Source organism: Rhododendron vialii, chromosome 6a (genome assembly GCF_030253575.1).
Source record: "Rhododendron vialii isolate Sample 1 chromosome 6a, ASM3025357v1".
In the NCBI taxonomy this organism is placed as follows: Eukaryota; Viridiplantae; Streptophyta; class Magnoliopsida; order Ericales; family Ericaceae; genus Rhododendron; species Rhododendron vialii.
Window position 1 is genome coordinate 27,137,631 of NC_080562.1, and position 60,948 is coordinate 27,198,578.

At 37.6% G+C, this 60,948-nt stretch overlaps 6 protein-coding genes and 1 pseudogene across 6 annotated transcripts; 3 read left to right on the forward strand and 4 right to left on the reverse strand.

Moving 5' to 3' along the window:
• Positions 1 to 6,359: 6,359 nt before the first annotated feature.
• Positions 6,360 to 8,792, reverse strand: LOC131330001 (probable receptor-like protein kinase At5g20050). Its single transcript, XM_058363456.1, has one exon. It carries the CDS (start codon positions 8,783 to 8,785, stop codon positions 6,695 to 6,697), a length of 2,091 nt encoding a protein of 696 aa, XP_058219439.1. The 5' UTR covers positions 8,786 to 8,792; the 3' UTR covers positions 6,360 to 6,694.
• Positions 8,793 to 14,512: 5,720 nt separating this feature from the next.
• On the reverse strand, positions 14,513 to 15,693 carry LOC131328556 (uncharacterized). Its single transcript, XM_058361491.1, has 3 exons — positions 15,537 to 15,693; positions 15,284 to 15,446; positions 14,513 to 15,131 (listed from the first exon to the last, which is right to left on the reverse strand). Exons 1-3 carry the CDS (start codon positions 15,691 to 15,693, stop codon positions 14,513 to 14,515), a joined length of 939 nt encoding a protein of 312 aa, XP_058217474.1.
• Positions 15,694 to 18,989: 3,296 nt separating this feature from the next.
• Positions 18,990 to 21,530, forward strand: LOC131328557 (uncharacterized). Its single transcript, XM_058361492.1, has 3 exons — positions 18,990 to 19,207; positions 19,265 to 20,882; positions 20,985 to 21,530. The coding sequence occupies exons 1-3, from the start codon at positions 18,990 to 18,992 to the stop codon at positions 21,528 to 21,530; spliced, it is 2,382 nt and encodes a 793-aa protein (XP_058217475.1).
• Positions 21,531 to 21,587: 57 nt separating this feature from the next.
• Positions 21,588 to 22,722, forward strand: LOC131328558 (uncharacterized). Its single transcript, XM_058361493.1, has 3 exons — positions 21,588 to 21,923; positions 21,999 to 22,454; positions 22,532 to 22,722. Exons 1-3 carry the CDS (start codon positions 21,588 to 21,590, stop codon positions 22,691 to 22,693), a joined length of 954 nt encoding a protein of 317 aa, XP_058217476.1. The 3' UTR covers positions 22,694 to 22,722.
• Positions 22,723 to 39,072: 16,350 nt separating this feature from the next.
• LOC131330002 (G-type lectin S-receptor-like serine/threonine-protein kinase SD2-5) lies at positions 39,073 to 40,931 on the reverse strand. Its single transcript, XM_058363457.1, has one exon. It carries the CDS (start codon positions 40,929 to 40,931, stop codon positions 39,303 to 39,305), a length of 1,629 nt encoding a protein of 542 aa, XP_058219440.1. The 3' UTR covers positions 39,073 to 39,302.
• A 6-nt stretch (positions 40,932 to 40,937) lies between these two features.
• Positions 40,938 to 41,816, reverse strand: LOC131330006 (EP1-like glycoprotein 4). The gene has a single exon (XM_058363461.1). It carries the CDS (start codon positions 41,814 to 41,816, stop codon positions 40,938 to 40,940), a length of 879 nt encoding a protein of 292 aa, XP_058219444.1.
• A 5,907-nt stretch (positions 41,817 to 47,723) lies between these two features.
• LOC131328559 (actin-related protein 2/3 complex subunit 1A-like) lies at positions 47,724 to 60,222 on the forward strand (annotated as a pseudogene).
• Positions 60,223 to 60,948: the final 726 nt, after the last annotated feature.

Sequence of the window (60,948 nt, forward strand, 5' to 3'; positions counted from 1 at the left end):
CACTTTAAATGCTGGAACTGTGATCTTTACCTTTTACCCCAATTTCAACATGCCACTAGCAGATCCTCATTTGCTATCAGCCTTGAAAGTGCAAGTTCAAATTGGTGGTGCCTCCCAAATTTCCACCACATATGCAGCAACCCTTCACTACCAAATGGCCTATCGTCTCCAAAACCATGCTCTGGACATGTCATTACCCTCCTCCACAGATGAAGCCATTTTCCTAACTGTCAACGCACCACACCAAGCTTCTTGTGTCCATGTTCCCTGTCAAATTTCCCGTCCTGAGCTTCTCAAGCTTCTCCCAGAGTCTTGGGTTACAGCTTATGAGAAAACCAACAAAAGCCTATCCCAGTTCAATCCTCAAATCCAACTTTCATCCCAAAACCTGATGGTACAGTGAAAATTTCATTCCCAAAAGAAGTCTCTGCCTCATCCTCCACCCATCTTGTCATTTTTCCCTCAAGAATTGACATGTTTATAGATGGTTCTAGACCTAGCCCTCCAATTAAATATTTTCAACCCAATGGCCTTCCAGTCTTCTATTTCAAAAATCCAGAAACAGGTCATTGTTATTTTGATGCCTGTGACTGTGATGAGTGTCTAGAAGACCGTCTCCTAGAAGATGATGAAGAGAACTTTGAAGAACCATGTCCCATATGTCCTTCGTTACCTCCCACTCCTTGTAAATCTCCACCTCCTCCTCAACCTCCGTCTGATGATGGCTCTTCGAGTCAACCAAGTGGGTGTTTTATGTTCACCTCATCTCCTTCCTGGACTGAAGCAGATTTCCCTCCTCTGGAATTTCATAGTTTTCAAGAAAGAACGACCCATCGTCATAAAATTCCAGATCCTACTACCATTCTCCCTGATGGTAGCACAAAAGCAGTGTCAGAAACAGAAGCAGCAATAAATTGGCAATTAGCAAATTCTTTGGCTCAAAACAAAATTCTTCAGAGAATTGCTAACTCTCAGCAAAATTTGGAAAATGTTGTCCATAAGAAGTTATCATCTTTAGAACTTCTTATCAGAGATTTGTAGCAGAAAATTCAAAATGTTCACCAAGAACTATTCCAGATGGCATATGCCAACCAAGCTTTTTCAGCAGTTTTTTACCAAAAGGATGCTGAAATGAAGCATTTAAAGAATCAGCTTCATTCACTTCAAGCTCAACAGTATTCTCAACAAAAAAGTCCATTTGACATGTTCACATCTTCCTCTCAACAAAGTTTGTTTGGGCATCCTCAAATGTCTCAGCCCTTACCTATAAACCCTACTTCAGGATTTGGTGAGTCCAATATCTTTGGAAGCTCATCAGCTTTTCTTCCTCCACCAAAAAGACCATCTCCACCAAAACTTCCTTTCCCAAAGCCCCAGATAAAGCGTGTCCGACCTCCAACAGTTCCGTCTCCACCAACTACCTCTACCTCAATTCCTACTACTTCATCTCCTTCTAAACTAGCTGATCCAAATTCAAAGTCACCTCAGTTAATGGTTCAGTCAACTTCTAACCCTTCTAAAAATCCAATTTCCACTCTTCTAAATACCTTAGCCACTATACCAGAAACCCCATCTCTTGAACCAACCATTGAGTTTGATTCGGATACTGAATCTATTGATTCTGTGCCAATCCCTCATGTTTTCATGATGAACCCTGAAAATTCTCCAGAAGAACATGTTAATGATCCTATTATTGAAGAAGGTCCTGAGTTTGATATACCTCCAGAAATTCCAACCTTTGATTCCTTCTCACATTCTAACATCCATACCCAAGATTTCTCCATTGATAATATCCCCCCATCAAAATGGCTGGATAAACTTTATGAGATTCATGCTTGGTGCACTGCTATTATGCTTTCCCTAAACGCTACACTGAGTATTGTCATTACTAAGTGTACAGGTAAATTCCTTGGCCGTTTTCGTCAATGGTACTTAGCTCTTGGTGAATATCGACAGTTGCAGCTAAAACAATTGCCAACCCTTGATCAATTCATCTCAGTCCTGCATACTGAGTTTCTTGGAGACCACAACAACACAAAAGAGTTTGTTTGAGAAGAATATCTCAGCATGAAGTGTTGTTCATTCAAAAGAAAAGATCTCGAGATTCATTATGATCGTATGTCTCAGAGATTTTATCTTCTCAACGGCATGGATGATGTCAATCTCAAGCAAGCCTTTCTCAATTCCCTTCCTGAACCATTTGGAAATGAGACAACAAGGTTACTTCAAACAAAAGGATTGACGCTGAATGCAACATCTCTTGGTGGTATTTACCAGCACTCTTTGATTGCCTTGAAAAAATTGTGCAATCACCAGAAATTCCTCAGAACTCTTGAAGAACAGGGAAAATTTCTTGGTAAAGCGTGTGACCGGCCTGACCTATCTATAAAGTGCAAAGACAAGAAGTGCACTTGCCGTCCTTCATATCGGAAGTCCAAACACTTTCAAAAATAGAAGTTCCAATCTCCTGGCAAGTTTTCAAAGTTTCCAAAATCTAGCAAGTTCTCACGCTGGAAAAAATAGAAATTTTTCAAGAAGAAAAAGTTCAAAGGGCAGCGAAAGTCTGATCGCTGCTACATATGCAGAAAGAAAGGGCACTATTCAAAACAGTGTCCAAATAAAGCCGCAAGGGACAAGATGGTGAGCTCTCTGGCTCTCATTGATGATAATCTTGAAGATGCCGATGTTGAATCACTATTTTCCATTGATGATGAAGCAACAGATGAAGCAGTCCTAGCATTCACCTTTTCTGATTCAGATGATTCATCAGAATCAGATGATTTTTCTGATAATCCTGACTCATTCCCCTATGAAATCCAAACATTTGAATTCTCAAATATCATGGTGGCTCAACCCTTAGCCAAGGTCAAAATCTTGCTTGGAAAATATGAGAAACCCATGCCAATTATCGCTTTCTTTGATACTGGTGCAGCAGCCTCCATTCTCAACCCAGCAATCCTTCCCAGGTCCTATTGGCAATCATGTTTTACACCCTTTACAGCAGCTAATGGAGAAACTTTTGTTATCACTCTGATCAGTAAGCCTATTACTATCCAACTTTTCCCATGATACACCATAAAACACCAAGTCTATGGTTCTGATCTTCCAGAAAAAGATTTATTATTAGGGTTTGATATTCTCCAAAATCTCAGCAAAGTCTTTTGGCTCAAAAAAGGCTTGAAATACAAAAATTACCTGTTACCCTGGACCACCCAACCAAATCTCTTTACCATAGAAAATTTCTCCTCCATCAAAGAAGCCATAATCCAAACCTCTTGTGCTGAATCCCATTCTCAGTTCCTCACCAAATGCTCCAACCCACTCTGGAAAAACCCAGATTTCTTTATTTCTCTTCCCTTTAAGAAAAATGAAGACATCAATCCTACCAAAGCTACCCATCATGGAATGAACCCAAAACACTACCAGCTTGCTCTCCAAGAACTCCAGCAACTCCAGTCAGAAGGTTTGATTGAACCCACAACCTCTCAGTGGGCATGTGAGGCATTTTATGTGAACAAAAGAACAGAGCAGATAAGAGGAAAACTTCGCTTGGTTATCAATTACCAGCCTCTTAATCATTTTCTGCAAGATAATAAATTTCCTCTTCCTCGGAGAAGTGTTCTTTTTGCAAACTTGCCTAAAGCTCAAATTTTCTCTAAGTTTGACTTGAAAGCAGGTTTTTGGCAGCTGGGCATCCATTCAAATGATCGCCCCAAAATAGGTTTTTGCATTCCAGATCACCACTTCCAGTGGTCAGTCATGCCTTTTGGATTAAAAACAGCCCCATCTTTATTTCAAAAGGCCATGATTCGGGTATTTGCTCCGATATTATCCTCAGCACTTGTCTATATTGATGATATCCTACTCTTTTCTCCAGATATTGAGTCTCATGCTGTCTTACTACAAATTTTCAATTCCCTAGTCCAAACCCATGGTATCATGCTTTTAGAGAAAACGATGCTCATTACTCAACCAAAAATTGATTTTTTAGGGATGCATATCTCTAAAGGTCAATATTCCCTCCAGCCTCATATAGCCTCTCAACTTGACCATTTTCCAGACGAAAATCTCACAGTCAAACAAGTTCAACAGTTCCTTGGAATTGTTAACTATATGGCTGATTTCATTCCCAACCTTGCCCAATACCGAACTCCTCTCTCAGCTCTACTAAAGAAAACCCCTCCTCCTTAGTCAGCCATTTGTACCAAAGCTATAAAAGACCTCAAAGCCATAGCCAAAACTCTTCCTCCATTAACCATACCTTCAGATGGGAAGAGAGTCCTTCAGACATATGCCTCTGATCTATATTGGGGAGCAGTTCTTTTGGAAGAAAACACAGATCAAAAGCGCAGAATTTGTTGATATATGAGTGGTGCATTCTCTCCAGCAGAACTTCATTACCACTCTACCTACAAAGAAATTCTGGCAATCAAAAGGAGTATTGAGAAGTTTGAATTTCATCTAATCGGTCATCATTTTCTAATAGAGACTGATATGATGAGCTTTCCCAGCATGCTCAAGTTCAAACAGAAGCACTTTCCAAAGGCGCAGTTACTCAGATGGGCAAATTGGTTTTCCAATTGGAGTTTTAATGCTGTTCACATAAAAGGAAAAACAAATGTCCTCCCAGATTTTCTGTCAAGGCTCAAAAAAGAAATCAACCAATTTTCAAAAACAAAACCACATCCCTTTGTTCTTGGCTGTTTTCCAATGATTTCCTGTTTCACCCAGTTAATCTTCCTGTCCACCTTCAATGTCAAATTTTGGAGTTAACCCTTCTTTCCAGATGTGTCCAAATGTGTCAAAACCTTCAATATCTCTGTATTTTCAAGTATGGTCTTGATGAAGGTCCCATAAAAGGTTTAACTTTCCATCCTGTCTATCCCTTTCTCACCCAGTTTGAAGTGTCTTACCACAATGTCTTTTATTTCAAAAAAGAAGCCTATCTCCTCTTATGGTATTTAGTCGATGTGTATACTATAAGTGTCTGTTTTAATAGATCAGCAGTATTGGTGTATTTAGCATATGCGGTGTTCAATCAGGTCCATCCTCCAGAAGATTTCTTTTTGAAATTTCTCTTGCTCTTCGGAAGCATTTCTTACTGGCAAGAGAAGATCAGACAAATCCCCAACAGTGCAGGCGGAGATCTCCAATTTTCTTTTTGGACAAGTCGCAATAACAGATGTCTTCCCAATCCAGATGGTTCTATCACTTGGCAGAAGGAGTATCACATTATATTTCTCTCTGCATATCAAGAGTCTCAGAGCATCCAGAATGACAGTGGAAATTATCTTGTCATGACTCAAACACTGTGTTCACTCAATGGATTGACACCTGCGGAAGTTCCTTCATCTCTCCTCCATTATGAATCTGCAAACTGGAAATTCAATGATACTTATCCGGAAGAATGACGCCAAAATATCTGCTATCTTTTGGAACAATATTACTTGACTGACAGAACTGAAGACTATTCTGGAGAAAGTGGTTCAGATGATTCAGAGTAACAACCATGTGCTCATGATAGCTGTCTCTTTTGTGTGTAATGTAATATAAAGTTGTGAAGAGAAATAAAGTAAAGGTAGTGTTGTCCGCTTTTCTGGAGAGGGTGAATAATTGGGGTATACTGTTTATTAGGTAAAGTTGTATGTACTTTAGTTTGAATAAGTAGGTAAGTTTGCGGCAATAAATGGCATGTACCTATGTATAGGTACTGTAGCAAAACAGTAATGCCCAATTATGTATAGGTACTGTTTGATGATGTAATCAGCCTCCTTACTTCGCCTATAAAAGGAGGACTTACCCCAGTGTAAAGGCCAATCGAGAGTTCAGTGTTTTCCTAATATATCCTGTGTCTTGTATTCACTATTTTTTATCCTAACCTACTTTGTGTTTGTACCCACTTCGTGTCTGCAAATTGAGAACTTACAGCAATGCCTCGGCAAATATCATGAGAAGCAAATTCTGATAAACCATCCGAAAAGGCTTGAGCTACCAAAATGAACAAATACGGTGACAGTGGATCCCCTTGACGAATTCCACAGGCTGGAACAAAAGAACGACTTTCCTTCCATTAACCATTACTGAGAAGGACACTGTAGAAATGCACTGATGAATCCAGCCCACTCACTGCTGACTAAACCCCATAACTCGCAAAATCCCATCAGAAAACCCCAATCCACTCTATCATAAGCCTTGTTCATATCAAGTTTAAGTGCATGAAACGCTCACTTACCAAGGACATGTACTTTCTATATCAAAGATGAAAGGATAGTCCCACGTGCTTTCCAATGTATTTTTATTCTAGATCTATTTTCGATAAAAATACATTGGAAAGCAAGTGGGACTATCCTTTCATCTTTGATAAGAAAGTACACGTCCTTGGTGGTCTCTTCTACAAGAAACTTAAGGTGCCTTTTCTCATTCTCTTCATTTTGTTTGCTACATTTTAAAGCAGGCAGTAAGAACACCGAATGTATCATGGGTTTACAAATATATGAATCATGTAACGGCCAAGTCCAAGTATTGTTTGAAATTGTTCACCAAAAAAATAGGAAACAACTGAGCATAAAAACAAGTGGATAACATGTTCGTAACAAGAAATTACAACTTAGAAGAAACTTCTGATAGGACCAATTACTTTGCCAACTTCCTTTACACTCGAATGAAATTTTAACAATTTTCTAGAAACTTGCCTTCACCTTGGTCCTGATAGAACTGATGCTAGTAACGGAGTGCCATCATCAACAGCATCCATGTCTTCACCAGTAGTTGCCATTGTTCTTCTTGCTGGAGCATTTATGAAGTTATAGTCCAAATTGTCTTGGACACTAACCAAGCCCTCCAAGACCTGAACCACCACTGTCATTGAAGGTCGCCTCCGGTAATCACTTTGTAGACACCACACAGCAAGCTTCATCATCTCCACCACTTCTGCTCCATGTAATTGCATATCAGCATTGTATTTATCGACCATATCCAAAAGTTGCCCCTCTTCTCCTTTCCTTTCGAATAAACCTAATAAATGCATCTCTTCCTCAGGCTGAGACATATCCAAATTTCTCCGTCCGCTCAAGATCTCTAAGACCACGACCCCAAAGCTATAGACATCTACTTTCTCTGTGATAAATGAGCTCAACCATTCAGGAGCCATGTAGCCTGGGGTTTCCCCCAATGTCGCTACAACTCGGCTTTGGTCTTTGTCAATTAGTTTTGCCAATCCAAAATCGGAAACTTTTGTGACAAAGTTGTCGTCCAGGAGGATGTTTTGGGGTTTGATATCCAAGTGGTATATTTTCTGTCGACATTCATCATGGAGATAAGCTAGTCCCTTGGCTATATCAGCGATGATTTTCTTTTTGGATTCCCACCCAAGAGTGAACTCTTGATGTCTTTTGAATATCCATCTATCCAAGGACCCGTTGGACATGTACTCGTAGACTAGAAGCCTATTAGAGTTTTCAGTACAAAATCCGATCAATCTTACCAAATTGACATGGTGGATGCTGCCTATTGTTTGAACTTCAGCCAAGAATGACTTCTTGATCTGACTTACACCATTGAGACGCTTCACTGCTACATTGGTGCCATCAGTTAAAGTCCCTTGAAAGACTGAGCCGAATCCTCCTTCTCCAAGCTTTTTGTTGAAATCATCGGTCGCAGTTTTCAAATCATAGTATGAGAATCGTGTAGGCATCCCGGGTACTTTTACGATAGAAAACTCATCATCAAGTTCCTCTGGTTCTCTTTTCATTTTGAAAACGAAAATGTAAGATCCAACCAAAAGACATACACCAAACAAAGCCCCAAGACTAGATCCCAGGATGATTGTGCCACTCCTTGATTTCTTTTGAGGAAAATCTATTGGCGGCAATGACTGTTTGGTTGGAGAATTCTGTATTTTAAGAAATACAGAGCTGCTGTTGGATCTTCGCTCATTGTTTATAAGAGAAAAAACTTCAAACAGTAACAAGCAACCTCTCCATGGGGCATAATAGAATAAAGCGGCTTTGCACGAACAATTTCTCAAACAAGCGCTCTTGCAATCCTCCAATCCTGTTTTCTCATCCAACTGATTATCGTTGTACCTTAAGTTAAAGTAACCAATATTCTTAAGCTCCAAAAGACTATGATACTGAGAATAATTGCAAGAAATGGGTGTAACAAGGGAGCATCCGAGGTTGGGTTGCTTATAACTTATTTGCTTGAATTTCCCTGTTACATTGCTGGATCTCTCAAAACAACTGCACTGCCCGTTGGAAGAACATATGCCATATCTGCCACAGGCCATTGGATGCCCGCAGTGACCGATACTTGACGTGAGCAAATCCGCCACGGACCTGATCAATTCGAATCTTCCCCATTCGTAAACCTTCAAATGCCCGTCGGGTTCCAGCCTCATGAACTGAGCTGTTGACCCAAGAGGGACATTTTGACCATTGAAGCTTCCGTTCTCAAAAACAACATACGCTTCCCTCAAACTAGTGAAATTTTCATATCCTGCTAAAAGGGATTTATAATAGACCAACGGTGGATTAACTTCCAAGTAGCCGACCAAAAAACCATCAATAGAAAGAGAAAACAAGCCTCGGCTGAAGTCTGAGGCTGATGTGCTGGCTATCAGCTTTTGCCCGGTCACCAACTTTTGCCCGAGAAGTAAGCAGTTGGTGGGGTGATCAAAAGACTGCCAAACCGTCGCCTTGTTTCGATCAAAAAGCACAAGGTTTCCGACTTCAGTGAATCTTAAGCCTGTGACGGATTTTCCTCCCGTGTTGGTAGACCATACCATATCTCCATCAGCGGACGATCCCTGTTAGCAGACCAGACTAGCTGGGGGCCGCTTATAGAGGTCGATGTTCGGGAATCGTACATACTTGCAAACATGACGATACCAAAGAAACATGAAGTTCCATTGGAAAAGCAATAGAAGCCGGAAATGAAGTGTGAGGTATTGGATAGGGAAAGGACCGGAGAAAGGACCGGATATTTTTTATTTTCTAACTCCTCAAATGAGAAGGTGTTAATTGTTGGGTTGTTGATCCATGTAGTGGATAAATTGGCAACTTGTTGGTACTTGAGTGATTGGGCGTTGTTCAACTGTGCAGAATAGATGAAGACGGTGATACTAATAGCAAATGACATGATCAAAGGCAGACTTGGTTTAGCCATTACTAGCTAGTAGATCTCGATCGTTTCTGATCAGTGGGTTATGGAAACTGGGAAGAAAAGGAGAAAGACTACGGAGGAAATCGGCCCATGTAAGAACCAATGTGTGAAAGGGAAAGGCATGCTAGAAGTCAAGGCTTGGGATTGGCAGCCTTTGTAGACCTCCTGAAGCCCACACCAAGGATTTGGAATAAGAGAGAGATAGATGGGGGCTTAAAAGGTGGAAATGAGAGAGAGACGGAGAGAGAGAGAGAGATTTGAGAATAAGGAAATTGAACGTAGGTCAAGACTCACGATCGAAAAATTGAGCAGTGAGTACTGTACCGGAAAACGTTTTACGCCTAAACAAACAAAGCCTGAATCCCAACTTGTTTTCCGTTGAGCTTGCAATGTACATGTGCTTCTGTGTAGGTGATAGGTAATTTTGGTCCATTCCTGAATTATGAGATGAAATATTTTGGTCTTGAAATACTCCCTCCGTTCTTTTTTAAGTGTTCAGTTTTGTAACTCCAACTTATTAAGGAGATATCATTTTTACACCTTTACATCAACAAAACCTTTGCTTATTTCATACTTACCTTCTATGAAGATATTATCAATACACCTTTACTCACTAACTTTTTAAAATGGAATATACTTTTACGAGTAAAATGGAAAATGCACCAACTTTACCTACTAACTTTACAAAATGGATACAAATGAAATAAAAAAGAAGAAAGAAAAAAGAGAGAGAGAGAAAGACTATATGAGGGTGTGGAAATTGATTGTTGTTTGGGGTCACCTTCACTCAATGTGAGGAAGGGTCAAAAAAAAGCCGAGTCCGTTGACCGGTGATGTTACCAAGTCCTCGTTTGCAAAGTCTTCTTTTTCTCTAGATGAACAAATAAATGAGTTCTTTTGATAACAAGGTATCTGAGCAGCCTACGCACCCCCTTGACTAATCTTGAAAGACTAATCTCATTGTATGGTAGTGAAGGTCCCATTTAAAAGATCGAAGAGTAAAGTTCTGTATGAACTAACTCAAAAGAAGTTGATTGCACGCGGTAGAAGTTTCGAATCTAAATCCTTCTAAGGGAGCCAACTTCTAATTAGTATCATGCATTGACTATCAATGCCCTGGGGCATGATTTGAGCATGAACCTGAACCACACAAATGTGTGAGGTCCAATCCCAAGTGTGTAAGACTCATTCAAAAGTGTGGTCTAGATTCGTTCTCAAGCATGTCCCAAGGGCATGGAATAACTCCTCCTTGGGGTTAACCAAATACTATAAATGAGTTTATTCTTAATATTACTAGGGTTCTCCGCTCCGTGCACGCACGGAATCTCGTGCTCGTTGTAATTTGAATAAAAATATCAATAATTTGAATAATACTAATGAATATAGTTAGAATGATTTAATTGAATGGAAAAATTGTCATTTGGATAATAAAGAGTATGAAATTATAATTTCAATGCTTTGTTGGGTAGTTGCGTAATACTACATTGCACCATGTTTAATTTTTTTGTTATTTACTAAGCAAGGAAATATTTTAGTAATCAAGGAATGAACAGATTGGCTCATGTATTTGTTACGGTGATATATTTGTGGAAGAATGCATGCTGGTGACTTTGTAGAATGGAGTGTTGGTTTTCCTACAACGTTTAATTTGTTGGAACAAGGTAACAAGGATATATATAAAGGAAAATTAAAGAGTGTTGGAACAAGGTGTTGGCATTTTCCCTAGTCAAACTTTGATTTTCGGTGGAGAGAATAACAAGGAAAATGGGAGATTTGGGGCTGCCCAATATACAGCAGCAGCAGCTGAAACAACAAAAGAAGAAAACAGAGCAAGAGGGAGGTTGCTCTCTGGATCTCTTTTCCGAAAAGTGGCAGCTCTATATTGCTTTTCTCATTCAACTTCACTTTATATACTAGGTTCATTACATAACATAGACTTGAGCTTTACCTAGCAATTGGGCCCATAACAAAACAAAGAAAACTAGCCCATCACAAATATAAATATAGCCCAAACACAAACATAACATTTGGTCCAATTACAAAAAGATAATAAAGCATTAATTTTAACACTCCCCCTTAATGCTTTGTTGTAACACCCAACATTTCTCTAAAATATTGGAACTTTTCCTTTGAAAGAGCTTTGGTGAAGATGTCCGCCACTTGATCTTTGGTTGCACAATACTTGAGTTGAATCTCTTCATTTTCCACGGCCTCTCGAATGAAGTGATGCTTGATTGCAATGTGTTTGGTGCGGCTATGGTAGACGGGATTCTTTGTCATTGCAATTGTGGACTTGTTGTCACACAAAATTGGAGGCTTCACCTTGCTTTTCATCAACATCTTCCAAAATCCTCCTTAGCCATATTGCTTGAGAAGTTGCCGATGATGCCGACACATACTCGGCTTCGGCGGTAGATTACGCCATGGTTTGTTGCTTCTTAGATGCCCATGAGAAGACACCCGAGCCAAGAGAAAAAGCATATCCGGAAGTGCTCTTCATATCATTGACACATCCGGCCCAATCACTATCACAAAATAGTAGCAATTTTGTATCAACATTCTTCTCATACAAAATGCCATAATCAAGTGTACCTTATAAGTATCTCAAGACCCTCTTAGCCACTCCAAAATGAGTTTGGCTTGCATTGTGCATGAATCGGGATAACTTGCTTGTAGTAGACATGATATCCGGCCTTGTGATAGTCAAGTACAATAAGCTTCCATCCAAGTTTCTATAAAGAGATTCATCCACTTTTTTGCTTCCATCTTCTTTTGACAATTTCTCATTCGCAATCAAGGGAGTTGCAACCGACTTGCATTCTCTCATCTTGAATTTCTCAAGAAGAGTTCTTGCATACTTTCTTTGACAAATGAAAATATCCTCTTTGCTTTGATAAATTTCAATGCCCCAGAAATAATGCAAGAAACCCAAATCACTCATTTCATACTTCTTCATCGTGTCTCTTTTAAAATCCTCAATCATTTTCACATTGCTACCGGTAAAAACCAAATCATCAACATAGATAGAAACAATGAGAATACCGGTGTTACCTTGCCTCTTGATGTACAAGGTTGGCTCGCTTTTGCTTCTTTGAAATCCTCTTTCATTGAAGTAAGAGTTAATCTCACTATACCATGCCTGGGGTGCTTGCTTTAGCCCATATAAAGCCTTCTTCAACTTGTACACTTTTTGTTCCTTGCCTTTGACAATGAAGCCTTGAGGTTGATCAACAAACACATCTTCCTCCAAGACACCATTCAAGAAAGCCGATTTCACATCAAGTTGATATAAGAACCATCCCTTCGATGCCGCTAAGGCAACAAGAGACCTAATTGTGTCATGTCGAGCCACCGGTGCAAATGTCTCTTGAAAATCAATTCCGGGTTGTTGAGAATACCCTTTTTGCAACAAGTCTTGCTTTGTGCTTTTGAATGGAATCATCGGGGTTGAGCTTTGTTTTGAAAATCCACTTTACACCAATAACTTCTTTGTCTTTTGGCCTCTCTACCAACTCCCAAGTTTTGTTCTTCTCAATGACATGAATTTCCTCTTCCATAGCTTTCTTCCAAGCTTCCTCCTTAATTGCTTCTTCAAAGGTCTCCGGTTCAACAACACAAAAATTACAACTCGCATACACATCACTAAGGCTTTTCATTCTTCTTGGAGTTGAACTTGGAGATGAGGAACTTGAGCTTGATGGAGAAGTTGGAGGAGTTTGATTTAGAGCTTCAAGATCATCACATTCTTCATCTTCTTGACTCTCCGGTTCTTCATAATTGAAATGGACTTGGTTTTACACCACATTCCCCTTCCAATCCCAATATGCTTCTCATCAAAAAGAACATCTCTAGAAATGATCACATTGTTTGTGGTCAAATTGAAGAGTCTATAGCCCTTTGATTGGGAGCTGTAACCCACAAAGATACACTTTTGACTAATTTCATCTAGCTTGCTCCTTTTCACTTTTGGAACATGAGCATAACAAATTGACCCAAAAACCTTCAAGTGATTCACGGATGGCTTTCTCCCACTCCAAGCTTGAAATGGAGTGATATTTTCAACGGCTTTTGTTGGACATCGATTCATCAAGTCGACCGCCGTATAGACGGCTTCACCCCAAAAAGTCTTGGGCAATCCCTTCTCATGTAACATTGATTTTGACATCTCCTCTATGGTTCTATTCTTCCTCTTGGCCACTCCATTTTGTTGTGGAGTGTACCCAACTGTTAGTTGTCTTTCCATGCCAATGTCTTCACAAAATTTATAGAATTCATTTGAAGTGTACTCGCCACCCCTTTCACTTCTCAAAACTTTCATTAAATAGCCACTTTGTCTTTCCACAAGGCTTTGAAACTTTTTGAAAATTGAGAAAACATCCGATTTTTGCCTCATGAAATAAACCCATGTCATTCTAGAAAAATCATCAATAAAAATGATAAAGTACTTGTTACCTCCATGAGTTAGCGTATCCATAGGCCGCACACATCGGTATGAACAAGCTCTAATGGTGCTTTAGCCCTCCACGCCTTGTCTTTTGAAAATGACTCTTGGTGATGCTTTCCAAGTGCACAACCTTCACAAACTTGCTTGACTTCATGAATAGTTGGCAAGCCATACACCATGTTCTTTTGTTGTAAGTTCTTCAAACTTTGGAAATTCAAGTGCCCAAATCTTCTATGCCAAAGCCATGAGTCATCTAGCACATCCACCTTCAAGGCCACATTTTTGGAGTAGCGAAAAGTGATAGGGATCTTGACTTTTGCTTCAATTTGATTTCTCTCCAACCCCCCCCCCCCCCCCCCCCCCCCCCCCCCCCCCCCATAGGCCGCACACATCGGTATGAACAAGCTCTAATGGTGCTTTAGCCCTCCATGCCTTGTCTTTTGAAAATGACTCTTGGTGATGCTTTCCAAGTGCACAACCTTCACAAACTTGTTTGACTTCATGAATAGTTGGCAAGTCATACACCATGTTCTTTTGTTGTAAGTTCTTCAAACTTTGGAAATTCAAGTGCCCAAATCTTCTATGCCAAAGCCATGAGTCATCTAGCACATCCACCTTCAAGGCCACATTTTTGGAGTAGCGAAAAGTGAGAGGGAAACTTCTATTCTTCTCCATCTTGACTTTTGCTTCAATTTGATTTCTCTCCCCCCTCCCCCCCCCCCCCCCCCTCCCCGGTCATAAATCTTGCAAGAGTCTCCTTCAAATTGGATGGTGTACCCATGCTCTATAAGTTTGCCCAACACTCAACAAGTTTTGCTCCAAGTCTGGAACAAGTAGCACATCCGAGATATTCCTTGTACCCTTCTTTGTCTCCATGGCAATAGTACCATTTCCCTTTGCTTGGACTTAGGCACCATTCCCCATCTTTACTTGAGAATTGGAGGAAGTATCGATTTTCACAAAGATACTCTCATCTCCGGTCATGTGGTTACTACAACCACTATCAAGAAACCACACATCATTCTTTTGCTCGGAAGCCGCTTGACAAGCATAAAACTTGCACCCTCCACCTTCTTGCTCTTCGGAGTAATTAGCTTGTTGATTGTTTGTGACTCGGCAACCCTTTTTGACGTGCCCAAATTTGTTGCAATTGTAACATTGTGGCTTCCCTCGAAACCAACAATATTTATCAACATGACTACCCCTTTTACAAATTCCACACCTTGGTTGAGTAGCCTCATCATTCCCTCTTGCTTGAAAATTGTTTCCCCTTTGAAAATTATTCATTCCTCTTCCTCTTCCTCTATCATTTCCACCTCTTCCTCGTTCAAAATTTCCACCACTTGAAAATTCCCCTCTAGATTGATTATGACTTGAAGAAGATCCTTTCCCATGGGGCTTTGGGGTACTAACATTAAGTTTAGATTGAAAGGCACTCTCAATTGACTTTTCGGATTGCCTATTCAATCTTTGCTCAAATGTCTTAAGGGAACCATCAATTCTTCGACACTCAAATTGGCTAAATCTTGAGTATTTTCAATAACGGCAACTATGGGATCATACTTCCGTGGCAAATTAATCAAGATTTTCTCAACAATTTTTTGAGTAGCAACATCCTCCCTATATATTTTCATTTGATTCACAACATCCATAAGTCTAGAAAAATAATCATTTAACAATTCATTATCCTTCATTTTCAAATTCTCATAATCTCTTCTCAAGAATTGAAGTTTGATGGTTTTTACCTTCAAATTGCCTCTATACTCATTGTAAAGAATATCCCATGCTTTCTTGGCTTGGGTTTCATTGATGATTCTAGGAAAGAGGTTGTCAGAAATACCTTGTTAAATCATGGAGAGGGCTTTTGCATTCATCCTATTATCCACCTTCAATTGTTTCTTTTGCTTATTTGACAAAGCCACCTCCACACCTTGACAATCTTCAAACCCATCTTGAACATATTCCCAAACATCATTTGACATAAGTTGGGTCTTCATCTTCACACACCAAAAATCATAGCTTTCTCCATTGAGAAGTGGAAAAGAAAGTGGTAGAGCTCCCATGTTTTGATTGCTTGAACTTGCCATTGTTGTAGACTTTCTAGGGTTTTGTTTCCCCTTCAAAAATCTTCACTCCCAAGTTGATTTGATCCACCAATGCTCTGATACCACTTATGTTGGCATTTTCCCTAGCCAAAATTTGATTTTCGGTGGAGAGAATAACAAGGAAAATGGGAGATTTGGGGCTGCCCAATATACAGCAGCAGCAGCCGAAAAAACAAAATAAAAAAAACAGAGCAGGAGGGAGGTGGCTCTCAGGATCTCTTTTCCGAAAAGTGGCAGCATTAAAAATTGAAACATTAAATTTCAGTGAGAGAAATTATGCACAGAACTTGGGGAGCATTAAAAACAAAGCAAAAGTCGCCAGTAAAATTCAAACCTAGGACCTCTTTGAGAAGACACGGAGCACTTACCACTTACCACTGCACCACAAATAACTTTTATGAGAAATAATAACATATCTATTATTTATTAACATTCTAGCTGGGTCAAATGACTCAGCTGGGCCTACATTAAATCCGCCCTTGCGCACCTCCTTGACTAATCTTGAAAGACTAATCTCATTGTACGGTAGTGAGGGTCTCATTTAAAAGAAGTGTAAAGTTCTGTGTGAACTAACTCAAAAGAAGTTGATTGCACGCGGTAGAAGTTTTGAATCTAAATCCATATAAGGGAGCAAACTTCTAATTAGTATCATGCATTGACTATCAATGCCCTGGGACATGATTTACCAAGCAAGGAAATATTTTAGTAATCAAGGAATGAACAGATTGGTTCATGTATTTGTTACGGTGATATATTTGTGGAAGAATGCATGCTGGTGACTTTGTAGAATGTAGTGTTGGTTTTCCTACAACGTTTAATTTGTTGGAACAAGGTAACAAAGATATATATATATATAGTCCCCTTCTCCTAAGGACCACCTTAACTTAATAAAATAAGGACCTCCCTTTCCCGATCGAATTTCGATGATCTGAGCCGCTCAATGTGTTCAGAACATGATTTTAAGGGTACCCGTAAGAAATCAGCAAAAAAAAAAAGACCGGGAAGGACTTCATCTGAGCAGTTTTTGTTTATTTTTTATCGAACGGTTCAAATAAAAACTGCTCGGATGAAGCCCTTCCTGGTCATTTTTTTTGCTGAATTTTCGCGGGTACTCTTAAAATCGCGTTCTGAATACATTGAGCGGCTCGGATCATTGAAATTCAATCGGGAAATCAGAGAAATAGAGCTAAAATAAGGACCTCCTCATTTGAAAATGACTGTATATATATATATATATATATATATATATATATATATATATATATATAAAGGAAATTAAAGAGTGTTGGAACAAGGTGTTGGCATTTTCCCTAGCCAAACTTTGATTTTCGGTGGAGAGAATAACAAGGAAAATGGGAGATTTGGGGCTGCCCAATATACAGCAGCAGCAGCCGAAAAAACAAAAGAAAAAAAACAGAGCAGTAGGGAGGTTGCTCTCTGGATCTCTTTTCCGAAAAGTGGCAGCTCTATATTGCCTTTCTCGTTGAACTTCGGCTTATTTGCAAGGACACCCCTTCAACTATAACCGTTTGTCAACTTTACCCCCTCAACTATCAAACTCAACAGCTTTACCCCCTCAACTATTAAAACTCAACAACTTCACCCCCCTTGTCAAAATTCCGTTAAAAAATTGGACGGAGACGAGTGAAAGGACCATTATACCCTTCTTATGTTAAAAATGGGTTTCGTGTTGTTCATTACCTCATCGACCCACTCCTCTCTCTCACTCTCACTCCTCTCCTCAGTCGAGAACCAGCATGGAGAACTCGAGAACCAGCAGCATGAGAGAACCCACATGAATCCTTTCGTTTGAGAGAACCCACGGTTTGTGAATAACATCAGTCATCTGTCGGTCATCTACTTTGAAAACCCTGAAGTGTGGACGACGAACGACGAACAACGTCCGTTTCTGCGATGTCCACCATGTAAGTCGCATTTTGAACCCTAAACCTTTGATCGAAGTGGTTAAATGTTTTATGTGTTATTTCTCAGAAATTTTGGGTTTTGAACTGAAACCCTAATTTTTTGAATTAAAATTTAGGGTTTCTGTATATATTTGTTAATTTTCAGTACGATTTGGAACCCTAAACCTTTGATCGAAGTTGTTAAATGGTTTACGCGGTTTTTGTCAAAAATTTTGGGTTTTGAACCGAAACCCTAAATTTTGGAATTAAAAATTGGGGATTTTGTATAAATTTGCTATTTTTCTGTACGATTTTGAGACCTCCTTTCTTCGGAGTTGTTAAATGGTTTACATGGTTTTTCTCAAAAATTTTGGGTTTTGAACCGAAACCCTAAATTTCCGAATTAAAAATTGGGGATTCTGTGTGTATTTGTAATTTTTCAGTACGATTTTGAAACCTTAACCTTTCTTCGGAGTTGTTAAATGGTTGTTTACGTGGTTTTTCTCAAAAATTTTGGGTTTTGAACCGAAACCCTAAATTTCCGAATTAAAAATTGGGGATTCTGTGTGTATTTGTAATTTTTCAGTACGATTTTGAAACCTTAACCTTTCTTCGGAGTTGTTAAATGGTTGTTTACGTGGTTTTTCTCAAAAAATTTGGGTTTTGAACCGAAACCCTAAATTTCCGAATTAAAAATTGGGGATTTTGTGTGTATTTGTAATTTTTCAGTACGATTTTGAAACCTTAACCTTTCTTCGGAGTTGTTAAATGGTTGTTTACGTGGTTTTTCTCAAAAATTTTGGGTTTTGAACCGAAACCCTAAATTTCCGAATTAAAAATTGGGGATTCTGTGTGTATTTGTTCTTTTTCAGTACGATTCTGTATATATACTGTATATTGTGAACCCTAAATTAAGGAACTAATCCTGGCATAGACATAGAGTTCCTAGACTCAAAACTCACCCAAAAGAAAATAGAAAAAAAACCCACCAACAGTCCAACAGTCCCAAAACAATCTCTGATAAAAAACCTTCGTATGAATCCTCTATGAAGCAGCAGTGGCTAAGTTTTGATGAGAAGCCTTCAACCTCCTCCAAGGGCTAAGGCATGAACGAATGTCCCCTAAGATTGACTAATTTTTGTAAACTGGAGGAGGAATCCCTGCAGAGATTTTGAAACACCCTACCATTCCTTTCCCTCCACAGCCAATACATAGTTGCAACTAGGGATAGCTTGAAAATAGTGTGAACCGTGGAACTGGCACCTCTGTGTTGCCTGGTCCAGCTCAACAGTCCAGAAAACTCCATAAGACCAGTAGTCAGACCAACAATATAGAAGACCTGACTTGCTGAGCATAAGGACAAGAAAAAAAGAGATGAGAAATCCCTTAAACTGGGACTTTTGCACACTTTTACTAAGCCAAGAAAATTGTGAGATTCTGTATAACTTTGTGAATCTTTTGAACGTAAGTTTAGTGCTTCCTTCTTGTATTTTTGGATATGGTTGTGCTCTTTTGGATATTGTTCTGCTCTCATTTTATACCTTGTTTTTGAGTGACACAATTGCATTATTAGCTGCTTATGTAGTAATTTTGTTTGAATGAATCCTAAATTAGGTGGTCCTATTGATAATCTAACTTATTTGTTGCAGAGAAAACAATCTTGACTTCAGGTGTACTTTGGAAATTCATGTTGGTGGTAAACTTGTGAGGGGGGCCCAGGTTGAATACTTGGGTGGGTTTGTTGCACAAAGTAAGGTAGATCCAGACTTCTTCTCATTTTATGACTTCATGTCTGTAATTAAGGAGACAGGATATTCACAAGCAGATAACATTAGTGTGTTTTATAGACTTCCCAACACTGACATGAACAATGGCTTAGTTGCATTGACTTCTCATGATGAAATGCTTAACATGTTTGCAACACATTCTCCTGGTATGAAGTATTTCTCTATTGATATGTATGTTGATTGTCCTAATGTGGTTGATTCAGAGGATGAGGAGGTGATAGGTAGAGACACAAACACTGTAGACCAAGGTTGCTTAACCGAGTTGGGATCTGACTTACAAGTAGAGGAAGGACAGGGAGGTGTTGACTTAGGAGTAGAGGAAGGACATGAAATTGTTGACTTAGACGTTGAAGGTGTAGTCCAAGGTGTGGATGCAAATGAAACTGATCATATGGAGTTCCAAATGGATGATGATAGCTCAGACATTGAGTGGATGCCTTATGATGATAGCTCAACTTCCACTGGGTCTTTTAGTGGGGTAGAAGAGTCTTCTGATGAGGAGGAAGAGGACAACATTCCCTTGGTAGGTTTAGGTAAAAACTTGGGTCAAAACATAGGTGATGAAGAAGAGGACTTTAGTTCTGATAGTGATGATAACAATTTAGTTGATGATGTGACTGATGAGGATGGGAAACCTATTTTTCCAGAGTTCAAAGAGCATTATATGAAGAAGCCTGAATTAATAGAAGGGATGAAGTTCCCTAATGTGCAAGTGTTTAGGAAACTATTGAGAGAATATCATATAAAGGAGGGGTATACGTTTAAATTTTTGAAGAATGAGTCTAAGAGGGTCACTGTGAAGTGTACACATGATTGTGGCTTTAGACTTCATGCCTCTCCCATGTACGAAGAGAGATCCTTTCAAATAAAAAAGATAAATCAACAACATTCATGTACTAGGAAGTACACTAATAATAATGCAACTTCGTCTTGGCTTTCTGAAAAGTACTTGGCCAAAGTTAGTGATGCCCCAGAGACTAAGATCAGTTCAATGAAGAAAACAGTTAGGAGGGAATGGTTGTTAAATGTTTCTGAGAACAAGATCTATAGGGCAAAGAGAAAGGCCCTTGAACTGATTCAAGGAGATCATAGAGTTCAGTATGTGAGGTTGTGGGACTACTGTGAAATGGTAAGAATACAGAATCCACATAGTACTGCTAAGTTGAAGGTGGATAGGCCCTTGCCAGATGAAGGACCAGTGTTTAAAAGGATGTTTATAAGCTATGCTGCCCAACTGAGGGGATTTTTAGCAGGTTGTAGGCCGATAATTGGGTTAGATGCTTGTTTTTTGAAAGGGCCATTTGGTGGTCAGTTGATGCATGCAACTGCGAAAGATGCCAACAATCAGATGTTTCCTTTGGCATTTGCTGTTGTGGAGGCTGAAACAAAAGAGAGTTGGACTTGGTTCTTGGAAAGTCTGATGGACATGATAGGCAATCCAGAGGAAAGGGGTTGCTGCTTCATATCCGACAGGCAGAAGGTATACCTACCTGTTTTTTTTTTTTTTTTGTATTTAATCACTATTGTTGTTTACTTCATTAACTGTTGCCTATATTTAACTACAACTTTTTGTTTCCTTTAGGGATTGACACAAACGTTTGCACAGTTGTACCCTAATGTGGAACATAGATACTGTATTAGGCACATGTACTCTAATTTCAGTAAAGTGTACAAGGGTAAGGAGTGGAAAGACCTCATGTGGAGGGCTGCATCAGTGTACACAATTCATGAATTTCATCAAGCTATGGAGGCCATTAAATCAATTGATGAGAATGCATATGAGTATTTAATGAGTGAACAACCCTCAACATGGGCTAGGTGCATGTATGGAACAAGGTCTAAATGCAATAGAATGGACAATAACACAAGTGAAGCATTCAATAGAGCAATAAAAGATGCAAGGGACCAACCAATTTTGACCATGGCTGAAAGTATTAGAAGGTACCTAATGACAAGGTTGCAAACAAGAAATCGATTGTGCCAAGGCTGGAAGGGTAATGTATGTCCAAGAATTAGAAGAAGGGTTGAGAAAGCATGCAAGTTAATGGGGGAGTGTGAGGTGATTTACAGTGGTGGCAGAATATTTGAAGTACTTACTGTACTTAGGACCCATGTTGTGGACATATGAGAGAGAACATGCACTTGTAGGAAGTGGGATGTCAGTGGGATACCATGTTCACATGGAATGGCTGCAATTATAGAAGATAAAAGTGACCCATTGGACTTTGTTGATGAGTGCTTTCACATAAGTACATTTGCAAAGATATACAACTTCAACATCAAACCAATTCCTGACCAAACAATGTGGGTTCATACAGAGTTTGATCCTATAGGTCCTCCCCCTTTAAGAAAGAAGAGTGGTAGACCCAAGAAGAATAGGAGGAAAGGGCATGATGAACCAAAGAAACCCAATGGAGGTGTTAGGAAGTATTACACAACTCTCAAGTGTAGCATATGCAAGCAGCCAGGACATAATGCCAGAACATGCTCTCAAAAGGCTAACAGCACTACTGTTGACCAAGTAAGGAAAATTCAAATTTTTTTTCCATTGTCCTTTATTGTTTTTTAAGGCATATTTGACATGTTACTTGTACAGGACTGTCAAATGGCAATGGAAACAGCAATTGTTGGAGGACATGAAATTGAAGTGGCAGAGGAAACAATAGCCAATAGTGGGAGAGGTAGTGGTAGAGGAGGGAAAGGAAGAGGAGGGAAGACTGGCAGAGGAGGAAGAGGAGGTAAGAGTGGTGGAGGAGGGAAGATTGGGAGAGGAGGTGGTGCAATGGTGGTTGGAGGCACAGGAAGAGGTGGTGATCCGGCATCAAAGTATGACACTATTGCTCCAAGAGGTAGAGGAAGAGGAAGAGGTGGAACCACTGCTCCACCTCTTCTTGGAATTGTGATTAGAGAAACAAATCCTAACACTAGGGTGGATATTGGTACAAACAAAGGTGTAAACCGTGGGAAGGGAAAACAGCCCATAGTTTGTAGAGGCAAAGCACCAATAACAAGGTTTGGAGGTGCCCCAAGGGTGGGATTGCCAGCACCACAGGTAATACACTAACCTCATGCCTATACTGTACAATTTAGTCCATACAATAAGCTAAGTTATGCATGGTGTCAATGTAGGGATGGAGAAGATCCACAAGGATGGGGAATGCCATTTTTTGGACTCAACCAGAAACTTCATCTGCAGCATCATGTGGCAGTGGTGGTGGAAGTGGCAGTACCACAATGCCAAGCACTCAACCATCAAGTTCAACCCCAAGTACCCAAAAATCAGCCACTTGAATCTGCTTTAGGAAATGGATTAGGATAAGTCTTTTGGTTAATGATAAGTCTTTTGGAAACAATGTGTAATGTTTACACAGAGTTAGAAGAATGTGTAATCCATTAACTAGTACTTTCATATTAACTAGTACTTTCATATTTCTTTTGTGGGTTGGAACTACTGAATGAAATGTAACCTTTTGAAATCAATGTATGAATGAATGAAATGTAACCTTTTGAATTGAACTGCTTCTGTTGTTCAACTGCTGCTGCTGTAACCTTTTCATGCTTGAATTAAACTGCTGTTGTGGTTCTATTAGTCCAGCTGCTACTGTTGTGTTGGTACATACAAAATGTGTTATGCTATTGCTATTGCTGTCCAGTTTTATGGTGGTCTATTATGGATCTTTTTGTTGCTGTCATGGGATACCTGTTATGACTGTTATGGCTACTTGTTCTGTTGTTTTTTTGCTGTTATAGTAGCCCTGTTATGCTGTTGTTCTGCTGGTAGTGAAGGACTGGACTGCTCTGTTATGGACTGGCTGTCTATTCTAGCTCTGTTATGCTCTGTTATACTATGAATGGACTGTTGTGGTGCTGTTTGCAGGTACTGATTACAGCTCCGTTCTGCTTTGGTTATGTTTTATTGCAATGCTTCTAGTACTTGTGTTAGTTTTGTAATTGGTTTAAGTAATGAAAAAGAGGAGCAGCAGCTTCTGAGAGTGACTTACCCCATTCGGTCAGATCTAGAGAGACTAACCCATTTTTTTTGTTTCCCTCAATAGAAGATATAGTTGTATTTTTAAAGCTCTGTTCTTGTAATTGGAGAAGTAGCTTTTCCATTCCAGTATCTTTAGTGGGCTTTTGCTTCCCCTGTATGCCTCTATTAATCTTATTCTTTTAATTGGAGAAGTACCCGAGTAATAGAGATGGAAGATTATCTTTTATCTTATTCTTTCAACTTGCTTTACTTGCATATATGTATACCATCATTTTCTGAGACATGGTAGTTCGTTAAAACTTTAGATTATCTAGTTGAGATGACCCCATGGTTCAAGATGGAATCACTTCTATTATGATTCTGTCAGTCCTCCATTTTGGCTATTCTACGCATTACTTAATGGAGACCGGTGGTTTAAGAGGCACAACCCGCACAAGGAAGGATGCATTCAGATGTTTTCAGAATCTTCAAACTCGATCCTTTTTTCTGTTAATAACTTTATACTCAACTGAAGATTTGGGCAAATAAACGTAAGAGGAGGCCGTTTTGAACTGTTGAGTCCTAAAGTAAATGTATTTTGATGCTGGGAGATTTCTACTTTCATTCCTTACCTTATTGTGGTTAATTTCCATGTCACCTCCTGATAGGTGTGCCTTCACAACAGCAGAAAAAGCACTACCATTTTTGAGCTGTACTACATGTGCTTTAGTGTACTATTTCAGGTGAAAAAAAGAAACATCGCAAAGAAATGATTGCTTTGAAGTGGCGTGAGAGAATGATTGGCCGTGGTGTTGATCTTGAGCACCCCCTCATGCCCTTGCTCTTTTCCTCGTGAAAATTATATGCAGACGAGGCAACAGGGCTCTTCATTTCTAACTGAGTTGAAGCAGAAATTGCTGCTTTCACCAAGCGATGCTGTTCGGGCTGGTACCCGGCATAATGTACCATTGATCAACTCCCTTGTGCTTTATGTTGGAATGCAGATGTGTCCATGCTTTTTTGTTTCTCTTTACGCAACAGTGCTAATAGCAATGAAAGAATATACAACTAGAGGGATGAAAAACTCTTCCAATAGATCCTAAATCATAATAAGCACAACTACTGCTTCTAACCGTAGAGGGGAGTGAGAGCCTATTTTCTAGCCATTTTTTCCTTCTGTTTTGGCCTAGGACAATAGATGTCGGCTTCGTAGATGCTGCGGCCCCTTTCTTGAAGCATCTATTGGTATTTAATACATGTCTAAGAATCTGTTTCCGTGGTCACAAATAGTTGATATTGTGGATTGTTATTTTTATAGAGGGTACTCAACTGATCTTTGCAATGTGTTTCCTTACTTCCCATCTCTTTTTCACCTGTCAACTTAATTCGTCCTGTGATTATATTTTTATGTGCATCGGTTGTATTTTCAAGTCTAACTGGAACTTGTTTATTTTGTGATTATTACAATGTTTATTAGGTAGACTATTCTTCAATATTTCTGCTCTGGAAAACTGTATTTAGAAGACATTTTAATGGACTTCTTATCTCGTTTGGTTCACACTCAGACTGCACCAGGCTAGCCATCTATTCATCCTTATGGGACAAATTTGAAATACTCCCTAAAGAGTATTTGACATTGAAATTCATTATTTACGGGTCGCTTGAATCCACGGAAGATTCAGAGAACGTGCAGAGGGGACAATTTGAAACATAACAAGTAAAATAATTGAATTCATTATTTTAGTGTACTAATTCATTATTTAGGTAGACTATTCTTCAATATTTCTGTTCTAGTATGGTTGTTTCAACATTTTTATGGAAAGTCAGTCTGTTGTTGACTAATAAGGATGCATGAGAATACACAGTTAATGCTAGATTTTGCATTATCAAAGTCGGTGTGGTTTATAACCATGCTTTTGTGATTACGTATTACACTATCACATAGGAGGGAATAGCAAATCACAATTCAAAAACCAGCTTATAATAGCAAATGGAATCATATATGAACATCTGCATTAAAAAGCCATGAAATACAATGGTAGAAAATGCATGCTTTTCATTCATAGTTACGGCAAATACAAATATTTTTGCTGAGGGGTATTATGGTTCACACTTGACATTAGCACACCAATCACACACACAATGACTACCACTATTATGATGTTCCTAAAATAACTTGGTCCTATCTCTCTAGTCTTCATAGCTCCAATCTGTGCATTTAAGGTTTCAATAGTAGTTCTAAGGTTGACATTCATTTCAGTCAAGTCTGCCAATTTGACGACCAGTGCATCATTTTCTTCTTCCACCATTTGTCTTCCTCTTTCCAACCTCTCAGTTCTCATTTTCAACTCTTCAACTTGTTTCTAAAGTTCTTCCTTTTTCGCTTGCATGATCTTGGCATATTCCAATCCTCTAGGGCACGTTTCAGGATCTATCCAGACAAAGAAATTGCATCCATTTTCCTTCTGAAATTACAACATAAACATATTGCATTATCTAATTTTTTTTAAAATGTACTAACAGTTACATAATTTGGTGTACTCCAAAATTCAATAAATTACCTTGTAGTTGATACACCCAAGGAATCTTCTTCCCGGATTTTTGACAGTTAGTGACGTTTGCATCACAACCCTCCGACCACATCTGCATCTTTCATCTCCATCGTACTGAGATAAGTTTGTGGTGTAGCTACTAGAGCTGCTCATGCTGAATCTGGGTTTGAATGGGTTTTGGAATCAGTGGGTTTTTTAGGTTTGTGGTTTTCAGAGTTTGGTTTGAAATCTGAATTTAAATGGGTTCCAATATGGAGTTATGGGGACATGGGGAGGGCAGGAGAGTGGGACATGGGGAGGGCAGGAGAGTGGGACATGGGAGGGCAAGAGAGTGGGGGAGAGATATATATGACTGAGATGAGAGAAATTTCAGAAATCTGACCTTTAGAGAGAGAGAGAGACGGTGGGTGAGAGAGATGAGATCAGTGGAGATTAGAGAGAGAGAGAGACAGAGAGAGAGAGAGACAGAGAGCAGTAGAGATTACAGAGACAAACCTGTTTTGGTGGGTGCTTTGGAGAGATGGTGGGTGAGAGAGATATGAGAGATCAGAGAGATGAGAGGAGGTGAGAGAGGATGAGATGAGAGAGAGAGAGAGAGAGTCTGATTTGGGTTTTTTTGGTGTCTGTGGTGGTGTAAAAGGAAGAACAGAGGGAGGTATGTATAAATACCCAATATTATTTTCCCGCCCAAGTCAGGGCATTTTTGGGCACCATTCTGTTTTTCCATCCATTTTAACCTTTAAACTTAACATTTCTTACCAAAACTGGACGGAAGGGGTGAAGTTGTTGAGTTTTAATAGTTGAAGGGGTGAAGTTGTTGAGTTTGATAGTTGAGGGGGTGAAGTTGACAAACTATGACAGTTGAAGGGGTGTCCTTGCAAATAAGCCTTGAACTTCACTTTATATACTAGGTTCATTACATAACATAGACTTGGGCTTTACCTAGCAATTGGGCCCATAACAAAACAAAGAAAACTAGCCCATCACAAATATAAATATAGCCCGAACAAACATAACATTTGGTCCAATTACAAAAAGATAATAAAGCATTAATTTTAACACAAGGTAGCAAGTATATATATAAAGGAAACTTAAAGAGGTCTGCGACTCAATTTTTTCGTACAAAAAAATAGGAATAGAAGGTAATATTTGAATTTGCTAATGTGAGTGGAACAGCCGACGAACAGGTGTTACCAAAAATGCAAATGAGCAAAAAAAAAGATGTTACAGCCTAGAATTTTTATTTATCTTATTAGTTATTTTGGATCATTATTAATTGGAAGTGTTATGGTGTGGGTCCCAACTAATTAATTTGTGCGCGCTATGGATATTGTTGACACGATTGTAATATTTGGGGTATGAAATTGATTTTGGGTAAACTAGTGGTACCGGATGGTAATATTATAAATTGTGTTACGTTCTATCTTATTCTAATTAACTAATCAGCTATAACATAGGGAGTAGTAGATAGTTTTAGGAAGTCAGGAGATATTTTCACGGAGTACTAGGGTTTTTATTTGGAGAGAACATCTGAGATAAAAAAAATTTGAGAGAAGAAGTCGAGGAAACTGAGTAGAAGAGCTAAGCACTTTTGGGTTCGGCTGATTGGTGATCGATTGGGTAAGCGTTTCTTTTTCCCCTTTATTCTTGTTCTTTTCCCATCCTTCGTAGTTCATGGGCTGGGGTAGAGTTGGACTTTTGGAAGGCATCGAACAATGGGTTGCTGAGAGATTAATTAATTAAGTTTCATTCTTTTGGTATCAATCGTTTTCTGTTAATCAGATTGACTTATGGAGCGGTGGAGTTTGGGTATGGAATCAAGAGGCGTGGAGTATTGGCCAAGTGTGGGACTGTGGATTTAATAATAATAGTGGAAGAAGAAATAAAATGGTCTCGGGTTTTGATTTAATGTTGTGCGTACGTGAGGTGTATATAGTTTCACTACTACAATAAATCATAAAGATCACAGCTATTGGCCGTGATTGTAAGTTTTCCATCACGCTCTTGCTACCGTGATGGATTTGGGTGTGATTATAAGTTAATCTCTTTTATCACGGTTATAAACAGTGATTGAAAGAGAGAAACAATCATAGCCAAAAGGTGTGATCGTTTCTCTTTTATCACGGTTATAAGCCATGATTGTTTCTCTTGGGCGTGATCATTTCTTTTTTCTGGGTGTGATTGTATGTTACTTTAGATCACGGTCTATAACCGTGGTTGAAAGTTCAAAATGATCACACCACCATAAACTGAGATAGAAAACCATTGCGCGTGATCTTTTCTTTGTATCTACTAGACTATCTTTTCTTGTCATTGCCAAGTTTCGAACCCACGCACTCTTAGTTGATTTCCTAAGCTCTTACCACTAAGCTAGTCAAGAATTTCTGTTACATTAGGAAAACAAAAATATTTATACTTACTTCCTAAAGTGAGAAATTTTTTTTTCCCCTTAAAATTTGCTGAATTTTTTGAAATGCAATTAACATGATATTAAAATATATAAAAATACATGTATAAACATTGTTTAAAAATATAACAACAGATATTTTGGCAATCAAAATTAATTGTTGGTCACCAAAAGATTTTCTTGAGGCGAACAATTTAGTTTTAGCTAGTAAATTTAGTAGACAATAGTGTTTTTTGTTGTAGTGTGCGCTTTATATTTTTATGAAAATTATCACAACCTGCAGATTGTAACATTATAGACAAACTTTAGATTTTTTTTATTTTTTTATAAACTAACCATTTCACATGGATTTTGTGTTTATATTGAACTTCAATTTCAATGGTGGCTTCTCAATTGGATTTTAATCATTTTCAGATAAGACTAAGCCATAATAATATAATTGTTTTTTTACCTAATGAGTCAAACGTATACTTGGAAGACATCCGAAATAACTAAATTTCACTACTACAATAAACCATAAAGATCACGGCTCGCCCACATGAAAATCGGGCACTAGTGGAACAGTCCACCCGTCGTCGAAGAAACAACCGGCACTGGTGGAACCCAATTGTGGGATTTGTCTCTTCTTTCTCTCTCTCTCTTTGGGCGTGAAGATGAAGATGAAACGTAAAGATTTTTTGAGATGAGTGTAATTAGGGCTTATTTTCTTACCTTTTGTAATAAAGAACTTTTCAAAGTTCTTAAACAACATCATTTTTCTCACATAACTTTTCAAAGTCTGCCTAAATGAGTATCAGCCTGCCCAGGTGAAAATTCAGACTGCGCGCCAAAATCGGTAGGCTTTTTATCTCACTGCAAGAGTGAGATCATTTATCTAACTTTTTTCCACACTAAAGTTTTTTATCACGTTACAAGGGTGAGGTCATTTCTCTTTTATCTCGCCACAAGAATGAGATCTTTTATCTCATTCTTTTCCACCCTAAAATCTTTTATCACGCCACAAGGGTGAAGTATTTTTTCTTTTTTATCACGCCACAAGGATGAGGTCTTTTCTCTTTTATCTCGCCAAAAGAGCGAGATCTTTTATCTCATTTTTTTCTGCCCTAAAATCTTTTATCACGCTGCAAGGGTGAGGTTGTTTTTCTTTTATCTCACCGTAAGAGTGATGTCTTTTATTTCGTCCTAAAACTGACTTTTTATCTCAGCTTTGGATTTAAACTGAGATAAAAAAATTTAAGCACCACATTTTATCACATTTTCACTGAAAACCGTGATCTTTGTGAATCTCCTTAGTGTGACGCATATCTATTATTGTAGTAGTGTTTAGGTGTAGACAAACTGATTTTTTTTTTAGAAGAGAAAACAGGTGGTATCATGGTTTTGCTCTTGGAGTTCGTGGGTGGATTTTTGGTGGTTACTGGTGGTAGTAATTAGGATCAGGTTAGGTTTATTTTAACAAGAATTGGAATTCTATATCTACTCAGTGTATATCTGAATAAGTTAGTTATTTCGTATTGTTCTTTGGTTCAGGTTAGCATCTTTTAGCGTGTTCGAGTTGCATTACTTTTGGACCCAGGTGAGTGGTTAAGCATGTTATGTACTTTCGAACTTCCTTGTGTCCCTTAAATTGTTGTTTTGAGAAATTTACTATTGAAATTGGAAACACATATTGTTTATATTTGATTATATTAAATTGGCATGCGGTATCGGTGAAACCATTTGTTGTTCAAATAATCTTTTGGTGAGAACTTCGTGGATATTGATGGGAACATATTTTTGAAGTCCAGGGAAATTAATCCTCTGTGTGCGGGTGACTCTGGCCATTAGGGAAGAGACCGGATTAGGCCGGTGACCCTAATGCTCAATGGTTGTTACTGACCGGATCGTTCTTTGGGAAAAGTTCCACTGCCTACTCGTGGTGACCCTAAGATTCGATATTGGATCCAATTTTGAGATATTTATTCACTGGCACTTGGTACTATTGATTTTGGTTGTGGTTCCCCACTGTTGTTGGAGGTTGTATTGTGATCACCATTAAGACTTATCGGATGAATCGTTAATTGGATTAATGGATTATTTTGTTGTTCACCGCATATGCCAAATTTATGTTGACACGGTAAATTATTTTGATCCCTGTTTTGGAACTGTATTTAATATACATGTTTTGCTACTCACTGAGCTCGTCAGCTGACGGATTTATTCCAACTTCTTTTCAGGCAAGTTGGGGAATTAGGCAAGGACTCTGATGGCATCTCGGGGATTTCTTGTATTGACCTCCTTAGGGTGTCTCATCATATTTTTATTTTATTAATCGCTTCCGCATTTGAAATATTTTGTCAGACATTTGGATTCTTTTATTATTGTTGGATCACTGGATTTTATTTGGGTCATGGGATGTTTGTGCCCCATTCTTTTTGTGGAATTTATTGGTTGGAGATGTTCTGAATAAAAAAAAAAATGGTTGACTGTTTGGTGGATCTTTGCTTGAGAGTTTTTATAATTTCTTTTTAGGCTGCATGTTCTACGAGCTTTGGTCTTGTGGTTCATGGCCGGTCACTTCTCATTTTGGGGTGTGACAAAAGAAGTCTGCGACTCTATTTTTCCGTACAAAAAATAGGAATAGAAGGTAATATATGAATTTGATAATGTGAGGGGAACAACCGACGAACAGGTGTTACCAAAAATGCAAATGAGCCAAAAAAAGAAGTCTTAGAAGCATGATATCTTTTGGTTAAAGTGGGAAATACAAAATTATGCATATATGAGAAAACGATAATCGTCACAAAATTGTTTCAAATGTACATGTTAAATCAAATTCACCCTTGCCGCCAAAGCACTGAAGGAACAGTTGCAACATCTGGTTCCTTGTAAGTTGTAAATTGTAATCAAGGGGAGGTGCAAAGTCCACCTCACAATCAGTCTCAATGGTACTTGTCGAATTAGAAGGCTTTGTTTTTTTTTGTCAAAATTATAAGATCTTGATTATAAAAGAAGCAAAGACAAAAACATCAAATAGGGTATCTGTCCCTCTTAAGGGAGGACAAAAGCCACGAAGGAGAGATAAATTCCGAAGTACAAGAATGACTCCCTCTCACAGCACTCTGGGCCAAGCAATGAGCAACTCCATTGCCACCACGACGAACAAACTGCACCACAGATTCCGTAAAAGTAGACCGAACACAGATGATATTTGCCAAAATCACAGCTAATCTGTTATGTTCCTCCATTTGCCTCTAAATAAGTTGTGCCACCTGCCTGGAATTTCCTTCAAACACGATGCGCTCAAAACCCAATTCCTCTGCAAATTTACAACTCTCCCGAGCAGCCATAGCTTCCCCAAGCAAAGGATCAAACACATTTGGAACATGAACCAAACGGGCTGCTCTGAATCTGCCCGAAGAATCACGGATAACCACTCCCACACCCTCACATCTGCTATGACGATCCAAGAGCAAATGTCGAAATTAATTTTAGGGTTAATTTTACAAATGGTCCCTCTAATTTGCATGAATTCTCATTTTCGTCCCTCTAGTATCAATTGTGTTAATTTTAGCCCTATAATTTATATTTTGTCTCAATTTCGTCCCTCTCGCTTACGGCGTTAATGAAACAAACAGAATTGGAGGACAAAATTGTCATTTCTCCTCACAGAGGGACTAAATTGAGATTTTATGCAAACTAGAGGGACTATTTCTATAATTTTATTTTTTACATTTGTTTTTGCAAATAAATTTAAAATACAGCATATGTAATATATTTCTCATCTCATTTTATATTGAATAAATCAAAGTATGTTGAAATTTTTTAAAGTTTTTATTATATATATCACAAAAAATATGAGAAAAATCAAAAAACAACCCATATGTTAAATGTCTTGGTATTGTATTTTTTTCAATTGAATTTTCAATCTCGTTATTTTCTCTGTCACATAATTAAAAAGTAAAAGTTCAGTAGTATTTAGAAATCTTGTAATTGTGTTTAATTAAGCAATGAAACACTATTGAATATTAAGAGATCAAATACATTAAAACATGGGTATAAGAGTATTTATTTTGGGACTTACTCATAAGATCAGTCATATAACAAATAAACACGGATTTTGAACATTTTTTTTATCGGGTAAAAAAAATAAGGAGATTATAAGAATATGATACAAAGATTTTAGCTAAGGGGTTGATTTGTGCATTTTCTAATATTTTTGTAATGTGTATTGAAATATAAATATAAAATTTTTCAACATAGTTTGATTACCCAATAAAAAATAATTTAGTTGTCAAATACATTACTTATGGTCTTTTTTTAATTTTATTTGCAAAAAACGAAAGTAAAATTTTAGAAATAGTCCATCTGGTTTACAGAAAATCTCAATTTAGTCCTTCTATGAGAGAAAATGACAATTTTGCCCTTTAATTCTGTTTGTTTCATTGACGGCATCAAGGAGAGGGACGAAATTGAGATGGAATTATAACTATAGGGTTAAAATTGATAAAATTAATATTAGAGGGGCAAAAATGAGAATTCATGCAAACTAGAGGGACCATTTATAAAATTTTTCCTTAATTTTAACCTATCCCTCTTGCGGAGGCTCCTACCGAATTTGCTCTTGGACCCTTGCTGATCTCTCTTCATTAGTTCCTCGTCTCTGGAGCTAGGTCTAGGCCAGACCGAATAAGTCCGACCCAAGTGAAGACAGAGGATCAGTGTAGATATCTGGAGGAGAAGCTCAGTCATGTTGAGCCCGTCCATACAGCACTCGGTGAGTCATGCATGACATCAACCAAGAGGTGGGTATATGTGACGTCATGAGGGGCACGAGCTTTCTTGGAGCCTAGGTCGTACAAACCATTAGTTGTGCATACGGTGTACAACGTCGTATGGGGTCCACTACGGATCTCACACAAATGATCCAATCTAATGGTGAAGTTTAAAATTTCTTTATATGTAGCCCTTATCAATCGTTCTGTAAATTAATATTTTCCAGAATTATAGCTAGCCTGAATTCTGGGACAAAGTTGGAAGTTTTGTAAACGTCTTTACCGGTATCTGATTGAGCTGATTTTTGCTAAAGACCCTAAACAAAGTATTTCAAATAAAATGAGTAACTCCGTTCATTTTTTCCCTCTTATATATTTGATAACTGTAGGACCGGCTGATATGGGAAGCCATAGAAGAATGCGATTCGGACCCCAAAAAAAGGCAAAAAAAAATGAGGGCCCCAAAATTTTAGGACCCCTACATATATACGTACGTATATATGATCCAAATAAATTTATACTTTACACAAAATAGGCCCAATTGGATGGTTGTTTCCCGAATGCATGGAGTTGCATACAGAATATTGTTGATTATACAGGTTACAGTTGCATTGGGAAAAAAAAGCTTTTCAAAGTTAAAATTGATCAAAAATTATCTTCGGTCAACCATGTCTCAAGAAAGATTAAATGGATTGATTTGTATTATCCATCAAGAAGGAATTGGTGAAGAAGTTTGACTATGAAGACTTCATTAATACATTTGCAGCAAAAAGTGCTAGAAGACTAATTTTTAAATGATGAATTTTGAGATATTATAATGGTTGTATTTTTTTGGGATAATTATATGCCTATATTTTGTTTTGGTACATCTTTTGTAATGTAAATTTTTTTTTATGAAACTCTTTGTAGACCAATTGTTGTATAAAAAATATAGGGAGGCCTCATTTGAGATGTTCGCTTCCAGCCTCCAAAACTTATGAGCCGGCACTGGATATCTGTACCATTACTGTACGTTTGCTCGTGTCCAAGAGATTGGTGATTATGTGATGAAATCTCATGTATAGTAGGTTGAGATAGAAATAGTAATGTATTTTCCCATTGGAGCGGAGGAACTGCGTAATAACCAATGCTAAGTTTTTATTCTTTTAGTATTAATTTTATAATATTATATATGCACCATAAATTTATTAGATGCAAATCCCGAATTTCCTTGTTCGTTCCTTTAATCAGTCATTCAAACGTATAAGCTAGCTTGCTTTCTTTCTTTGCAACCCATTTAGTCGTTCAATTTGAGGTCACCATCATTAATGTGAGGAAATGTCAAAAAAAGGAGTCCGTTGACGGATGAATGTGAGAAAATGGATAGACGAATAAACGGAGGATCTATGTAGTTTGTGAGGCTTGATTTGATTTGGCTTGCGCTTCATTAACATTATGATAATTAATGCTGTAAACTCAAGGTTATAAATATTTGCAATACACCATAGTCGATGTAACTCTTGTATTCTCTTCGTTCGAGACAAAGTAAAAATTGGTGTGAGCCGTGTGTATGCAATTATAAAGTTGGGAAATCATCCAAAAGAGGTTATGTCATTAATTGTGATTTGACCGATTTCTCAATATATATGATCTCTAAAGAGTGGAGCATAACAGTTTTACACCGTGCAAGTTGTGTGTGGAAAAAAATAGATGAAGATGGTGATATTAGCAAATGAAATGATCAAACGCAGACTTGGTTTAGCCATTACTAGTAGAATCTCGTTTCTGATTGGTGCAAATGAAATGATCAAACAGATTAAAAATTAGAACATTTTATTTTTTAACTATATTTTTTAATATATAAACGGTGTAAAAAAATAAGTGTTTCAATTTTCAATCCGTTTGAACCGGTGCGGAGATCTTATTTTTCTAATCATTTTATTTTAAATGGTCATAATGGATTTTTGACTCTAGGCCCCGTTCCGGAACGCAAAATAAGTACTTATTTTTTAAGAAGGCAATTTCAAGCTAAAAAACGATGAGCTTATTGAAATCTAAAAATATGCAATATGGATCTTGTTTGAAAGATCTCATTGAGATCTTTAATACGGTGCAAAAAAAATTTAAAAGTTATTTTTTATTTACATTATTTTTGAGTTTGAAAATGTGAAATAAGTACTTATTTTTTAAGAAGGTGTTCTGGAACGGGCTCTAAGGCCATCCACAGTGGTATAATCAAAAGTCAACTGTTGTTAAAATTAACAATATTGGTGCAAAAAATGGCTCACAATGGTATAATCAAATTTAACAACATCCTTAGAAATAATCAAATTTTAGACTTTGGATAACCAAAACTAACAACCTTTTTCAATAATCAAAATTTGTGAACGCCACACCACATAAGTTAATTGGTTCCAAAATTTATATACACACGTATTTCAACTAGTATTTTCTTCTTCTCTTCTTCACATACTCTATATCTTTTTCACTTCAACCACAAACTGTTTCTCTTTATTTTCTTCCAAAAGTGAAGCTCATATTTCTCGATCATCTACAATTTAACCCATCGTTGCCAGATTATGGTATTTCACTCTTCTTTTCCGTTTCTATTTTAGGCTGCATTCTTATGAACTTAACCTAAATCTGAAAATTGTCTTTATTTGATTTTTTTTCGCATTTGTTAATTTTGTACCAAACTTTTATGGGTTATTGATTCATTTCGACGAGAGAAATCGAAATTTTTTTTTTTTACTTTTACCCAAGTATTTTGAGAAATAATTACTTTTTAGCAAAATAAATAAATTTTTCGACTAAAAAGTAGTTATTCTTTTTTGTTCCTCCCCTTATAGTTTAGTAAATGAAGAACCTCGCAAAAGAGAAGAAGAAGGAAGAACCTTGTATTATTTTCCAATTTCAAGAACACATTTGATTTTTTTTTTGAAAGATTAAGAGAGTGGTGGATTTGTGATATAGGCTACAGGAATAGAAAGAAAAAAAAAGTTTCGGTGTTTTGATAAATAACACTAGGAAGAACACCATATGGCATATGTTCGATATATTTTTGCCCAAAAAAAAAACATAATGGAGAGAAGTGAATGGCGGGAAACAGAGGGGGAGAGATAGATTGTGTGAAATTGTAGTGGACTTCTTATTTTGGTTATAGACTAGAAGTGACCATTGTGAACCTCAACGTTGTTAAGCTTAGTAACCTCTTAAGTGAATAATCAAAAGCTGATGTGTCAACTTTTGGTTATCCATTTTTGATTATACCACTGTGGATGGCCTAAGGCCTTTCAATGAGCACCCTAATGGAGCTCTGAAACTAAATAAGAAGTCTTCGGGTGCTCGTTGAAAGGGATTAGAGCCAAAAATTCATTACGACCATCTAGGATAAAATGATAAAAAAAAATTAAATCTTCGCACTGGTTCAACCGGATTGAAAATTGGAGCACTTAATTTTTTAATCATATTTTTTCGTTAGTTTCATTAACGGTGTTAAAAATTTTACCAATTTGGAACGTAAAACAAACTACAGGGTTTATTTGGTAGCAATTGAAACTAGATGGATGAAATTGAGATAACCGTAAAACTAGAGGGACTACTACGAAAATTTGCCCTTTTTCCTTTTCATCCACTCATATATCATCTACAACTTATAGGTTATTGGGGGAAACAACTTGACAATTTTGGACGACAAGAAGTTGTCCATAACTTATTGGTTAGCGAAACGTCCTCTAAGTGAGTGGTGATTACGTGATGAAATCTCATGTACCGACTTCGAATGAAATTTGGTACGTCTATTTGTTGTACGCCAAACTTCCTTCCGCAAAAAGACGGGTCCAGATGGAAATGTTGCCAGAATATTTGTAAAAGCTTGGTATTTATCAATCTCGTCCATGTAGAAAGTCGTTTCCAAGCTCGAGCTCATCATCTGAGTCTCTGAGACCTTTTAGTCTGCTAGTGCACTATATTCAGTTGTGACTTGTGAGCCATTGTTGATGATTTTAGTGGTTTTACCTACAAAAGAGAATCAATCTCTACTTCGATGGAACCGCTTTTGCGTATCTGTATATCGCTCTACTAGTTGAAACGAAAAGGATAGTATTTTGTAGAGGGTTAGAGATGATCGATGATGCACACTTTGTATATGGAAATGTGATTGCTACCGTTTCAATTTGGTGTTTTTCTACAAGTAATATTTATTGAGTTTGGATCTCGACTGCAGGGCTCCGTGTCATATTTTGTAAATAGATGAATCAGAGATGAAGGAAGATGATATTGGACAAAAGCTAATGGATTAGCATATCCTCTGAAACTAATCTTTGCACTTGCATAGTTATCTGGGCTTTTTTGACTAATATCCCACAGATGTTTTCTGCATCGTTGTAACACCACTTGACGAATTCTAAAGTTGGATGCCTATTTTGGAGAATTTTTATTTTCAGGAATGATGGGGTAGTTTTAATCACTTTGTTTCATTCCTCTTGAAATCATTTTTACTTGAAATTTCCTTTCTGAACCTATTCATCAATGTTTTGAACCCTCTTCGGCAACGGACAATTCAAGGCCTAAATTTTTCTTCTAAATCGATTTTGTTTTTTGTGCCTTTAGAAAATGATAGTAATAGACATACAAAAAATAGATTACTACCTACTTACTTTATGCAAGGATCAACTAAAAAAGAACGTACGATTTTATTATCGTGCCACTGTGATAGACGTGAAACGATTATTTTGATTTGTTGAAAAAGTGAATTTTCATAGCAATACTGCTAATTGAGAATTTATCCTCATTATTGTGATTGGTCGAACAAAGTGAATTGTCATGGCAATACAGCTAACTGAATATCCCGGTCAACTTGTTAAACCAATTTGGGATTTCCAGGTCAACTACCAGATCGAGCATTGGATGAATCTTAAGGAATTTGAGTTATCACATTTGTGTCCAGAAATAGCCCAAAACTAAACATTTTGTTCTCCAACTTTAGGTTGGAGTTTAGAATCTCCAATCCACTTGAAGTCATGTCAAGAGCATAATAAGAGGCAGACGGAAATGTATTTTGTTCGTTAATCAACTCCCGATTTTTTAGAGTTACACAATCAAATTTACTGCATTCCTTAGTCCAAATGCCAAACCAAGTGATCCATCGCCAAATCAATCAATAACTCCATGATACAATATAGAAATTGATACTCACAAAGCAAATAGCTGGCAAATTCACCGCTGATCAACATTGTACGTTGCTTTGATTTACGTAATGAAAGCTTTTGTTTTCCCAAAACTTACCGTCGAAAGAAGGGCAATGAAAAGCTCGTGCAAAAGATGGAACGGTCCCTAGAAGCAGTAAATATCAAGAGAGGATCCACAACTGAGGCAAATGTAAAAATTCCACTGGTAGACAAGTCATAGTTGAGTTCATTGATGCAAATTCAGCTTGGATTCTATTCGACACAACAGAGAAGCTGGTAAGTTTCTCAAGTTCCTTCGTATTCAGCCATATTTGTGCACATTTATGATTTACATTGATGGGGTAGCAGTCTCAAGTTACTCATACCAACACATACGTTGAGCCTTGTTGAGCTAGTGAAATCTAGTGTAACAAAATCTGTTAGGCATTTTCAAGAGGGACCAAATTAGTGTGATGCGACTCTTGTGTTTATTCTAAGTATGACACTACTGAAGGGGGCATGCCTTTGTTTCTTTAGAGATTCCTGCACTTCAACGAAAACCATAGCACCGGATCTCATCGTTTTTAAGAGAGTGACTTTAAATAGAATCATCCAATGTCCCTTTGAAGGATCACCCCAGCCATATGAAAATATACAAGGAGTATAGCATAAGCCAATTGCTATTCTTGCACAGCAAAGAATGTATGGAGTTTCTTGAATTCATTTAGCGCATGATTCTTTCATCGTTTCATGGATATACATATTCCACATTATGCTCTCGTCATTAGTTTCGAAGCATAGCAGAAACTTTATGTGAGATCATATCAAGTCCACCAAAGAGTGCCAGAAGCAATAGGTTTCCAAATCCACTCATTGGGTTGCTAAATATATGCATCAAGTAATGACCAAGTCCAAGCATTTTTGAACTTGTTCACCAATAAAGTAGGAAAACAACTGAGGATAAAAACAAAGGAGTAACGGATAACATATTTTAAACGTGAAATTACAACTTAGAAGAAGCTTCCGATAGGACCACTTATTTTGTAAACGTAATTTATAGAAACTTGCCTTCACCTCGGCCCTGATAGATCCGATGCAAATAATGTAGTGCCATCATGAATTGCATCCATGTCTTCACCGGTTGCTGCCATTGTTCTTCTTGCTGGAGCATTTGTGAAGTTAAAGTCCAAATTGTCTTGGACACTGACGAAACCCTCCAAGGCCTGAACCACCACTATCATCGAAGGTCGCCTCCGGTAATCACTTTGTAGACACCACACAGCAAGCTTCATCATCTCCACCACTTCTGCTCCATGTAATTGCATATCAGCATTGTATTTGTCGACCATATCCAAAAGTTGTCCCTCTTCTGCTTTCCTTGCGAATAAACCTACTAAATGCATCTCTTCCTCTGGCTGAGACCTATCCAAATTTTTTCGTCCGCTCAAGATCTCTGAGACCACGACCCCAAAGCTATAAACATCTACTTTCTCTGTGATAATTGAGCTCAACCATTCAGGAGCCATGTAGCCTGGGGTCCCCCCCAATGTCGCTACAACATGACTTTGGTCCTTATCAATTAGTTTTGCCAATCCAAAATCAGAAACTTTTGCCACGAAATTTTCATCTAAGAGGATGTTTTGGGGTTTGACATCCAAATGATATATTTTCTGTCGGCATTCCTCATGGAGATAGGCTAGTCCCTTGGCTATATCTGCGATGATCTTCCTTCTGGATTCCCACCCAAGAGTGAGCTCTTGACGTCTTTTGAATATCCATCTATCCAAGGACCCGTTGGACATGTATTCATAGACTAGAAGCCTATTACAGTTTTCAGCGCAAAATCCAATCAATCTCACCAAATTGACATGATGGATGCTACCTATTGTCTGAACTTCAGCTAAGAATGACTTCTTGATCTTACTCATACCGGCGAGACGCTTCACTGCTACTTCGGTGCCATCACTCAACATCCCTTGAAAGACTGACCCAAATCCTCCTTCCCCGAGCTTATTTTTAAAGTCATTGGTTGCGGTTTTCAAATCACCGTATGAGAATCTGGTAGGCATCCCCGGTACTTTATCAACAGAGAACTCATCATCAAATTCCTCTAGTTCTCTTTTCCTTTTGAAAACTAGAATGGAAGATCCAACCAAAAGACATATGCCAAACAAAGCTCCAAGACTAGATCCCAGGTTGATTGTGCCAGGCGATGGCTGTTTGGTTGGAGAATTCTGCACTTTAAGAAATATAGAGGTGTTGTCGTATTCTCCCTCGTCGTTTATAAGAGAAAAAACTTCAGACAATAACATGCAACCTGGCGATGTACGAAAATTGGATGATGTATCCGTGAATAAAGCTGCTTTGCAAGAACAATTTCTCAAACAAGCATTTTTACAATCCTCCAATCCTGTTTTTTTATCCAACATATTGGTGTATATGTATCGCCAATTTAAGTTGAAGTAACTAATATTCTTAATCTCCAAAAGACTGTGATACTGAGAATGATTACAAGAAATGGGTGTAACAAGGGAGCATCCGCGGTTTGTTTGCTTGTAATTTATTGGCTTAAAAATTTCTGTTTCATTACTGCTTCCCGCAAAACAACTACATTGCACCTTTGAAATACATATGCCGTATTTGCCACACACCATTGGATACCCGCAGACACCAAAATATGAAGTGAGCAAATCCGCCATGGTCTTCTATTTAGCTCCTCCCCATTCGCAAACCTTCAAATGCCCGTCGGGTTCCAGCCTCATGAACTGAGCCGTTGATGCGAGATCGAAATTTTGACCATTGAAGCTTCCGTTATTGAACACAACATATGCTTTTTCCGAATTTATGGAATTCGGATTTGCCTCTAAAGTGGATTTGTAATATTCCACCGGTGGATTGGCTTCCATATAACCGAACAAAAGACCGTTCTGAACAGAAAGCGAATACAAGCCTGGGCTAAAGTTAGATGATGATGCTCTAGCTATCAGCTTTTGCCCCGAGTTTGACACCAGCTTTTGTCCAATAAGTAATGAGTCCGTGGGGTGATCAAAAGATTGCCATACCGTCGCGTTGTTGCTGTCAAAAAGATCAAGGTTTCCAAATTCGGTGAATCTTAAGCCCGCGACGGACTTTCCTCTTGTGTTGGTTGACCATACCATATCTCCATCCGCGTCCTCCAATATCAAATCCCCATTGCCCGTTAATTTCAAGGTCGCATTAACTTTCACTGGACGGTCCCGGTTAGCAGACCATACTAGTTGGGGATAGTCTATTATGGAATAGTTTAGGGTATCGTAATCCGTTCTTTCTCCAAATATGAAGATACCAAAGAAACATGAAGTAGTTTCTTCGGAGAAGCAGTAGAAGCCGGAAACGAACTGTGAGGCACCGGATGGGGAAAAGACAGGAGTCATCTGAAGCCTGGGAGAAAGATCGCCTCCGCTGATGTAAATTGTTGGGTTGTTATTGATCCATGTAGTGGACAAATTGGCTACTGATTGAGAATTGGTTAAATGTGCAGAATAGATGAAGAAGGTGGTACTAATAGCAAATGAAATGATCAAACGCGGACTTGGTTTAGCCATTACTAGCTAGTAGAATCTCGTTTCTGATCAGTGGGTCATGGAAAATGGGAAGAAATGGTGAAAGAAAGACCGAGAATGAATGGGGGAGTGGATATTGATTGTTGTTTGTGGTCAGTAATAGAAAGGGTGAAAGCCGAGTCTGTTGACTGGTGATGTGGGAAGTCTTATTTTCCCGTATATAGTGGTGCATTCTCACCCTTATCGATCATTTTCTGAAATTATTGAACGGAGTTTTTTACAAATCTCTACGTTAACGTTTATGATAGATACTATATCCGAATTTTTCTTTTTCCTTTTTTTTTTTTTTTTGGGTACAATCAAAGTCTTATGGAGTATATTTCTCTAGATAGATGAACAAAGTAACCCATCAACCAAATAAATAAGTGATGAATTGGTCCTTAAAATTTGTCAGCTTTCGTTCTTTACAACCCATTTATTTGATTATGAGAGAGAAACTCATATTATCTCACATGGATAGACAAATGAACGGAGGATCTATGTAGTCTGGCTTGTGCTTCGCTAGCAGTTCAATAATTGCCAATGTACTATGTTATTTGAGAACCACTTCTAGTAAAGTTGGTAATTCATCTCCCTCCCTCCAGTGGTGACCAAGGTTCGAGTCCCACGAGGGGCAGGGCTTTGGAGGCCAAGCCTATGGATAGCCTCTGGACCTCTCTGTGCATTCTTTACTTGATTGTTTTTTCACGTATTGTGTTTTGTGGTTTGTGCGATTTCTCAACATTATCTTCAAAGAGGCACATCAGTTTGACAACTTGCGATTTGTAGGTGAAAGAAATAGATCAGTATAGGATGGGGGTGCTCCAGGGCGCATGCTTATTCCCGAGCACCAGTTTGGTGTCACCCAAAAAATGAAATTAGAAATAATCTATTCTTACATAGAAATTAGATTCAGAAAGGGAAATCAAACCTAATAATCTAATTTCTAACGATAAATGAAAGGAAAATTTATATAAATGGTCTTCCTAATTCATCTGAGTTTCATTTTTGTCATCCAAGTATCAATTACAACTCTTTTGACTTTTAAGTTTGGTTTTCGTACCAAATTGGTCCAATTAATAACTTCTGTCAGCCAACCTGGACGAAAAAAATCAAATTGATGGCAGTTTGGATGTTGCAATTCATACCAAGTTGGTCCAATGGATAACGTCTGCCATCAATCTAAATGTTTTCCATCCAATTTGGCTGACAGACGTTATTAATTAGACCAACTTAGTACGAAAACCAAACTTGAATGTCAAAAGAGTTGCAATTGATACTTGGAGGACAAAAATGAGACTCGGATGAAATTAGGAGGACCATTTCTATAAATTTCCCAAAATGAAATAAGAAATAATCTATTCTAATGTAATATTTTCTTTTCTTTTCTTTTTTTTTTTGATCAAATGATAGGATACTTCATTGATAATAAGGAAGAAAATACATAGAATGAAAAGTCATCACAAGAGAGGGGATATAGCAACGACAAAAGATGCCTAAACACCATGCAGAACATCTAGACCCTCACACAACCAAATGCGCAAAACAGATGAAGCATATCTCCATCTAATGTAATCTAATAGTCTCATATCTAATGAAATCTAATGATCTATTCTTACATCTAAAGCGAATAATTTCTGAGAAACTTTTATATATACCCGGTACAAGAGGTGGGGTGGTGTCCCCCTCCGGTTCGTTTTCAATTTTTTGTCCATTTTCTGAGCACACTTTGATGATCGGATCAGTTCAATTTGTAGACCTCGGCGAGAACATTAATCTTGCCAAAAATCATATTCATTGGATTTCAGTAGATACATAATCAACACATGTGAAAATTGAAAAAAATTAAAAATTGGGTCTAAAAACACACTCAATTGGAATCCACTTTTATTTTTTTGCATTTTTCACGTGTGTTGTTCATGTATCTACTACAATTCGATGAAGAAGATTTTTGGCAAGATTAATGTTCTCACTGAGCTCTACAAAATGAACAAAGCCGATCATCAAAGTGTACTCGGGAAATGACCGAAAAATTGAAAACGGACCGGAGGGGGACACCACCCCACCTCCTATACTAGATATATATAAAAGTTTCTCTTCGAGCACCAGTTTGGTGTCACCCAATAAATGAAGGTGTATGGACTTTGTCGAGGTGAATTCAGCTTGGATTTGATTTTATTTTACACAAAAGAAAAGCCAGGTATGTTTCTATAGTTCCTTCCTATTCATCCATATCGTCTGGTTATGTGCACATTATGATTTATGTTGTACTGGTAATTTTTTAGGAGTAACAAGTTATTAGTACCAACACATATGTCGAGCCCTGTCAAGCTAGTGAAAAGTGAAAACTGGTGAAAAAAATCTGGTGGTGTTTTAAAGAGGACAAATTAAATTAGTATGACTGCTTCTTTGCATATTCAAAGTCCGACATGCCATATCCAAACACAAACATATGTATGTGAGAGGTTGTGTTTGGATTGTTGTGTTCTTAGCATTTTTTATTTTCTTATAAGGTGCCAGTGCATATGGAGATTCCTGCAGCACCGAACAATCCTCTCATATTGTTTTTAAGAAAAGACCTCAGTTACAAATATGCAATATCCCTTTGAGGGATCACCCCGGTCCCCAACCATATGAAAATACATAAGCCAATTGTCATTCTTACACACCATATCCCTAGCTGAGCCATCATCCAATGGATGGCTGCATGGGGAAGGCTCTGTAGTTTGAGTAGAGTTCTGAATTGGGGCCTCGTTGATGATAGTATATAATAGGTGTGCTCTACGTGATACCGGCCCTGAAAGTCATGAACATCCATTTTTCTGCTGTCCTTTCTCCTCTCACATATGGAGGCAAATTGTAGGCAAATGTAATGTTTGTAGAAATCCTGAAGGGCTATTCCATGAGACAATTTAGGCAAAATCGAAAAGGAAATTCTCTGCTTCATACTCTGTATAAGCTGGCTTTTGCAGTTACTTCGTATCACATCTGGAGAGAGAGAAATAGTATGAGGATTTTCCAACATAAGAAAGAAGAGATGGATTCTGTTCTTCATAAGATTGTGACGGATACTAGAGGCTTTGTGAGCTCTTGGAGAAAAGTTAAGAAGTAGTCTGCCATAAATCAAAGTTTGTGTCTAGCTTGTAACATTTCTTGTCAAGTCCTTGTAGTATCTTAGCTCTGTTCTTGGTTATGTTTGTGCTGTGGGGTTTCTAGCTTAGTGCTCGTTTCGTTCTGGCCTTCCCTTGATGTTGTTTGATAAGCTATAACTAGTGTGGTGTTTGTTTGTCCTTGTTGCTTCTCACGGGTATGCCACGGTGATATTGTACCTTGTTTGGTTTCTTCAATAAATTTGCCTTACCAAAAAACGAAAAAATTGTCATTCTTGCACAACCAAGGATGTATAAAGTTAAAGTTACTGTGAATTTCCTTGGCCCGTGATTCTTTCTTAATTTCATACATAATAAATATTCGCAGAAACTTTGAGTTATAGTACATAAACCCACCGAAGAGTGGCAAAGTCGATCAAGCCGTTACTCATACCTGGAAAACATGTTTTAAATTAATTGAATGGCACCAATCAATTGTGCAACACCCACCTTTAAGGGGGCGTTTCTGGTAGTCAATAAGTTTTGAGAAAGAATTTGTTGCAATCAAGTTATTACTTGTTTCCAGTAGTGAATAATTTCTTAAGAAATGCCAAGTTATTTCCGGTAGTAAATAAATTGTAGATGAGCAGGGGCGGATCTAAGTAATGAACAGGCGATCACATGACCTAGCTGAAATTATTGGAATAGTGTTTTTTGAACTAAGGAAATAAGTAATATATCTAAAAATACCCTAATTGTAACAAGCTTGCGACTTGTGCAAGCCGCAAGGATGTTGCCTTATGTGCCGTTGGTCGCTGGTTCGAACTTTGATACCTAGGAGTTTTCTCCAATCTTTCTTTTTATTGTTGATGCTCAAATGGATGAAAAAAAGGGAAATTTCTAGCTGGTCCCATTTTTTACTTGGAGTTCTATGCAAACCTTTTTTTTTTGTAGAGCAATTCCATCCATTTTTTGTTTGGAGTTCCATGCAAACCCCTTTTTGTAGAGCTATCTCATCCCGACCCTTTTTAAATATGCTTTTGCTATTTTACCCTTCTCACTTTTCAACACTCTCACAATTTACACCCTTATGAAGAATTCACACCCACAAAATTCACATCCATGGAATTCACACCTACGCAGAATTCACACCATAGAATTCACACAATGTATGCATTATTTACACATCTTTACAGAATTCACGCCTCATAATTCATACACCTCAAAATTCAAATTCATCTACACAATTCAAATCTCTAAATGCAGAATTTACACCGCTAAATTACAAAAAAGTCTCAATGCCCCCATGTCAACAACAAACACTAGATGCTTAGGAAAAAAAAAAAAAAACTGACAAACACCAAAAACCATAATAGCCCCTTTGGCTACCTCGGTGAGAAAAGAAAAGGTGAGAAAAGAAAAGAAAAGAGTGTGGCTTCTCTTATTAGTGAGAAAAGAAAAAAAAGGATGGTGATTTCTCACCATCTCGTTTGGATGGACAAAATATTGGTGAAAAAAGAAAAAAGAGGGTTGTATGTATTTTACCAATATATCCTTCCTTTTTATTCCAATTTCCAGCCTTATACGTACAACCTCCTCTTCTTCTTCTCTTCTTCTCTTCCAAAAAAAAACCCTCACAGTTCTCTCTCCGTCACTGCCCCACGATCACCACCATCACTCCCGCCGATTGTCTTCCTAAAAAAAGAAAAAATTCGTCTCCCTCACAGTCGTCTCTTCTTCTTAAAAAAGAGAGTCTCACAGCCCTAGATCCACTGGGTTGCAGAGCGGTGATGGTGGGCTAAGGAGAAGAAGTGATGGTGCGGTGGTGGCGGTGAGGGGAGGCGGAGGAGGGGTAAAAGCGGGATCTTCTCTCTTTCTCTCAAATCTCACCAAAATTGGTGAGAAACGAAATAGGAGTATTTAGAGTATCTCCAGCCTTCATTCATATTTTTTTTCAAATTTGAGTCAAATTTTGGGTAAAAATCCATTTTGGATAGACACATCTCCAACCATCAAACCCAAATTTTACACATCTTCCTCTCTTTCTTTCTCTAACTAACTGCCGTTGGAGAAATGGGTCAAGGCAAAAGTTATCTCAGATTTGGGCGAAAAAAATAGGTAAAACCCAAAATAGGAACGGGTTTGGGTCAAAGATTGGAAAGAGAATTTTGTAATTTTTGTCCCATTTTTAAATTTGAGTCTTAAAATGGGTCAAGACTGAAGATGCTCTAAAAGCCGGAGATGCTCTAAAGGGGGATCTGGGCTCTCACCGTATCTCACCTTTTGTTCAGCCAAACGTGAGAAAGAAAGCCTTCTCACCCACTTTCGTTTCTTTTCTCTCCAACTCACTCCATTCAAAAGAGCTGTAAATTTCAGCCACCAAAACAAACACTCTAGAATTCACCCCCAAATTGCACAATTTGCGCTGTCACTCTAAAATTCACACCCCCAAATTTCACAATTCATACCTCGAACAAATCCTTACACTCAAAAGCCTAATTTCTTACCGCTAGCAAGAACAAGCATGTACCGTAAACCATGTAAAGCTATACAACTGTACATGAGGGTTTTATTCCAATCAATAGAAACAGAGTAAAAATTCAATTACAGATCTCTAATCTCACACTCAAAAAGCCACGCTTGGAGTCCAGATCATTCCAGTACTGCTTCCTCATTCACTAATCTCTCTTTTTACTATTCCGTTGTGTATAGCTATGCATTGTTACGTACGTTTTCATGATCTAGTACTGAACTTTGATTTAAAGTTCGTGGCTTTCGTTATGTGACTAGTCATTGGGTTGATTCCTCGTGCGAAAAATCGATGAGATGTGGGCTTATTGTATCACTAAAGCAATTGCTGATTAGTTCTTCTGTCTTTAATAGTTTTCCTTTTTGGTGGGCTATACTGGAAGTGAAAAGTGCTATTTTTGGGTTCGAGTCAGGTGTGTGTCAAGGCAAGTTTATGCGCATCTTGTCTATTCCCAGTCTCCTCGGTCCAGTGGCCATTTAGCTTTATCATAAAGGGCTGGTAAAGCCCGAAGGCTGCTATCCCAATAGGCCAGTGGGTGGAACGAGGAGAGGGTCGCCTTTGGAAGGGTTTGCTGTTAACCAAAGTGTCACTCCTTCCTTTTGATTATGTCTTGACGCTGACTGAATCCAATGCATAAACTCGGAAACAAAACAAAGTGCGTTCGCTTGGTGGGGCGGGGGATTCGCAAGAGATTTCTCTCTAACAGCCTGGCCCAAGAGAGGTTGCCAAGTTTTGAACTCAGGATGTCTGGGTTTAAAGCTCATCCCTATTGCCACTTGAACCATCTCTTGCGGTTGGAAGTGATAGTTACTTGCCTACTTTTAACTTGTTTTTTTTTTGGTGTTTTTTTCCTTCTCGGTGGTATGATTTTGGGTGGCCCTGGCCAGTTTGCAAAACTTCAAAATTGGCCAGTGAAAAATGATTGAATCAACTTTCAAAGTCTTCGGCGAAGACAAAGTCTATTTTTGTTGCTTCTAATTTGAACTAATTAGAGTTTACAAAAATGACAAAACTATTTTAGCATTTGCAGTGAAGTGTACATTATGCATTACACTTGTGAGTTGTTAACAGGAAAGGTACTAATTAATTTTGATCGATCTCAAGAGAGATAAGTAGCTAATTTTGTTAAACGACATGTTTAATTTGGTATTAATGTTCTTAATGCTACATCATTTGTACTTGGTGTACAAATCTATTCTTTGATGAATCAAAGTAAGAGAACCAGCAATTTCAACAATAAAGTTCAGATTGTTGATTTTCTTGGGGAGGAGCAGTTTGAGTTTATGCCCAGTTCTCGTATTGTGGGCCTTTGAAATCAGTCGAAGCATGCAGAGAAGAGATCATTGAAAGTATGACTTTATGTGAGTTATTTTTTGAAGAGGAGCAAGTTGTTGAAGTATTCCAAGTATCTATTTACTTTGCAGGGAAGGTGGCAGTCTCCTAACGAGAAACTCTTTTGAATCCACGAGCACACCTTGAAATCCTGATTGAATTCTATATGCCCATAGGCTACATCTTTATTTATAGACGCAAACCCTAAATCAACTAGGAAACAATGATTCTGCTGACCTAGAAAGATGATAAAGGAAACTAAGAGAAGAAAAATAATAGACTAATATTATTATTTTTTATCGGCAAAAGAAAGGAATTTGGTAATCATTGATACAGTTTACAAAGATTAACCTACTTATGGAAATTAAGACTATTAACTAATAACTCAAACCCTAAATCAACTAGGAAACAATGATTTTGCTAACCAAGAAAGATGATAAAGGAAAGTAAGAGAAGAAAAATAATAGACTAATATTTTTTATCGGCAAAAGAAAGGAATTTGGTAATCATTGAAACATTTACAAAGATTAACCTACTTATGGAAATTAAGACTATTAACTAATAAAAACATGCCAAAACAAGTGGCACAAAATTCAATTCCTAAAACAAAGTTATCACCAAAATAAATTTTCCATAATTTGAAACCCATAGGATCTTGTCAATACATCAGTGGCTTTCTGCAACTCTGTACTTAATATATCTTGTCTTGTTTTCGTTTATTGCAGTTTTAAGATTGAGCAGTCAATTTAAGTGTTTCATTCTGCTGTTCTTGTAGGCATATCGACGTTATATTCCATTCTTAGTGTATGTTCTGTTCTGTTTTCTTAGGAAAGTTATTAGTGATCATACCTTTTTTGCCATGTTATAGCTTTTCTTATTTTACGGTCATGTAATTTATGGCTACCTCTTTTTGCAGTGATTGCATTTTGTCCTAACAATAATGAAGTTCACATTCATAGATTAGTAGAAGAGAAGTGGGAGAGGATACATATTCTTCAAAAGGTAAGTTTTATAGGTTTTTGTGGTGAATTTATTGTTTTATGATAGTGTTTCTTTTGTCTTGTAAGTATTGTATATAAATCCGCCTCAGATTGGATGCAATGCGCATGCACATCTTGGCAAATGAAAGCCAAGAAACCCAAAAAGGCGTAAACACACAAAAAAAAAAAAAAAGGCCTTAACATAAGGCCTGGACCAATCACGTATGTGATGTTTTTGAAAAATGAATAACTAGGTCCAAACCAGGCAGAATAGTGCCATTTTATCAACTCCTGTGTAGGAATTGGTCCATTTACCATTGTATGTTGTTTAGCCTTGGCCCCTGCTAGGCATTGGTTTCTTTGTTTTTGTTTGGATTAAGTGATTTTTGAAGCTTCATCCTTCTACCCTGTTTGTTTGCTTGGCTGTGAAATGTTACGTACACCAACGAAGAGTAAGGTAATCATAATTTGCGCAGCATGACTCATCATGGTACATACCTTTCTACTGAGTTTTATGTAGGGAGAATGTACATGTTTTTCTTATATAAACGACTCATCATGAAAGACTCGTATCTTAGGGCTGGGTTAATTGAGAATGACCACTTTCATTGCAAAGAAGTTTGTTGCGTTAAACATGGAAGGGCAGAAGCAGTCTGATTATGGCTATGGGCAAATATAAATTATTTCTTTCTTGATGTGACCTGAAGTGGAACTTTTTCAAAAACGTATGTGTAGCTGACCTTTCTTATTTTGGTAAGCAAGAGTTATTTTGAAGGTGGATTAGGGTGAGTTCCATGTGAACAGGACACATGGGGGTTGAGTTTGGCAATCACAATCTTTGATAACGACATCACGTTCCATCAGATTTGCACCTTTAATGTTAGCTGCACAAAAACGAATAAGAAGACTAGGTTCTACACGTTCCAAGCAGAGAACAGTGGCTGAAATAATTCATTGCAAATTTTGTATTGTTTTTGAATATGAGACTGGATGCAAGAAGACGTTGATTTTCTGACAGAATCATTTGCCATCAATCAAGCAATCAGAAAAGGCTAGGTGCCACAAACAAAACACGTGCTTGGTTACGTATTTGTTTCCTTTGCTTATGCAAGTGAAGATTTCGACAGGACTGAACAAGAAATAACTTTTTTGATCAATTTTGGCGCGTCAAAAAATGTACCCAACATAATTGCTTCATGTGTTTATTCATAGTGTTTCTTTTTCATAAATTTCGGCTAGTAAACCTTCCACTTGAGACTGTCTCAAATGAGTTGTTTACTACGTTATTTTTTCTTATTTTGTGATAGTACATGCAAGATCGTTTGTCATATGCATCTATAGCTCATATGCATTTTGATGTAACTGAACTTCAATTGGCTCATGCTTTATCGTCTCCTCTTAAAATTATGCTCTGTTACTAGTCATGTCTACATTTCTCATGTAATTTGAGTGGCAACTGTCTGGTATTCATTTTCCTTCTTCTTGTTCTTGTCACAGCATGACCAAATTATTTTTGGGATTGATTGGAGCATAAGGTCCAACAGAATAGTCACGGTATCTCATGACTGGAATTCGTGAGTACCTGTTTATCTTGGAATGTTAAAGAAGTTTTCAAGGTGGAGTTGAGAGTTATATCTGTAAAGTTGATGCTAAAAACAAACTTTTGCATATCCTTTGTCTCTTTCTCTCTCTCAAGTGTCCGTTGCTGTGCCTTTTTACCCCCTAAATAAAGACAATAAATTTAATAAGCTTTGAATTTTTGTATCTATATAACCTTGACTCTTCTTTCAGCTATGTTTGGAACCAGGAAGGAGTAGACTGGGTGCCAACCCTAGTTATTCTTAGGCTCAACCGGGCAGCACTTTGTGTCCAGTGGAGTCCAAGAGGTATAGACATACATTTTCCTTTTCCCTTCTCATGTTCTTAACATCGAAGTACATGGTGGTTATTCAACCTTTCTTCTGTCTCAGTTTTCTTGCCTGAATGATGTGCTATTAGACTAGAGGAGCCTAAACTTACGAAACTGAAAAGGATTTTTCCTGTGAACTGATTTATTAGAACATGCACACTACGATTTGCTTACTTTTGTTGTCTTCAGCATTTTCCTTGATTTTTTAGTCATCATGTGGTTACTGAACATAAAAGGGCAACCAAGTACACGAGATTCTTACACTGGGGTGTGGGCTGATTTCTTCTTCGTGTACTAGTTTATACTTGGGAAAGAGCACTTGGCATTTTGTGTAATTAAGCCAACACTTCTCCTTTACATGATTATTGGAAACTCATGCATCTTCATTACTGTGTATGGTTTTATTGAAGTTTAAGCAACAAAAATGCTAGCAATGACCTGGACATGTTCATGTTTCATGTATCATCCACCTGTACGTTTGAGATCGAGTGTTGTATTCAACTAGAAAGCAAGAGAGAGTGATGACTACCTGCCTAGTGGCTATTTATCTTTGGAGCTAGATATGTTAGAGTTTTAATCTGGGTGTGATGCCATATTCAGTAGGTGAGTAATAAGCTATTAGTTGCACGAAGCGGGAGCGGGATAGCGGATGATCATAGAAGTATGGGAACACCGTCGGAAGCTTTTAAGGAAAATTATAAATACTTTTATTTTTTCATATATTTAAATGTCACAAAGAAAATATTATTCTACCATTTTAGATTGCAAAACATAGAAATATTTATTATTTTAATACGTGATTCCAGCTGTTCTCCAGTAAAAGGCAAAAGTATCATGTAATCCGAGCCTAAAAGAGTGTTAAAATCAGGTGTGGCAGTCCCACCAAGAAAAAGACAAATTTTAAGGATAAAAGACAATATAATCTCATTATCTGGCACTTTATTTGTTGGACAGTTGGACTAACAATAAATGACACAAGTTGCACATACAGGATACAAAACCCTTCAATAGGGCTTATGGTCTTCTTCCTCGATCGAGAAAGACCAACACTAAAAGTAAAAGAAAAAAATGCTGAGAAGACATCAACGGCGAGAAAATCGTCGGTGCTGAAACACCTTCCGTCAGTCGCTGGTGGTCGTCGCTGCCGGCGTCATCATTTTTAGAGGTGGCTGAACATTTTCCGATCTGATTTTTGTTTTTTTTTTGGGCCAAAGTTCCCATCCCTTTGAGGACTGTGTTCCCACCTAGAGAGAAACGCGTTTCCGTCAGTCTCCTTAGACCGAAACGCGAAATCGCTGTTCTTGAGGAGGAGCGCTAGCAGTTTAAGCGTTTCCTGCAACTAAGAGTAAGCTATTGGTTACTTGGAGTTTCTCTTTTCCCAAGCAAGTAGTTGAAGTGAAAGGTGTGGCACATTGCTGCATAAGTGGTTTGTGAACTCTTTTATGGGGTGCAATAAGAGTTCTTGTCGAAAGTGTGGAGCCGCCTTTATGTGCTGAAGGTTCTTTGCTGCTTTCTCTGTTTTCTTGGCTGAGAGAAGACGATTCCTTTTCAATCTTTTCCGGTGTGAAGTATATAGGGTAGTTGTGTACTGCTATGCGCCAGTAGCTGTATAGTTTTTAGCTTTGTGTTTCTGTACAGGATTTTTCCCGCTCTGAGCATTATTAAATACAAAATGGCGTATTATGAAATATGATAGCGATTAATGAATAATGCCACATTTTTAATTGTCGCTCTTGTACTGATGTTCATGGGTTATGGATATATCACCATAGACTTATGATATATTTGGTGAAACTAGAAGTAGAATCTACTTCTCTTATTAATTTCATTCATTTTTTGCTTCAGAGAATAAGTTTGCTGTTGGAAGTGGTGCTAAAACTGTTTGCATTTGCTACTATGAACAAGAGAATAATTGTTAAGCTGCTTTCTTTTGGCTGAAATATCCCCTATCTTCTATTCAATATGCCTCAGGTTTGCAAGACTTTTATCTGTGTAATATGCTCGTTCTTAATTACATACTTCTTTCTATGGATGATCCCGTGAATTGCCTCTTTTACATGTACAAGATATTGAATCCTACTGAAGTACTGATGCAATCCCAATGCAACTAAATCCCAATGCAACTAAATCTCGGAAATTAAAAACTAGAGAGAAGAAAATCCTTAGTAAGGGTAAAGAAATAACCAGAGAAAAGAAAACCCTAACTAGTTGTTTGGCAATGAAAACAACTCCTGGGTGATACTTAATCCATTTGTTTGACTACATATGTGGAGTTTTTCTAGTAACTCTGACTTCTTATTCTAATTTCAGTTGTTGATGCGTGTTTCAAATGCATTCCTTCAGGTGGGTCAGTAAACTTATTCGGAAAAGACACGATTCATCTGTCACAAGTGTTGCTTGGCATCCTAATAATGTGCGTATGTTTCTACGTACTACCCAGCTTTCTTCATACCAAGTAATGCTGTATAACTAGAATCTTTAATTGGTAATTCATTCACGAATGAAATTGTGCTTAATAATTGCTAGGTGGTCCTCAATGTTTGTTTGTTGGCCTGATGTGTAACTACTATAGTGTCCAAGTTGAAGGAGTAGAATACCTGCTATCTTTGATGGTTCTCGTTTTATGTTTACTTCTTGTCTTTTTCCCATTGTCAATCATGCACAGAAAAGTCAAGTTCATTGTAGGCACGTCCTCTGTGCCTATGAAAGAAAAGACGTAAAAATAAACAGAAAGAAAAACACTAAGGTAGTGTACTAAAGATAGATTGTGCAAGTAGACATTAAGATATTCTTGTGTACATGGCAGGAGAAGTTCACTTATTTTGTTCGTCACTCATTTGCTTTCACCTGTAGATTCTCCTTGCTACAACATCTACTGATGGAAGATGTCAAGTATTCTCCACTTTCATAAAAGGTGTGGATATGAGGTACGTTTATTGAAGTTGATTTTCGTTAATCAATATTTTCAGTGCGGTTTTCGGATTAAATGATCTATTTTGCTATTATTTGGTAACGATAAAGGGATTCAGGAACAGGTTCTGCAGGTGATTCAAAATTTGGGGAGGTGTGTTCTATACTCCTTTTATTTATGTATTTTTCATTTGTATGACTAATCATGCTGCAACCGAGAAACTAAAATGTTGATGGATATGCTTGTAAAACTGGAAATGTTACGTCTTGGTCAACTTTTATGGCTGTGAATACCTTGGAGTTGGGGAGAAAATCACTATTCAGTCTATTCTTCATGGAATAAAAATTGTTGATACTAGACTAAAAGAACCAAAAGTTGTACGAGATTTGGACCTTGATTTCTTTCAACATTGACTCTAGGTCTATCTTCACTCTCTCAATTTACATAGAAAGATCTTCCTGGAAGTTACATACTATAGTGTAACATATTCATTCTTGAGAGACAATTTGCTAGCAGATTATAAATTCAAAATCAAAGAATTGAGATGCAGGATATAAGTTAAATCGTGACAGAAATTTTTTACTATCCTTTTGTTAGGTTGGTACTCAAATTTTCGCATGGAAAATTCTAAAGGAAGCAATACTTGTTAAAATAAAATAAGCTTCTTGAGCTTTACTCATTTTGTAAAAGGTCAGCTCTGTATGTAAACAAGCATACTTCTCTTTAATTCATCTTGTGATCATTATTATGTAAACAAGTTATTTTGTTCGTCATGGGTGCATGTTTTTTTCTAAAAATAGTACTTGTGGATTATGTTTCTTCACAAGTTTTTTTCTGCTAGCATTGTCCATTTTTTTGGCAGGATTTTTTTCATTATTTGGTGTTCCTTTTTTCATGTTGGAGCAGCAAATTATTCAGCTTGGTCTCTCATTTGCTGGTCATTTGGTGTCAAATGGTCCCCAAGCGGCAATACACTGGCCTATGTAGGTCAGTCTTGTCTTTCTTTTGCTTAACTTTCAAGAAACATTGTTATCATCATGTCATGAGCTCAGATGCCTCAACTTTTGTTCCTCAGGACAGCTAGTCTAATATTTTATTATTCCTTGTCATATTCGTAGGACTACTTTCCGTATTTTTGTAATAACATGAGGTGTAATCAGAATCAAATGTACTCTATAGTTATTCAATTGTTTGCTTTTCTGGTACTGTCTGACTACTGGATCTGATTTCAAGTTTTGCTTTTAAATCATATAAGTACTTTTGTTGAATCTGTTGATGCTTTGAAAATGTGGCTATGATATTATCTTTTTGATATATTTTCTCATATATTCATCAATTGGGCAACTCTTTAGGTCATAACTTGATGATCTACTTTGTTGATGAAGTTGGTCCTGCTCCTTCTGCTCAAACTGTTGCTTTCCATGATTTGCCTCTCCGTGATGTGGGTCAGCGTTCACTCTCTTGCTATTCTACTTAATTCAACTTTTCATTGTCATTTTTTTTTTCTTTATTGGATGTTTAAGTCAGCCCATGGTCTTCTTCAGGTCTTATTTGTTTCTGAGAGAATGGTTATCGGTGTGGGTTTTGACTGCAACCCTATGGTTTTTGCAGCCAAGGAAAGGGACTTGTGGTATGTAGTAGTGGTGTATTGACAATTGATTATCTTTGTGGCAATCTGTACATGAAAAATTGATTGTTTTATTTGCTGTTTTGTTTCCCGATCTCCAGTCGTCGGTGGTTACATTTTTCTAAGTCTTTGTATTCTTATGTATCATGGCAGTATCAGAAATAGGCTTTACATTATCTTTTTAACTTACTTTGCTACAGCTATATGTTGTTACTATGGGTTGCTTTTATATTTGTCACTAAGTCAAGTGTCTCACTCAGAAGATGGCATGAAATGATAAGTTTTGCGATTGTACACCATTGCAGGGCATGTCTCTTGCTTGTAGTAATTAAACTTTCAGAAAGTCTATGGACACAGCAAATCTGTGCACAGATTGTTATGTGGGGCCTACTACGGGTCCCACACAAGTGATCCGAACCGTTCATTATCTTTAAAACATTTTTTCAAGGGGCCCCGCATAAAATCAGCTCAATCCGATACCTATAAGTACTTGATCTAATCGTCTAACTTTTCATTCTCCAAAAACCTGAATGAAAAGTTAGATGATTAGATAAAGCACTTATAGGTATCGGATTGAGCTAATTTTTTGCGGAGGCCCTTGAAAAAACTTTTTAAACATAATTAACGGATCAGATTGTTTGTATGGGACCCTTAGTGGGCCCCATAATGCAATCTGTGCACAGACTTGCTATGTCAGTAGCAAGACTCTTAAACTTTGTTCTATTTTAACTTCCATAGCATGGACATTTGTAGAACTGGAAGTTTATTCATCATTTGGAAAATATACCATGTCCCATTTTACTCACTTGTGATCAAAATAATGGAGACTTTATTACTCTTTATGTTTCAGGACCTTTCTTAGGTTCCTTGGTGAAAGAAAAGCATCATCTTCAAGTGCAAAATATGGTTCACAGGTAATTATATCCATGTATTTTCTTGTGAGTATACTGAGTATTTGACCAGAGACAAACAATGCTGTTGGCTTTCAACTTTCAGCACAAATAGTAGTTGTTGGTGGGTAGCTTACATAGCTGCCAGAAGCATGCTCTGCTATATTTAGTTTAAGAAAGAATTTAATGGGTCAAGGTGGGGTTAAGCCAAGGGCCAGGAGGCAGGAGCCCCTTAGTCTGATTGATGATCCAAGCCATGTTCCATCCTTTTGATGTGTAAATTGGACTCTCAGAAGCAAAATTCACCTTCATCCTTTTTAAGAAACAATTCCTACACAACTCAGTTCTAATTAGTTGAGTAGCTTGAAGAAATTCTTGTCTTGTGAAAGCTATATTAATTGAATCATTGATTGGGTATTCATCTGCAATTTCCTCTCCTTCCCATGCTAGCAAGGAACAATTCAGTATTTTCCTTCCCTACTAGATATCAATAGAGGTGAAAATTGGGCCAGGCCAGCGGGGGCATGGCACAATTGGAAGAGGGCACAGTACGACACTTTTAATAAATGGGCCAGGCCAGACTGCAGCTTGGGCACGATAAAGCACGGGCAAGGCACGAAGCACGACACGACCACATGCAGGGCACAAGCATGGACCGATTATGATTTTTGCCTCTTTTGCCTGAAGGATTACGAAGATACACATCTTGGACTTAAAATTTCATGCCCCAATAATGTTACCCAATATTTTTCTAATTTAGGCAAATAGTGAAACTAACTAGTAAGGTCTAAGGAGTTAAAATGGCTATGATTATTGAGATATGTATGTCTTATAATGTCTTCTTTTGTTGTCAGAATCGTACGATTCACGATTCATATCATACGATTCGATACGATTCGGTGAGTAATCGATACGAATAGGCTGCCGAATCGGAAATAGCTGAGAATCGTAAGTGAATCGGTGATTTACGATTTCTATCGTACGATTCGGTGGGTAATCGATACGAATAGGCTGCCGAATAGGAAATAGCTAAGAATCGTAAGAGAATCAATGAATCGTTCGATTCACTTAAAATTTCTGAAATTCATTTTTTACTCTTGTTTTGCTTCTTTTGTTGTTTGAGAAGGGTTCAAATATTTTTTTAAGGTATAGTATTGTTAAATGTCATCTTTTGTCTATGTTATATGGATAGATAATAAGAAAAGAAATTTATTACGAGAGTGAATCGAAAATGAGGAAGATAAATGGAATATAACAACCCTATAGAACTTCTAAGGGTTTGTTTTGTACTTGCGACTCTTTCGTACAAAAAGAACCATAAGTAGGCTTTAAGAATCATCATCTCTTGGTAGTTGCAATAGAAGCAACTTACCTAATATTGCACGTTATTATCAAATCATCATTTAGAAGAAAGTATTTATTGATTAGGCCTAAATCTTTCATTTGTAGTATATATTGTTGTTACCCTAATCAATAAGCATAGGTTTCTATGCATTATAGAAGTCATGACCGAATCAGAGCGATTCACGATTCGATTCGATTCACGATTCAAAAAATGACCATTTCGATTCTCGATTCGATTCACGATTTGACAACTTATCGGTATGTAATCAAACAGTAGTGATGCAATTCTTACCTATTTCTTTTACTGTATTATTATGATCTTTTCCCTTATCAATAAAATGATTATATTTCCTATTTTGTTATGTATTGCCAGTATAATTAGTTGCAATAGTTGTCTATTTTTCTTTTATCTTTTCCTTTTGGCTTTACAATACTCAGCTTTACAGGCATGGGCACAACACAGCTTGTGCCGTGCCCACACGTGACTTGCCAAGCCGGGCATAAAGTTTTCTAACATGGCACGGCACGACATGCTTAATAAATGGGCTAGGCTAGGCTTGACACTAAGCAGGCTAGGCACGGAAATAAATGGGCCGTGCCAGGCCGGCATGCCCTATTTGACACCTCTAGATAGCTCTTGCATTTGGTTTATGTTGAACTTACCGTTGAAGTTGTGTTGCCTGGGATAAACATCCAGTGTTATGGACCATGTAGAACCAAATTACTACCATGCCATCCAATACACACAAGAAAAATATGACATGCAATGTAGCACCTAAAAGGCAAAGAGTGCTGACTTCCTGCTCAATCTGTTAAACTTGCCATGTATTTTATACCAATCAAAGCTAAATGCTCCGATAGAATGAAGTAGTAACTGGTAAGAAATGTAGCGAATTTAGTTTGGCTAACTATAAGAGTATTAAGTCCTGATTCTTCTGTACGTCTGATCTTGTTTGGTGTGTCATAATTTTAGGGGCACATGAGTCAGCTTTAGAATGACTTTCTTATTTTTCCCTTGGTGCAGTTTTCTGAAGCATTTGGTAAACTGTATGGCCAATCAAAACAAGGAATCAACAATGATAGAGGCGAAACTTCAATACCACGGGGAGCCATTCCTGAGAACTGTATCAAGTAATAACCTTATCTGAAGTCCTGTTTTATGCATATTTATCTCTTCTTATCTCTATCTGTTTGATGCATAACATATGTTTTCTGTTTTTGTTTTGGATTATAGATCTATTGTACTGCTTAAGAGAGAAGGGGAATCTACAAATACTCGCTTCAGTACTTCTGGTTTGTTTGTTGAATATTTGTCTGTAAATTCCTATTTGCTTAAATATCATGAAATGCTGTAATTTTGTATGTGCTAAAAAAATATAAACATTCCATTGGCAAAATGACAGGTGTAGATGGAAAAGTCGTTATTTGGGATTTGGAGAACCAAGAAGATTTGTCAGAATATTTGTAAAATCTTGACATTTATCATCCTCATCCATGTAGAAGGTCGTTTCCAAGCTCGAGCTCATCTAGTGCACTGTATTCAGTTGTGAGCAGTTGATGATTATACTGGTTTTACCTACAAAAGAGAACCGAGCTCTAGGAGATCTCATGTACTTTCATGGACGCACTTTTGCCTCTCTGTATATTGCTGTACTGGTTGAAAAGGAAAGGATATTTTGTAGATGTTAGAGATCATGGATGATACACACTTTATAGATGGCAATGTGATTGCTACCTAGTACCTACCATTTCAATATGGTGTTTTTTCACTAGTAATATTTCTTGATTTTGGATCTTGGCTGCAGGTTTCCGTGTCGTATTTTGTAAATAGATGAATCAGAGGTGAAGGAAGATAATATTGGATAAAAAGTAATGGATTAGCATATCCTCTGAAACTAATCTTTGCACTGGCATAGTTATTGGACTTTTTTGACCAATAGCCCACGGATGTTTTCTACAACATTGTATACCGCTTGACGAATTGTAAAGGTGGATGCCGATTTTGGAGAATTTTTGTTTTCTGGAATTCTGGGGGAGTTTTAATCACTTTGTTTCACTCCTCTGGAAATCATTTTTAATGAAATGAATCATGACCATTCATAAGTGTTTTGGATTGTCCGGATTTTAATGAAACTTTTTCGAAGAAGAGTTTAACATGCGGACTGTTCAAAACACTTTTAGACGGTCACGATTCACCTCGTTAGAACGGTCACGATTCACCTCCATAAAATTGATTTACAGTACCCTTCGGAAAGAAGTTTTTCAAACCCTCATTATTGTGATTTGTTGAAAAAAGTGAATTGTCATGGTAGATTACAGCGAATTGGATATTCCGGTCAACTGTCAAACCTATTCTTGATTTCCAGGTCGAATACCATAGAACATTGAACGAATCCTGAGGAACTTGGGTTATCACATTACGTCAAGAAATAGCCCAAACTAAGCATTTTGTTATCCAACTTTAGGTTGGAATTTAGAATCTCAAATATTCCACTTCAACTGATTCTCCAGTATGTGACCTTT

Bases quoted from the DNA above. Each gene is read 5' to 3' on its own strand.
- LOC131330001 (XM_058363456.1), bottom strand. From the start codon at position 8,785: ATGGTATGGTCTACCAACACGGGAGGAAAATCCGTCACAGGCTTAAGA.
- LOC131328556 (XM_058361491.1), bottom strand. From the start codon at position 15,693: ATGGCAAGTTCAAGCAATCAAAACATGGGAGCTCTACCACTTTCTTTT. The intron at 15,447-15,536 runs GTGTGGAGGTGG...TGATTTAACAAG, and splicing joins TGGGTTTGAAGATTGTCAAG to GTATTTCTGACAACCTCTTT. The intron at 15,132-15,283 runs GTTAAATGATTA...AAAATACTCAAG, and splicing joins AAAATGAAGGATAATGAATT to ATTTAGCCAATTTGAGTGTC.
- LOC131328557 (XM_058361492.1), top strand. From the start codon at position 18,990: ATGAGAAATCCCTTAAACTGGGACTTTTGCACACTTTTACTAAGCCAA. The intron at 19,208-19,264 runs GTTTGAATGAAT...TATTTGTTGCAG, and splicing joins GCTGCTTATGTAGTAATTTT to AGAAAACAATCTTGACTTCA. The intron at 20,883-20,984 runs GTATACCTACCT...TGTTTCCTTTAG, and splicing joins TCATATCCGACAGGCAGAAG to GGATTGACACAAACGTTTGC.
- LOC131328558 (XM_058361493.1), top strand. From the start codon at position 21,588: ATGGCTGCAATTATAGAAGATAAAAGTGACCCATTGGACTTTGTTGAT. The intron at 21,924-21,998 runs GTAAGGAAAATT...TTACTTGTACAG, and splicing joins ACAGCACTACTGTTGACCAA to GACTGTCAAATGGCAATGGA. The intron at 22,455-22,531 runs GTAATACACTAA...GTGTCAATGTAG, and splicing joins TGGGATTGCCAGCACCACAG to GGATGGAGAAGATCCACAAG.
- LOC131330002 (XM_058363457.1), bottom strand. From the start codon at position 40,931: ATGGCGGATTTGCTCACTTCATATTTTGGTGTCTGCGGGTATCCAATG.
- LOC131330006 (XM_058363461.1), bottom strand. From the start codon at position 41,816: ATGGCTAAACCAAGTCCGCGTTTGATCATTTCATTTGCTATTAGTACC.